The sequence below is a fragment of the Mustelus asterias genome, chromosome 25 (genome assembly GCF_964213995.1).
Source record: "Mustelus asterias chromosome 25, sMusAst1.hap1.1, whole genome shotgun sequence".
Classification (NCBI taxonomy): Eukaryota; Metazoa; Chordata; class Chondrichthyes; order Carcharhiniformes; family Triakidae; genus Mustelus; species Mustelus asterias.
This window is the reverse complement of record NC_135825.1, coordinates 36,833,058-36,905,146: the sequence shown is the minus strand read 5'-3', so window position 1 is coordinate 36,905,146 and position 72,089 is coordinate 36,833,058. Positions and strand designations below refer to the sequence as shown.

The window sequence follows — 72,089 nt, the reverse complement described above, 5'->3', positions numbered from 1 at the left end:
GGGGACATGCCCCTCCATCCAGTCTAATCTCCAACCGAAGAAAGATTCTAACAACAATGAACTGAAGCACTTAGACTCATATTCAAGCCCTGCAGCCAACAGTATACCACATCACCAGGGAAACCAAGGGCCCAATTTTACCATTGTGTTGCGCACATTTTTGGGTGCAAAAACTTGATAAAGTCGGACATGGGGTGAATAGCGCGATACGCGCCATTTTCCGCGCAGATTCCCACTTTACCAGGGCCAGCAAATCTTGCATGCATTTAAATTGACTTAATGAGCTGGATGCCTAATCTTACCGGCATTTCCCCCTTTACCATCGCGTTCGCCCGTCTCGATTCGGCGCAAAACAGACAAAGAACAAAGAACAGTACAGCACAGGAAACAGGCCCTTCGGCCCTCCAAGCCTGTGCCGCTCCTTGGTCCAACTAGACCAATCGTTTGTATCCCTCCATTCCCAGGCTGCTCATGTGACTATCCAGGTAAGTCTTAAACGATGTCAGCGTGCCTGCCTCCACCACCCTACTTGGCAGCGCATTCCAAGCCCCCACCACCCTCTGTGTAAAAAACGTCCCTCTGATATCTGAGTTATACTTCGCCCCTCTCAGCTTGAGCCCATGACCCCTCATGATCGTCACCTCCGACCTGGGAAAAAGCTTCCCACTGTTCACCCTATCTATACCCTTCATAATCTTGTACACCTCTATTAGATCTCCCCTCATTCTCCGTCTTTCCAAGGAGAACAACCCCAGTCTACCCAATCTCTCCTCATAGCTAAGACCCTCCATACCAGGCAACATCCTGGTAAACCTTCTCTGCACTCTCTCTAACGCCTCCACGTCCTTCTGGTAGTGCGGCGACCAGAACTGGACGCAGTACTCCAAATGTGGCCTAACCAGCGTTCTATACAGCTGCATCATCAGACTCCAGCTTTTATACTCTATACCCCGTCCTATAAAGGCAAGCATACCATATGCCTTCTTCACCACCTTCTCCACCTGTGTTGCCACCTTCAAGGATTTGTGGACTTGCACACCTAGGTCCCTCTGTGTTTCTATACTCCTGATGACTCTGCCATTTATTGTATAACTCCTCCCTACATTATTTCTTCCAAAATGCATCACTTCGCATTTATCCGGATTAAACTCCATCTGCCACCTCTCCGCCCAATTTTCCAGCCTATTTATATCCTGCTGTATTGTCCGACAATGCTCTTCGCTATCCGCAAGTCCAGCCATCTTCGTGTCATCCGCAAACTTGCTGATTACACCAGTTACACCTTCTTCCAAATCATTTATATATATCACAAATAGCAGAGGTCCCAGTACAGAGCCCTGCGGAACACCACTGGTCACAGACCTCCAGCCGGAAAAAGACCCTTCGACCACTACCCTCTGTCTCCTATGGCCAAGCCAGTTCTCCACCCATCTAGCCACTTCTCCTTGTATCCCATGAGCCTTAACCTTCTTAACCAACCTGCCATGTGGGACTTTGTCAAATGCCTTACTGAAATCCATATAGACGACATCCACGGCCCTTCCTTCATCAACCGTTTTTGTCACTTCCTCAAAAAACTCCACCAAATTTGTAAGGCACGACCTCCCTCTTACATGCTCGACAAGGGTCTGTTTCGGGCGCTCCAGCTTCTGAGGAGGTAGGTTCAGAGCTTCCAGCGGCTCTCTGACTCAGATTGGTGGTGGGGGGGAGAAGGGAGGCAGGCGAGATCGCTCTCTGGTGGGGGGGCGGGGGGGGGGACGCGGGGGTGGTGGAGAGGGAGGCCAGATGGATCTCTGGCGGGGGCTGGTGGGGGGGGGGGGGGGGAGAGAGGAGGGGGGCCCGATCATTCTCTGGTTGGGGGTGGGGGGGGAGGATGGAGGGCGAGAGGAGGGAGGCCAGATGGATCTCTGGTGGGGGGTGGGGGGAGGAGGGACAGATAGATCTCTGGTGGGGGGGGTGAAGGAGGGAGGCATGATCATTCTCTGGTGGGGGGGGAAGAGGGAGGGCCAGATAGATCTCTGGTGGGGGGGGGGCTGTGGAGGGAGGCCAGATGGATCTCTGGTGGTGGACGGGGGCAGGGGTGGGGGGAGGGTCCGCTGCCACTCTGCGGCGATCAGTGGGGGGGAAGGGGGGTGTCGGCTGCCACTCTGTGGGTGATTGGTGGGGGTAGGGGTTGCAATCGGTCTGGGTAGCAGGGGGGATGGTGGGTGGATAAGGGGGACAGTTATGTTGTGGGGTTGGGGCAATGTCTGTGGGGTCCAAAGCTCCCGGGCTGCTTTATCTGCTTTTTGTGGCCCGGGAGCGGTGTGACAGGAGGAGTATTTGAAAATGTTTTTTTACTGCCCACGTGTAGTTGAAGGCTCTGATCGGAGCAGCAGTGTTTCGGGTGTGATAAGCCCCACTCACAGCGCGATTCAGACTCGTGATTTTTTTTCAATCTGAGTGCATACGGGGGCGCCTGAGAACAGATTTCCAAGTTGGATCTGAATTGCGCCCAGATTCAGCACTTAGAATCAAAATGATAAAATCGCCCCCCAAGTCTCAAGAAGGAGAGTAGTCCAGAACATAGAACATAGAAAGCCACAGCACAAACAGGCCCTTCGGCCCACAAGTTGCGCCGATCACATCCCCACCTCTAGGCCTATCTATAGCCCTCAATCCCATTAAATCCCATGTACTCATCCAGAAGTCTCTTAAAAGACCCCAACGAGTTTGCCTCCACCACCACCGACGTCAGCCGATTCCACTCACCCACCACCCTCTGAGTGAAAAACTTACCCCTGACATCTCCTCTGTACCTACCCCCCAGCACCTTAAACCTGTGTCCTCTCGTAGCAACCATTTCAGCCCTTGGAAATAGCCTCTGAGAGTCTACCCTATCCAGACCTCTCAACATCTTGTAAACCTCTATCAGGTCACCTCTCATCCTTCGTCTCTCCAGGGAGAAGAGACCAAGCTCCCTCAACCTATCCTCATAAGGCATGCCCCCCAATCCAGGCAACATCCTTGTAAATCTCCTCTGCACCCTTTCAATGGCTTCAACATCTTTCCTGTAATGAGGTGACCAGAACTGCGCGCAGTACTCCAAGTGGGGTCTAAGCAGGGTCCTATAAAGCTGCAGCATTATCTCCCGACTCCTAAACTCAATCCCTCGATTAATGAAGGCTAGTATGCCGTACGCCTTCTTGACCGCATCCTCCACCTGCGAGGCCGATTTAAGAGTCCTATGGACCCGGACCCCAAGGTCCTTCTGATCCTCTACACTGCTAAGAATGGTACCCTTCATATTATACTGCTGCTTCATCCCATTGGATCTGCCAAAATGGATCACTACACACTTATCCGGGTTGAAGTCCATCTGCCACTTCTCCGCCCAGTCTTGCATTCTATCTATGTCTCGCTGCAACTTCTGACATCCCTCCAAACTATCCACAACACCACCTACCTTGGTGTCGTCAGCAAACTTACCAACCCATCCCTCCACTTCCTCATCCAGGTCATTTATGAAAATGACAAACAGCAAGGGTCCCAGAACAGATCCCTGGGGCACTCCACTGGTCACTGACCTCCATGCAGAGAAAGACCCCTCCACAGCCACTCTCTGCCTTCTGCAGGCAAGCCAGTTCTGGATCCACAAGGCAACAGCCCCTTGGATCCCATGCCCTCTCACTTTCTCAAGAAGTCTTGCATGGGGGACCTTATCGAACGCCTTGCTGAAGTCCATATAGACCACATCCACCGCTCTTCCTTCGTCAATGTGTTTGGTCACATTTTCAAAGAACTCAACCAGGCTCGTAAGGCACGACCTGACCTTGACAAAGCCATGCTGACTACTTTTGATCATACTAAACTTCTCTAGATGATCATAAATCCTGTCTCTCAGGATCCTCTCCATCAACTTACCAACCACTGAGGTTAGACTCACCGGTCGGTAATTTCCCGGGCTGTCCCTGTTCCCTTTCTTGAATATAGGGAACCACATCTGCAATCCTCCAATCCTCCGGAACCTCTCCCGTCTCCATCGACGATGCAAAGATCATCGCCAAAGGCTCCGCAATCTCCTCCCTCGCCTCCCACAGTAACCTGAGGTACATCCCATCCGGTCCCGGCGACTTACCAACCTTGATGCCATTCAATAGTTCCAACACATCCTCTTTCTTTATGTCCACATGCTCGATCCTTTCTGTCCACCGCAAACCAGCAGTACAACCACCCAAATCCCTTTCCACCGTGAATACCGAGATAAAGTATTCATTAAGCAGCTCCGCCATTTCTAACGGTTCCGCACAAACATTTCCCCCTTCACCTTTTAAGGGTCCTATGCCTTCACATCTCATCCTTTTACTCTTGACATATTTGTAGAAAGCCTTGGGATTCTCCTTAATCTTACCCGCCAAGGCCTTCTCATGACCCCTTCTCGCTCTCCTAATTTCCTTCTTAGGCTCCTTCCTACATCCCGTATACTCCTCTAAATCCTTAACACCTCCTAGCTCTCTGAACCTTCTGTACGCCTCTCTTTTCTTGTTCACCAGGTTCATCACAACCTTCGTGCACCACGGTTCCCGTACCCGACCAACACCCCCCTGTCTCATCGGAACGTTGTCATGCAGAGCTCCAGACAAACATTCCTTGAAAATCCTCTAAAAGGGGACACATTATGGGAAGGTGACTTTGTCTTGGGATTAAGTAATTCTTGCTTGTCTCCTATGAAGGTACAGACAAATCATGTATTCTGGAAACTCTAATAGCAGGATGATTTTCCCACTGTTCATTCCAGGAGTCAAATAATCAAGTATCCACTGTCACTAACCGCGCAGCCAAGTAAATATAGAGGACCAATCCAAGAAAGGCTAGATATCCAAGGATTATCCGACCATGCCCTGGAGTGCACCAGTACATAGTTCCTCCTACTCCAACAACACCAGAGGTGCCAATGACAAAAAAAACAAGAATCCAGTCTTTTCCAGGAGACATGATCTGTCAAGGATTATTTAATCCCTAAATAATAAAAATACAAAAAACAACTGACACCAATAGTTCTAACAATAGTTTCCTCACCCACAATGAGGACTTATAAAGTCATACTAACCACCCCTATACAAAACCACCTAGCTGCCACTCTGCTGTGGCACTTCTCATCTTATCTATAAATAACGTGAAGAGTACGAAAATATATATTAGCTCAGTGTAAATGCAAGAATTACAGCACACAAAAAAACAGGTAAATACTGCACAACCCTCACATCAGACAACCAAATCAGGATGCTCCCCAGTAGAAAGGAGATCTGGAAACACCTCTGTATTGCAAAAGCTGAAACCCAAGAATTAGAATTTGACAAAGAGTCAGAAGCAGGGTGGGCAGAACATTACCCACTCCACTCCCCCAATACCACACATCAAAACCAAGATTGAATACAAATTGTAATGCACATTGAACTAACGCCTCCCTCATTCCGCCATTGGATCACACCGGTGGACAATACCATCAAAGAGATAAAATGGACAATTCTGCTTGATTTTTGTAGCATAACATAATGTCAGGTGACAAACACCTCTATGCTCATATATCATGCAACCTTGTCAGTATAAAAGACAATATCACAAAATCCGGAGTATAATCACCAGGGAGCAAAGTTCAGGATTAACAATGAACTGCAGGATAATATAACAATCCACAGAGCTCGAAAAGGCCAAAGCCATGACATCGAGCAACAGTTGGGATCCATCCAGAGTTTCACCGAAGGATCTGCATCTCCATTATGTCTTCATCCTGAAACCCAAGTAAAGAGAAACCTCGGCTCCTGTGGGTGGTGAAGACCCGTCACATTCTGTCTCCTGCAACCCTTCCCAACAAACAACAAGGACAAGACATCGTAAAACCAGTGGTTGGAGTTTTTGACCAACTTGAGGCTTCAAAGACCAGATACGGTGTGTTCCATCGAATTCGAAACACCCAGCCTTCAAATCGGGGGCAGCATGATGGCACAGTGGTTAGCACTGCTGCCTCGCAGTGCCAGGGACCCAGGTTCGATTCCCGGCTTGGGTCACTGTCTGTGTGGAGTTTGCATATTCTCCCCATGTCTGCATGGGTTTCCTCCAGGTGCTCCAGTTCCTCCCACATGCCAAAGACATGCTGGTTAGGTGAATTGGCCATGCTAAGTTGTCCCTCAGTGTATCCGAACAGGCGCCGGATTGTGGCGACTAGGTGATTTTCACAGTAACTTCATTGCAGTGTGAATGTAAGCCTACTTGTGACGAATAAATAAACTTTAGAAAAAAGATTGTGAAAGCATGATAGCCAGGTCTCAAATTCGGCCAGGAATTCATCCCCAGCACTCCTCGGGATATAGGGCGCACGGATACTCCTTTTACAGATACTCCCATCTCCCCGTGTCAGCCGGGATGTTTGACATACCTTGCAGCAGGATTTCCAAGGACTTAAAAATGAATCCCCATCGAGGAAACTGCCCTCTCGACTGAGAGTATTCTCTTCTCCGCTTCATCCATTCTCTTTAAGATATCTTGCAGTTCATCAATGGGAGCACCAATAATCTGTGCCGGGGAGCTGAGATCGTCATCAACAACTTCACTCACAATGGCAGCCATCATCTCGATGCCTATGGCACCACCAAAGTGTATGTCCGCTCGCCAGTAAACCGCCACTGTGATCTGGGCCCATCCCATCTGTCTCTGACTACCTCAATCAAACAAGGATTTTCTTGACCTGACTCAACTCCCCATCACCAAATTTAACCAGGATCTTCCAGGAACATAGCACAGATTACACATGTCAGGATCAAATAATTATGCGTTGCGCACTAGGATAAAAAATAGGATTAAAAGCTGAGTAATGCCAGAGCTCGTGAAAACGTAGCCGCATCCACGCTTAAATCATGTGACAGCCCCCCTCCCCCCCTGCTCCCCCATAAGTAGTGTTTTTGATGAGCATTCATGACCGAGTAATGCATTCATATGGAATTCCTGACACGGATCAGTGGGAAACTCAACCCAACACCAGCCCGCCATGAAAGTGGTGAGGGGGAAATTCTGAACTGATTTCCTGTTGGCAGATATCCAATCTTTGGCCTCACTCCAAATTTTCCACTCTCATTTGCCACTAAGCCTGCTGCTGGCAGGACTGGAAAATTCTACCCACTGTTTCAGATTTGCATTGTTGGAATATTCATTGCTGAATGAGAACACAAAAGCATTGTTATTTATTTTTAAAATTTTATTATTGTCACAAAGAGTGCTGGTTAGGTGAATTGACCATGTTAAATCCCCCCTCAGTGTACCAGAACAGGTGCCAGAGTTTGGTGACTTGAAGATTTTCACAGTAACTTCATTGCAGTGTTAATATAAGCCTACTTGTTACTAATAAATAAACTTTACTTTACTCGTAGTCCGGGTAGTAACGTGGACACTATGGTGACGTGGATACATAAGAACATAAGAACGTAAGAAATAGGAGCAGGAGTAGGCCATCTAGCCCCTCGACCCTCCCCACCATTCAATAAGATCATGGCTGATCTGAAGTGAATCAGTTCCACTTTCCTGCCTGCTCCCCATAACCCTTAATTCCCCTATCGATCAGAAATCCATCTATCCGTGATTTAAACATATTCAACGAGGTAGCCTCCACCACTTCAGTGGGCAGAGAATTCCAGAGATTCACCACCCTCTGAGAGAAGAAGTTCCTCCTCAACTCTGTCCTAAACTGACCCCCTTTTATTTTGAGGCTGTGCCCTCTAGTTCTGGCTTCCTTTCTAAGTGGAAAGAATCTCTCCACTTCTACCCTATCCAGCCCCTTCATTATCTTATATGCCTCTATAAGATCACCCCTCAGCCTTCTAAACTCCAATGAATACAAAGCTAATCTGCTCAATCTCTCCTCATAATCTACACCTGTCATCTCCGGTGTCAACTTGGTGAACCTTCTCTGCACTCCTTCCATGGCCGATATATCCTTTCGCAAATAAGGGGACCAAAACTGCACACAGTATTCCAGCTGCGGCCTCACCAATGCCTTGTACAGATGCAACAGGACTTCTCTGCTTTTATATTCTATCCCCCTCGCGATAAATGCCAACATCCCATTTGCCTTCTTGATCACCTGTTGTACTTGCAGACTGAATTTTTGCGACCCATGCACAAGGACCCCCAGGTCCCTTTGCACAGTAGCATGTTGTAATTTTTTTCCATTTAAATAATAATCCAATTTGCTATTATTTCTTCCAAAGTGAATAACCTCGCATTTGCCAACGTTATACTCTATTTGCCAGATCCTCGCCCACTCACTCAGCCTATTCAAATCTCTCTGCAGACCTTCCGCTTCCTCCACACAATTCACTTTCCCACTTATCTTCATGTCGTCAGCAAACTTTGTTACCCTACACTCAGTCCCCTCCTCCAGATCATCTATGTAAATAGTAAACAGTTGAGGCCCCAGTACCGATCCCTGCGGCACGCCACTAGTCACCATCTGCCAACCAGAAAAGCACCCATTTATTCCAACTCTCTGCTTCCTGTTAGATAACCAATCCTCAATCCACGCTAACACTTTACCCCCAACTCCGTGTGCCCCAATCTTCTGCAGCAACCTTTTGTGAGGCACCTTATCGAATGCCTTTTGGAAATCCAAAAACACCACATCTACCGGTTCCCCTCCGTCAACCGCACTAGTCACATCTTCATAAAAATCCAGTAAGATTGTCAAACATGACTTTCCTCTCATGAATCCATGCTACATCTGCTTGATCGAACCATTCTTATCCAGATGGCCTGCAATTTCTTCTTTAATGATGGATTCCAGCATTTTCCCAACTACAGACGTTAAGCTAACCGGCCTGTAGTTACCTGCCTTTTATCTACTTCCTTTTTTAAACAGTGGCGTAACAGTAGCCATTTTCCAATCACCTGGCAGTACCCCAGAGTCCAGTGAATTTTGATAAATAACCACTAACGCATCCGCTATTACCTCTGACATTTCTTTCAGTACCCTGGGATGGATTCCATCCGGGCCCAGGGACTTGTCCACCTTCAGTCTTGTTAGTCTACCAAGCACTGCCTCTCTAGTAACAATAATTGTATTGAGTACCTCTCCTCCTACCAACACTCGATCGTTAACATTCGGTAAACTATTTGTGTCTTCCACCGTGAAGACCGACACAAAAAACCTATTTAAAGTCTCAGCCATTTCCTCATTTTCCACGATTAAATCCCCCCTCTCGTCCTCCAAGGGTCCAACATTCACTCTAGCCACTCTATTCCTTTTTATATATTTGTAAAAACTTTTACTATTATTTTTTATGTTTAGAGCTAGTTTAGTTTCATAATCTATCTTTCCTTTCTTTATCGCTTTCTTAGTCATTCTTTGTTGTTTTTTAAAGCTTTCCCAATCTTCTAAGTCTCCACTATTTTTGGCCACTCTGTACGCATCGGTTTTTAATTTAATACTCTCCTTTATTTCCTTCGTTATCCACGGCTGGCTATCCCTTTTCTTACAGTCCTTCTTTATCACCGGAATATATTTTTGCTGAGTACTGAAAAAGATCTCCTTAAAAATCCTCCACTGTTCCTCAGCTGTCCTACCTACCAGTCTGCTCTCCCAGTCCACCCTAGCCAATTCAGCCCTCATCCTATCGTACTCCCCTCTTTTCAAGCAGAGGACATTGGTTTGGGACCCTATTTTCTCCCCCTCCATCTGCACCAGAAATTCGACCATATTGTGATCACTCGACCCAAGAGGGTCCTTCACAAGAAGATCCTTAATTCTACCTGTCTCGTTACACATTACCAGAGAGTTGCATGTCAACAGCATGGGAGTTCTCCCCAGATGCGGGCAGGCACACAGCCTATAAGAACTGCTTAGAGTATTCAGCAAACTGTTAGTGTTCTAAATCCTTGGTTGCCAATCATTGGACCTTAAGATCATAAGACACAGAAGAAGTCCACCATTCAAAGAGATCATGACTGATCTGATATGATAATCCTCAACTCCACTTTTCCGCCTTATCCCCATAACGCTTGATTCCCTTACTAATTAAAAATCAATCTCAGCTTTGAACATATTTAATAGCCCAGCCAGTATAACCCTCTGTGGTAAAGAATTCCACAGATTTACTATCCTCTGAGAGAAGAATTTCTCCTCATCTCTGTCTGAAATGGGTGACTCCTTCCTCTGAGATTATGTCCTCTGATCCTAGAATTTCTCACAAGGGGAAACAACCTCTCAGCATCTACTCTGGCATCTGCCCAGAACCTCTGCAGTGAAGGATGGGTAGCTGGTCGGAAGTGGATTGGAAGTGCAATTTGACGGTTCCATTTGGATAAGGGTTTAGCAGCAGATCAGAATGGAGACATTTAATGAGATCATGACTGATGTTATGCAATGGAGGAAGGTTTCTTTGTGCAGTTGAGAAGTTCAATTCAGAATCAAACAGGACCCTAACTTTTCAAATAGTCTGGCTCATTCACAAAGAGTGGATAAATAAAATCAGAGTCAGAGTATCATAGAATCCCTATAGTGCAGAAGGAGGCCATTTGGCCCATTGAGCCTGCACCGACAACAATCTCACCCAGGCCCTATCCACGTAACCCCACGTATTTACCTTGCTAATCCCTCTGACACTAAGGGGCAATTTTAGTTAAAAACAAAATACTGCGGATGCTGGAATCTGAAACAAAAACAGAAAATGCTGGAAAATCTCATCAGGTCTGACAGCATCTGTGGGGAGAGAATAGAGCCAATGTTTCGAGTCTAGATGACCCTTCATCAGAGCTGGCCAGAGGAGCAATTTTGCATGACCAATCAACCTAATCTGCACATCTTTGGACTGTGGGATGTAACCGGAGCACCTGGAGGAAATACACATAGACAAGGGGAGAACGTGCAAACTCCACACAGATACTCACCCAAGGCCGGAATTGAACCCATATCCCTGGTGAGGCAGCAGTGCTAACCACTGTGCCACCATGCGCCCATGGGTACTGAGTTTGTACTGACAAATACATAGTTTAGACCTTCCAAATGTTGAAATTTGCAGCTCATCCACGACTAGATGTCATACAAGGAGTCTGACAATACAGACAGTGAAAAGGCCACCAAGTGAAGTAAAGCTGGGTTCCATCAACGTACACGTAGACACCAACCACATTTCCGCAGGTAATTTCAGCTACCCACAACATGTAGGTGAAAAGATTCTTTCCTCTTATTTTAAGGAATTGTTGAAATGGGCACAGGTTTGAAAGGTGACAACACATTCAATGATTTAGGGAGGAATGTTGGAGAATGTGTGTGATGGGATTGAAGGCAGATTTGTTTAAGATGGTGCGTGACAGTGCTGAGAGTTTTGAAAGGGAAAAGGCAGGGCAGTACATGAGGAAAGGGAACATTCAAAAAACATGGAGGCTAGAAAGAGAATTTGAATGACAGAAGTTCATTTGGCAAAAGGGGTGCAGGAATTGGATGAGGCAGTTGGATCGGGTGGCACAGTGGTCAGCACTGCTGCTTCACAGCACCAGGGACCCAGGTTCAAATCTAGCCTCGAGTCACTGACTGTGGTGTTTGCACATTCCCCCCGTGTCTGCGTGGGTTTCCTCCAGGTGCTCTGGTTTCCTCCCACACTCCAAAGATGTGTGGGTTAGGTTGATTGGCTATGCAAAATTGCCCCTTAGTATCAGGGGGATTAGCAGGGTAAATATGTGGGGTTACGGAAATAGGGCCTGGGTGGGATTGTTGTCGGTGCAGGCTCGATGGGCCAAGTGGCCTCCTTCTGCACTGTTGGGATTCTATGAGAACATTGTGAATGATGGCAGAGAAACTTAAGAGAGATGTGGGGTCAGAATGAGACCAGAGGGCGAGAGAGAGCTTGATGACAGAAATACCTATAGAAACATAGAAAACTACAGCACAAAACAGGCCCTTCGGCCCCACAAGTTGTGCCGAACATATCCCTACCTTTTAGGCCTACCTATAACCCTCCATCCTATTAAGTCCCATGTACTAATCCAGGAGTCTCATAAAAGACCCTATTGAGTTTGCCTCCACCACCACTGACGGCAGCCGATGCCACTCGCTCACCAACCTTTGTGCGAAAAACTTCCCCCTAACATTTCCCCTGTACCTAGCCCCCAGCACCTTAAATCTGTGTCCTCTCGTAGCAGCCATTTCCACCCTGGGAAAAAGCCTCTGAGAGTCCACCCGATCTATGCCTCTCAACATCTTATACACCTCTATTAGGTCTCCTCTCATCCTACGTCTCTCCAAGGAGAAAAGACCGAGCTCCCTCAGCCTATCCTCATAAGGCATGCCACTCAATCCAGGCAACATCCTTGTAAATTTTCTCTGCACCCTTTCAATCTTTTCCACATCCTTCCTGTAATGAGGCGACCAGAACTGAGCACAGTACTCCAAGTGGGGTCTGACGAGGGTCTTATATAGCTGCATCATTATCCCCGGACTCCTAAACTCAATCCCTCGATTGATAAAGGCCAGCACACCATACACCTTCTTAACCACCTCCTCCACCTGCGGGGCTGATTTTAGAGTCCTATGGACCCGGACCCCAAGGTCCTTCTGATCCTCTACCGTACTGAAAGTCTTTCCCTTTATATTGTACTCCTTCATCCCATTTGACCTGCCAAAATGGACCACTACGCATTTATCTGGGTTGAAGTCCATCTGCCACTTCTCTGCCCAGTCTTGCATCCTATCTATGTCCCTCTGTAACTTCTGACATCCCTCCAGACGATCCACAGCCCCACCAACCTTCGTGTCGTCGGCAAACTTACCAACCCATCCCTCCACTTCCTCATCCAGGTCATTTATGAAAATGACAAACAGCAAGGGTCCCAGAACAGATCCCTGGGGCACACCACTGGTGACCGACCTCCAATTAGAAAAAGACCCATCTATACACACTCTCTGCCTCCTTTGGGCAAGCCAGTTCTGGATCCACAGGGCAGCTGCCCCTTGGATCCCATGCCCTCTCACTTTTTCGAGAAGCCTTGCATGGGGGACCTTATCGAACGCCTTGCTAAAATCCATATAAACCACACCCACGCTTTCCCTTCGTCAATGTGTTTAGTCACATTTTCGAAGAACTCCACCAGGCTCGTAAGGCACGATCTGCCTGTGACAAAGCCATGCTGAGTATTCTTGAGCATACTAAACCTCTCTAAATGCTCATAAATCTTGTCCCTCAGGATCTTCTCCATCAGCTTACCAACCACTGAGGTTAGACTCACCGGTCGGTAATTACCTGGGCTATCCCTATTCCCCTTCTTGAAAATAGGAACCACATCCGCAATACTCCAATCCTCCGGCACCTCTCCCATCTCCATCGACGACGCAAAGATCACCGCCAGAGGCTCTGCAATCTCTTCCCTCACCTCCCACAGTAACCTGGGGTACATCCCATCTGGACCCGGCGACTTATCTATCTTGATGCCATTCAAAGATTCCAGCACAACCTCTTTGTTAAATTCCGCATACTCAATCTTTTCAGTCCACCGCAAGCCCACAGTACATCCACCCAGGTCCTTCTCCTCTGTGAAAACCGAGGCAAAATACTCATTAAGCACCTCTGCCATTTCTACTGGTTCCGTACTGATTTTCCCACCGTCATCTTTGATAGGCCCTATTCCTTCACGTCTCATCCTTTTACTCTTCACATATTTATAGAACGCCTTAGGGTTTTCCTTAATTCTACTTGCCAAGGCCTTCTCGTGACCCCTTCTGGCTCTCCTAATTTCCTTTATTTGGAGAGTAATGAATTGATAGGTGATAGTCAGCATGGTTTTGTGGCAGGTAGGTCGTGCCTTACTAACCTTATTGAGTTTTTTGAGAAAGTGACCAAGGAGGTGGATGGGGGCAAGGCAGTGGACGTGGTATATATGGATTTTAGTAAGGCGTTTGATAAGGTTCACCATGGTAGGCTTCTGCAGAAAATGCAGATGTATGGGATTGGGGGTGATCTAGGAAATTGGATCAGGAATTGGCTAGCGGATAGGAAACAGAGGGTGGTGGTTGATAGTAAATATTCATCATGGAGTGCGGTTACAAGTGGTGTACCTCAGGGATCTGTTTTGGGGCCACTGCTGTTTGTAATATTTATTAATGATCTGGATGAGGGTATAGTTGGGTGGATTAGCAAATTTGCTGATGACACCAAAGTCGGTGGTGTGGTAGACAGTGAGGAAGGGTGTCGTAGTTTGCAGGAAGACTTAGACAGGTTGCAAAGTTGGGCCGAGAGGTGGCGGATGGAGTTTAATGCGGAGAAGTGTGAGGTAATTCACTTTGGTAGGAATAACAGATGTGTTGAGTATAGGGCTAACGGGAGGACTTTGAATAGTGTGGAGGAGCAGAGGGATCTAGGTGTATGTGTGCATAGATCCCTGAAAGTTGGGAATCAAGTAGATAAGGTTGTTAAGAAGGCATATGGTGTCTTGGCGTTTATTGGTAGGGGGATTGAATTTAGGAGTCGTAGCGTTATGTTGCAACTGTACACAACTCTGGTGCGGCCGCACTTGGAGTACTGTGTGCAGTTCTGGTCCCCACATTACAGGAAGGATGTGGAGGCTTTGGAGAGGGTGCAGAGGAGGTTTACCAGGATGTTGCCTGGTATGGAGGGGAGATCCTATGAGGAGAGGCTGAGGGATTTGGGATTGTTTTCGCTGGAAAGGCGGCGGCTAAGAGGGGATCTTATTGAAACATATAAGATGATTAGAGGTTTAGATAGGGTGGATAGTGATAGCCTTTTTCCTCTGATGGAGAAATCCAGCACGAGGGGGCATGGCTTTAAATTGAGGGGGGGTAGTTATAGAACCGATGTCAGGGGTAGGTTCTTTACCCAGAGGGTGGTGAGGGATTGGAATGCCCTGCCAGCATCAGTTGTAAATGCGCCTAGTTTGGGGGCGTTTAAGAGATCCGTAGATAGGTTCATGGACGAAAAGAAATTGGTTTAGGTTGGAGGGTCACAGTTTTTTTTTAACTGGTCGGTGCAACATCGTGGGCCGAAGGGCCTGTTCTGCGCTGTAATGTTCTATGTTCTATGTTCTTTAGTCCCTTCCTACAAGCCTTATACTCATCTAGATCCCTATCTTCGCCAAGCTCTCTGGACCTTTTGTACGCTTTCCTTTTCTTCTCGACTAGGTCCCGCACGGCTTTCGTGCACCACGGTTCCTTTAACCTACCAACTCTTCCCTGTCTGCTCGGAACATTGTCCTGTAGAACTCTAGACAGACATTCCCTGAGAAACTGCCACCTCTCTTCAGTAGATTTCCCCGAGAATACCTCCTTCCAATTTACTCCTCTAATTTGCTGCCTTATGTCTTCATATTTCCCCTTACTCCATATAAACACTTTCCTAGCTTGCCTGATCCTCTCTTTTTCCAATGCAAGCATAAAGGAGATAGAGTTATGATCGCTATCCCCAAGATGCTCTCCCACTGAGAGATCTGACACCTGTCCAGGCTCATTGGTCAGTATCAGATCAAGTACAGCCTCTCCTCTTGTCGGCTTGTCCACATGCTGTATCAGGAAACCCTCCTGAACACACCTAATGAACTCCTCCCTATCCAATCCTCTTGCCCTAGGGATATTCCAATCTATGTTTGGGAAATTAAAGTCTCCCATCACAACAACTCTGCTATTATTGCAACTCTCCAGGATCTATGTGTCACAATTTCCTGAGACAGGAGAGAAGAGATAAAGTGGATGGTGAATTCCAAATAGGGGAAGTGAGAATTAAGTTTCAGAGTGTGACGAATTGTTCAGTGCAGTGGACAAAGGAAGAATAGTGGGAGAATATCTTGTTGTAATTTTGGATGTGACTTGTGGTGGTGCCCAGAAGGGAAAAAAAACAGTAAAACGGGGAAATAAGAATACTGGTCTTGTATACCTTAAAGTGAAACACCAGTAAACTGGGAAATAAGAATATTGGTCTTGTATACCTTAAAATGGAACATGAGTAAAATTAGGAAATAGGAATCCTGGTCTTGTATATCTTAAAATTGAACACCAATAAAACTAAAATATGAATACTGGTCTTGTATACCTTAAACTGGAACACAAGTAAAATGGGGAAATAAGAATACTGCCCTTGCATATCTTAAAATGGAACAGCATGAAAACTGTGAAATAAGAATCTAATCTGTATTTTCCTTCTGGGGAGGGAGTGGCTGGAAAGACGAAAGCTTCTCTCCAGAGTTTTCTATAACAATTTTCAGGGGCTGGAACAGGGTGAGGCAAAGGAGGAGAAAGTGCCGGAGTGCGGCATAAAATCCATCGGGTCTGTTCAACAAGTGCCAATAAATTGGAGCAAATTCTGAGCAGATAATACAAAAAAAACTTTTGTCTGGAAAATGTATCTCCCCCCCCGCCTTGATCACGCGAACCCTTGATCATGAGAAGCAAGGGGGGGGGAAAGACTGGGCAAGTGTTTTCTTGTTGAGACCTCACTCTGTTAATTTCCACGTATCAATAAACAGTCTTGAAAGTGTTTAAATGGAGGCTTTAAACAAAAACTAACAAAGAAAAAAGGTTTTTTTGGGCAATGAAAACTTCAGTGATAACGTCATCTTTAGTGCTGTGTGCAAAGGGACGAGGCGTTGTCTTTGGCCACAGTTCCGCCTTAAATTGAGAGCGGAGGTAGGTACGGCAGCGTCTAGTGCGGAGCGAGTGGGATCCAGGGTGCAGAGCGAGTTGCAGACATTCTGAGCAGGTAAATTCCAGCAGGCGGGAGCTAAGTGTGTTACTAATGTCCTGGCGCAGCTTTGCCTGCTCCAGGTACCAGGAGGCAGGTGCCTGGCTGGGAAAGAGTTTCTTTCTGAAGGCCACTGGCAAAAAAAAACTTTCCAATGACACTTTAGTTTTAACTCTCTCTCTCTGGGCGTTTTTCCGAACTGATTCTGGCTGTGCTAAACTCTCACACAGCTGTGTATGTATGCCGCTTATATTTGCAGGAGTTGTCAGTTTTTAGTCCATATAAAGTAAAACTCAAGGGAGGTCGCGATGCAAACCTGCCCCTCCTCTCCTGGGAGGGGGCAAACCTCACCATTGATAAGGTGCCAGGGCATGATCCGAATTGGTAGCCCCGAGCAATGTGGGTTTAGTAAAGGAACGGCTGTGTTAAAATCAAACCAGAATTGGTGTGGATTTGCTCCGGAGTTTGCAGGATTGCAGTTGGGGCAGCTCAAACTGATGGATGGAATCTCTTGGCTACATCTTAATGTTATTTACCCCCCCCCCCCCCCCTTTACAGGATTTAGCCCAGGTATTAATTAACTTTTGGAAAAAAAACAATTAACTTTTATGTGGATGCACATTTTAGTTCTTTGAAACTCTCTTTTTTCAACTGGAAAAATAGAAAGGGCATCCAAAAAAAATCACAGGATTACAAAATGGATAGTGATTTAAATTCAATCTGGAAATGGAAGGCTCATTAAAGATCTGGTTTGGAATACAGTGCAGGAACAGTGCACTGGGGATAGGAGGATTGTATGGGGAAAAGATGAGTTAGTAATCGAGAGTGAATGAGAAAATGTGTGAAAGTAGAATCTGAGGATGGACCAAAAGGAAACCTTGTGAAGACAGGGCCTTGGTGAGGTATTGAATTGGTTCTTCCATCTGGCTGCCTGAAGAATGGAATTGGAAATTTGGGCAGGGTAAGGAGGAGGTACTTCAGTCGCTGGTGTCGCTCAAAAGTTTAAACCTCACCCAGTCTAGATGGAATGCATCCCAAGTTGCTGAGGGAAATAAGGGGCTTTCAGTCCTCTTTGGCAGCATGCTGCATCTCCAGGACTGGGGGTTAAAAATGTTACAGCCTCCCCTCCCCAATAAAAAGATAAACTAATAACTACTGACCAGTCAGCTTTACTACAATAGATACAATTATCCAGGAGTAAATTCCTTGTCAGTTTGAAGAATAAGGGTGACTTCTGATTGTGGATTTGTTAAAGGAACAGTATAACAATCAAACAATAGAGGGTTGATGAAGGCAGGGGTGATCATAATTATAAAGGCTTTCAAGGAGGCATTTCATGTCAGCAATTTGGAAGCCCATGGGATTAATGTGTGGAAATTGGTGAAGGGACTGAAAGCAGAGAGTCATGGTAAATGGTTGCTGCACAGTGGTTAGCATTGCTGCTTCTCCGCTCCAGGGACCTGGGTTCGATTCTCAGCTTGGGTCACAGTCTGTGTGGAGTTTGCACATTCTCCTCTTGTCTACATGGGTTTCCTCTGGTTGCTCCAGTTTCCTCCCACAATCCAAAGATGTGTGGGTAAGATTGATTGGCTATGCTAAATTGCTTGTAGTGTCCTGGGATGCATAGGTTAGAGGGATTAGTGGGGCAAATATGTGTGGTTACGGGGTTAAGGCCTGGGTGGGATTGTTGTTGATGGGCCAAATGGCCACCTTCTGCACTACAGGGGTTCCATAAAATGTGCAGGCATATCCCCATGAGTGTATTTTTTAGATCACTGCTCATTTTGTTGCATATTAATGGCCTGGACTTGGGTTTAATTTCAAAGTTTGCAAATGAGACAAAGCCTGGAAACACATAGTGAGAATGATGGTAGCAGATTTCATGCTGGCATAGACAGACTGATGAAATGGGTAGAAGCTAATAAACTTTAGATGTGGCAGAGGAAAGAACAGATTTGAATTTTTTGAAGGTGACAGAACAAGTTGAGAATATTGAGAGAAAGTATGAGATCCTTACAATTAGAAGCACTATGTACTAAAGCAGGAACATTTTTGTGAAGCTTTATAAATGATTGGTAGGGCCACAGCTAGAACATTGTCTAGTTTTGGGAACTATGCTTTCTCAAGCATGTCAGGACCTAGGAATGGGTGCAGTGGTGATTTACCAAGGCAGCATGACCTCGGATATGTGGTGAGACTAGTGAAGCTTGGATTGCTCTCCCTTGGAGAGAAGGTTAAGTGGAGATTTACTGGAGGTGCTTAAAACTGAGACGTGTGGATAAGGAGTGCCCTTGCCTGATGGTGGCTTCAACATAGAATCAGCAACTTTCTAAGGGAGATGCAGCCTATTCCATTTTAAAAATGGGCCTGAGACAATGGACTACTTTGATTTTTAAACATGGAAACTAAGGTACTATGTCATAAATTTAGCTTCATTTACCATTTAAGGTAGGAACTGTGCACTGTACATTCTGATCAGTTCTGTGAGCAATTGAGAAAAAAGATGCCCTGTAAAGGCTACGCAGGATGGGGTTAGAGAGTGGGGGCTACAAAAATGATCTGACCAATGCTGCCCCAAGAAATACCATTCTCTATAAACACTTCCTCCCAGCTTGCCTTGCTATCAGTGGCTCAAACCTGACTTCCAAGATTCAATCTATCCCATGTCAAGTTGCCTTTTTGGTGTCTGCAGCTTGCCTGGTGATTGGGTGACCAACCAGTGCACCGTTGCCAGTTGTTGCATTTTGCCATTGATTTTAACTGGATTAAAATCTACTGAATAAATGTCTCTATTTGTGAAAATGACGTCCCAATATTGTTTTAAAAGCCTGGTCAGTCAGTTTTGCTTCAAATGTGTATGTGGGATTGTTTCCAATCTATCTCTGCAAACTCCACCAACTCTGACCAGTGCCCTCAATCAGACTCTGGCTAATACTGTGTCTGTCTGTTACACTGACTCAGAACAGCATCCAAACTGTAAATCTAATCCTATATTTTTATATTTCTGATGTCAATTAATGCGTTGTCTATTTTTTTTGTTATAGCAAGGGATTTCACCCCCCCCCCCCAATGTATTATGGCGTTCCAGATCTCTGCTAGATTATTAGAAGGAATGGGGAACAAGCGTATTCGTAAAGGAAATTGCAGGACAAGTTCCGATGGAATGAATATGCTCCCATTTTATTTTAGTTGTTGGATTAATAGCAGTAATCCTGACAGTTTTGAAATGGGTAATTTTCCTGCCTTTGTTGCAAAATATGAGGGAAGAAGGGCAGCATGGTGGAGCAGTGGTTAGCACTGCTGCTTCACAGCACCAGGGACCTGGGTTTAATTTTGGCCTGTCTGTGCAGACTTTGCACGTTCTCCCCATGTCCTCCAGGTGCTCTGGTTTCCTCCCACAGTCTGAAAGATGTGTTGGTTAGGTGCATTGGCCATTGTAAATTCTGAGTGTACCTGAAAAGGTGTCAGAATGTGGCGACTAGGGGATTTTTCACAGAAACCTCATTGCATTGTAAGCCTATTTGTGACACTAATAAGTAAAACCTTGACCAAAAAAAAGAAACAGTGGGATTTTCGGCTCCAACCTACTCTATTACATATTACTCTATTAAAATATTATTATATTTAGAGGATCAGAAGGACCTTGGTCCGGGTCCATAGGACTCTAAAATTGGCCCCGCAGGTGGAGGAGGTGGTTAAGAAGGCGTATGGTGTGCTGGCCTTTATCAATCGAGGGATTGAGTTTAGGAGTCCGGGGATAATGATGCAGCTATACAAGACCCTCGTCAGACCCCACTTGGAGTACTGTGCCCAGTTCTGGTCGCCTCATTACAGGAAGGATGTGGAAAAGATTGAAAGGGTGCAGAGGAGATTTACAAGGATGTTGCCTGGATTGAGCGGCATGCCTCATGAGGATAGGCTGAGGGAGCTCGGTCTTTTCTCCTTGGAGAGACGTAGGATGAGAGGAGACCTAATAGAGGTGTATAAGATGTTGAGAGGCATAGATCGGGTGGACTCTCAGAGGCTTTTTCCCAGGGTGGAAATGGCTGCTACGAGAGGACACAGGTTTAAGGTGCTGGGGGGTAGGTACAGGGGAAATGTTAGGGGGAAGTTTTTTCAGAGGGTGGTGGGCGAGTGGAATCGGCTGCCATCAGTGGTGGTGGAGGCAAACTCAATAGGGTCTTTTAAGAGACTCCTGGATGAGTACATGGGACTTAATAGGATGGAGGGTTATAGGTAGGCCTAAAAGGTAGGGATATGTTCGGCACAACTTGTGGGCCGAAGGGCCTGTTTTGTGCTGTAGTTTTTCTATGTTTCTATTACAACAGTCAGGGACAATATTTGGGTTGCTGAGCACAGAATTGGAGACTCCCAGTCAGCATGGTTAGAAAGTGACCTGGACAGTAAATAGAAGTATGTTCTATTACTTCCATCATTGCTTTCAATATGTGTTGTTGGTTAAGTCAATTACAGCAATCCTGCAAGTTCCACATTCTAAGTTTTAGGAGGATGGTTAACAGAATGCCTACAGTGGTTTAAGTTCATCGTTGTGTGTGTGTGTCATACAGCTTAAATGAAGATAAAATGCATTCATTTTAAGTGAAATGTGCACAGCGAGGTGATCAGTATGTGTCTGATACTGGGCAGGTCATATACATTGACTATCTTTTCTTTGCTTTACACTTTGTAAATTGCCGATGAGATAGTAACCTTATGGGTCCTGAATGGCCACTTTTTTTCAGGCTGACTTTCCTGATTTTTCATAATTACATTGATTAGGGCTGCAATTAATGTGTTTTTGTGGAATTGTTTTCTAACTAAATATATATATACTCCATGTAGGAATATTGATGTGCTGGATAAAGCAGTTGTTACTCTTCCTTCACACACACACAAACCTCCCAAACTGAATACATATTGAAGTATAATTATTGTTGTCCTCTGACAACTCGTGCAACTGGCCATTTTTATCCAGTGTCGTCAGGCTTTTCAACTATTACAGCTGAACTTAATCATGCCCTTACCTTGCATCCACACAAAATGGGGTCATTGGCTAGTGATCAAGGTTGGGAACTTGAGCATCATTATCTTTCTTTCCTGCCTCAATCTAATTTCCCTAATCTGGGGCAGAGCACTGTCCACTTTGTCCTGGCTACAATTGTTTAACCTATTTAATTGGCATAGAACAGTATTTAATCTTCCAGGCCTGTATGACTCATTAATACACCATATTAGGGAGTTAAAACAATGATGAGTGCAAAGATTTTAAAAAGTATGTTGATGGTTCAGCCCTCAAACTTGTGTTCTTGCCCAAAAAGCTAAATCATTATTTTGGGTTAGATTCCCAGTGGTGGTATGGATTATGAACCTCGTAACTTCAGCTTTGTGGTTTAGCATAGCTCAGTTGACTGGATGGCTGCTTCATGATGCAGAGTGACGTCAACAGTGTGGGTTCAATTCCTGCACCAGCTCAAGTTATTCATGAGGGCCCTGCCACCTTAACCTTGACTGAGGCATGGTGATCCTTGAGTTAAATCACCACCAGTCGGCTCTCCCCTTCAAAGGGGGAGAGCAGCCTATGGTCATCTGGCACTATGGCAACTTTACTTTCCGGCCACCACCTCCTTTAAGAGCCTTCTTGGATAGAATAAAGTAATTTTGGCTGGTGACTCTTCCCCCCCCCCCCCCCCCCCCCCCCCCCACTGTTGGAATTATGAGAGCAAGTCAATTGTCTACTTAATCAAGGATTGACATACAGAGAAAATGTAGTGACGAGGTATTGGGAAGGACTGGCGAAGGTACCACAGTATGAACTTGCCTTGCTGCAAAACTATACAAACACAAAGCAGTAATTTGCCTTTTAAGTGTTGGGTGGTGGGCGAGTGGAATCGGCTACCGTCAGTGGTGGTGGAGGCAAACTCAATAGGGTCTTTTAAGAGACTCCTGGATGAGTACATGGGACTTAATAGGATGGAGGGTTATAGGTAGGCCTAAAAGGTAGGGATATGTTCGGCACAACTTGTGGGGCCGAAGGGCCTGTTTTGTGCTGTAGTTTTTTTCTATGTTTCTATGTTCCAGTGGTACGTTTAAATGGTATTTCTGGCATTTTTTTGAAAATCATTCACTCAGCAGGATTCCTGGGGCTGTCCTAATTGCACAAGTCAATTATTGAAAGAGTGTTGTCATCTTAAAGGTTTTGCTTTGAATAGAGAGGATGACTGTTTTTGTTTTGCGAATCACATGTTCAAATGAAGGCTATTTTTCTTGAAAATGATGCCTCTAATATACATTCCAGTTCCTATTATCCTGGATTGAAGGAAGGTGGGGCTGCTGACAAATTCCGCAGTCTTTACTATTAATTGGTAACCTTTGCATCATTCCAATTGTCTCGCCTGATTGGCTCTGCAATGTGGTTAACTTGCTAAATCATAGCAGATTGTTATTTATTTATTCCCGTCATTGTGCAGTTTAAGATAAAAATGTCACCCTCTTGAACTAGCAGCTTGCTGCCACTATCTGATTTGTGCCTACCCTAGAAACCTGAAATTAACTTTTAAAATCATGCCAATAAAACATTTGTCCCAGTGTTGTCAATTTAAAAAGAGTAAAGCCACACAAGTTGTTTGAAACCTCCGGGTATTTTGTTTGGGATAAGAAATGTGCAAAGTATTTTTAAATGCCAGTAAGTGAAGCTGCTTGGTTTGGGTGCATAGATTTTTTTTTCTGAATTGGCATAACTTCAAACAACTTGTGTGGCTTTACTCTTTTTAAATTGACAACACTGGGACAAATGTTTTATTGGCATGGTTTTAAAAGTTAATTTCAGGTATGTTTTATTGTGGTTGTGGTTGTACTTGCACTGGTTTTGCAAAGATATCATTTGCAAAACCAGTTACATTTGTTGTCTCTAGACACTCCAATTAAGGAAAACAGAATCCTGTTGACACCAAGTTGGTGACATTGTTGGGTAAAGATTAACTGACCTATTGATTATTCGTTAGATGTTAAACTTCAAAGGTAAGGTTGCCATAGTCCCAGATTACCATCGGCTGCTCTCCCCCTCAAAGGCTGACTGATGGTGACTTTACCAAAAGATCACCGGACCTCCGGCATGGGGCAAGGTAGAGAAGGTGGGCCTTCATGAATAACCTCAGCCAGTGCAGGAATTGAACCCACGTTGTTGGCATTGCTGTGCATCACTAATCAGCTGTCTAACCAATTGAGTTAATCTAATCCCCTGTTGATCTAAAATGTATAAGTAACATTTGCGTTTGTTGGAGTTCAGATTTGGGGCTGCATTTTACTTGCCCTGCTGGTTGGAGGCACCTAAAATTCAGTAGTTGGCCATCCCACCACCTTCCTGCCCACCTGTGAAGCTCACACACCCTCCCTGTTTATGAGCTGTGGGTGTGTGTTAGGGGTCAATTGGGTTTATCAATCCAGTTGACCCTGATAATATGCTGCCCAGGCCAGAAAATGTTGGCGTGGCCAGTCAGTCAGGACAGGGTAGACTTTATTTTTAAGCATTCCAAGGGTGGATAGGATGATATGGGTTCTATTCTTGGGAGCTGCCCTTGGTGGACTGGATTACACCCCCCTCCTCCCATCTGGTTATTCACCACCTCCACACTTCCTAACCTGCCCAATACACCCCACTCGAGACCCTGAAACTGCCTGTCTCTGGGACTAGGATCCATGCGCCGTTTACTTTTTCCTCATTGCAGCACCCACTAATGTACTCCTGGTGCTGCCAGTACTGATGGAGCTGTTGACCAGTTGGATTGGCCAGCAGGTCCCAAGTACAGGGCTTCTTCCCCTAGCGAGGGGTGGCAGTTCCAAACTGGCCCTATTCAGCCCACCTATAGCTCCTTTTGGCCTCTGGCTGGACTGATTTGGAATGGGCTGACTTCACACGGACTTTGCTTTGCAACCAGCCCTCACCACCACATAGTATTCTGCCCTAGATTTTTGGTTAAAGAGACCAGCTGGAATTGCAATTTGGTTTCAGTGCTTTGGGTTATGGCAGTGTTTCAGCTTGGACACCCTGGCCAGATTTATGGCGATTGCCTCATACTAAAAACCTGGACGTGTCGGCATATTAGACAAAGGCATATTGAAATTCCATGGTCCAAGAGCTTACTGATGATATTCATGTACACAAAGGGTTGCTGGCAACCACAGAACATTGCAAGAAATCCACTGAGGAGGGAGCAGGGTAGAGAATGGGCCTCGCACATTAAAGGAGTCGGCGGATCTCTGGATGCTTTTATAAAATAATATTTTTACTCTTCTAAAATGACATTGCATTCTTTGTACTAGTGCCAAAGGTTTGGGAGACCTCCCCATTGACCCAGTTTTGTAGTCATACAACATGTTTTAACTCAAAAGGTATATTAAACAATTGGGTCAAAATGTGCCAGTAATGAGTAGAGACACATGAGGGATAGCTGTACAGATTATGCCAACAAATCAGCAATTGCTGCTTTTGAAAACACTCAGCAGTTACAGGTAATAAAGTGTATGCATGTATTTCAAATCCGTGTAAAACATCTCGAGATATTTTAGGGCAGAGAGCCTTAACTGACTACTTTGTTTATTCTACAGTAAGTGCTTTTCACCCAGACTAACGGTTAGTTAATCTCTTTCTGCAATCTTGTTTAACTTCAGATTGTTTTTGTATTAAAAATGTTTAATTCCAAAAGCCCAATTGGAATGTTGGCAGTAAATTATGGTAGACCTGCTAATATTGCTGTGCTTGGTGTTATTTGAAAATCGCCAGGGTGGATGGGACTTTCTTTTCCCCTGTGGTGTGTTTTGCAGCGGCGAAGGTGGCCCGCCATTGGCCAGCAGTGGATCTTTCGGCTTTGCTGCTGTCAATGTAGTTTCCTGTTCACATCCTCTGTTGTCAGGGAACCTGTGTTGAGGATCACCATTGGGCAGGACCGGAAGGTTTACCAGACTGATTTCCTGGGATGGTGGGACTGACATATGAGGAGAGTTTGAGGGTTGTATTCGCTCGAGTTCAGAAGAATGAGTGGGATCACATTAGAAACCTAAAATTCTAACAGGACTAGACAAGATGGAAGCAGGAAGGATGTTCCTGATGGTCGGGGTGTCTAGAACCAGGGCTCACCGTCTAAGGATACAGGGTAATCCACTTAGGACTGAGATGAGGAGACATTTCTTCACCCACACAGTGGTATTCTCTGCTACAGAAAGTGGTTGAGGCCAAAACATTGTATGTTTTCAAGGGGTTATATGTACCTCCTTGGGGCTAAAGAGATTAAAGAATTTTGGGGTTGGCGAGGGAGTGGAGCAAGAACAGGTTACTGAGTTGGATGATCAACCATGATCTGCATGACCGGCGGAGCAGGTTCGAAGGGCTACTTCTGCTCCTATTTTCTTTGTTAACCCTGCCAGTAGGAGCTACTAGAAAATTTCATCCATTGTAAAGTAATTCATTCCTTAGTTTTTGCAAACTAAGGGACAAAGGACTAATGATTGAGCAGAACAGAGATTGAGACCACATAATTCATGAAGTAATCTTTTAACAGCCTTTGTTAGAGAAGAAATGGGATTGGGGAAAGGTGTTGGTGGTCGATATGTTTGCCTTCTCTAATGCTGATATAGAATTAAGTCTGGTTCATCACTGGAGACTGTGGTCCACATGTTAATGGGGAGTTGGGAAAGATGCAAAGAAATTTGCTGGCAGATGAAGAGCCAGGTATGATCAACAGGCTCTCCACAACCCCTTAATCGCAGTGTCTCAGTTAAATAAGTAATTTGGGTGAGGACTCCCACCTGACAACCAGCCAGATTGACTGACTCTGCCTGATGCACAGAAGTGGAAATTTTGCAGTGCAGTAATCTGTCTGCCACAGAGTAACTTCATCCGTGTTTGGAGATTTGCTTGAATCCACTACCAGCTTGGGACCCAGGGAGGGGATGCAAGTTCATTCATTCCAGCTAGTTTATTCTCCACAGACCACCTAGAATCTTTGTCGTGGACTCCATATCTGCAAAGTAAACCCATCAAAACTGCACAACACCCTCTAATGTATGCCTGTAGGTGAGTGCATGTTCTGATGTACTTCTGCCCAACTAAGACTAGAAAGCCCCAAGTTTGGTCACTGTAGGGGTCCCAAAAGTAAAGATTTTTAAGATCATGGCAGGAACAGATTTAATTGACTAAAGAAAATCCATTCTCATTATTTTGAATAAATATGCCTTTAGGAGAGGTGATGTGTCCATTGAAAGTTGATCTGTTGTTGTTTGACTCAGATTTATTTAGTTGACCTAATGGGCCTCTGTCTAATTTTAAGCTTTTTGTTGCTGATATATTTTATGAATACAACAGTTAATTAATTATTAGCTGAAAGAACGACACCAAGATTTCACATTTTAAAACTTTTACTGTAACAAATGACTAAAACCACTATTGGCTAAACACTTATACTTTACATAATGACATTTCGCTTTTGTACTCGGTGGAATTACAGTCCTTAATGCTAATTGTGCACAATTGCCCCCAGCTTCTAATGGGTCACTATATTCCCATTCTACCAAGCAGTAATTTTGAATGACTAGTTCCAGATGCTTCACCAGGTTTGAGAGTTGCTTAAATTCACTACCAGCAGCAAAGCCTATCCCAATGATGCTGCTTCTCACTTGTGATGACAGAAAAAATCTGCCAGAATTGTTAGATGGCTGCAGGATGCATATTTTCGACTAGGAAACAAGTTCCCCTCACACCTGCCAGCCCATAGCACCTCTGCTGTCTGGCTGTAAAAAAGATAATTGATTTGTAAGGAAGCCTGTGACCTGATCTCAAAATGGCTTCCTCTGCTAAATTTCCCTGTGGCAATTTGAAGTAATTAACCTTGTATCCAGGTAGAAATGCTAATTATCTTTAATTCCACCTTCCTTTCATCTAGAAGCAAATGGACAGTTTACATCACAACTCTTTAAAACACTATCTATACCAGCTTTCCAGGACTTTGGGAGAATTAGGGTGGGATTTTCTGGTCCTGCCTGCTGTGAGGTTAGACATTCCCGCCCAAAGTCCATGGACCTTTGGCTGGTCTGTCAAATTTTCCATCCCACCCTGACAATTCCTGCCATGGATGAGACTGCAAAATTCCAGCCTCAAAGTCTACAACTTGTAATCGCCGAACTGATGCCATTGTCTCCAAAAATAAATACCTTGCACCTTCCTCTCAGTAAAACGATCAATCTACCCAGAGCTGCTGTCAGTCAGACAACTGAATGCAGAGCAGGTCACATGACCCACTTTTATGCTACAATTAAAACTAAATTCTTGGAATATAATATTTTAAACCTTAATTATAACCGTACACTTGCACTTAGGCAGCAAGGTGGCACAGTGGTTAGCACTTCTGCCTCACACAATTCCCAGCTTGGGTCACTGTCTGTGTGGAGTCTTCACGTTCTCCCCATGTCTATGTGGGTTTCCTCTGGGTGTTCCAGTTTCTTCCCACAGTACAAAGATGTGTAGCTTAGATGCCTTAGCCATGCTAAATTTTCCCTCCATATACCCGAACAGGCGCCAGAGTGTGGGGACTAATGGATTTTCACAGTAACTCCATTGCAGTATTAATGTAAGCCTACATAATAAAATAGAAACGTGTAAATAACTAATGTTAAAGTACTCCTCAGTATTTCCGACCAAATTATGATGGTTGATGGTGGGCCCAAGTATCGACAATGCTCCCTGTACTTAACCTCGTAAATTAATGGTCTTTGTCAGAGTTCTAGCGATTGGCCAAAACAAAGGGGTGAAGGGTGTTCCAAACCACTGTTGCTTGTGAAACATCAAAGCCCCGATTTTAATCTAACCTGCCTGCAGGAGCAAAATGTTATTACTACAAATACTTTGATCCAAGTTGTAAAAGGTGTTCGGGTCAGTCCTCCCCTTGCACTCAAACTGAATTTACCCTTCACTGAAATATGTGATGCAAAAATCAGGCAGGGTGCAAGACAGATATCTGATTAAATCTGCTGTTAAAATTGCAGCAAAACTAGAAGCATTTTCTTTACAAGGTGAAATTTGATCTCTGTTGCATTCCTTAATGCCATCAGTTTTAATTGACAAGCTCCAATTTTCATGATTTTGGACCCTGATTCTGAAAATACTGAATAACATGGTAGTGATGTTTTTGTGTCCTGTTGTTTGTTGTCTAATTGGAAAATTAGTTTTAATTGAAAATGGTGGATCCATTTTCTTTTTGATTCTGCTTATTCATTCGTATTCAAAGTTTTTTTTAAATATATGTATAGAGAAGATGAACCAATAATGTTCCTGAGGTGAAACATTCAGCTCACATTCTCAGTTTGAAGCTCTAATCAAGTAATTTGAAGTTTAAGTACTTTCAGAGTCACAAATTGCACAGACTGTCTCGCCTTTGCAAGTTGCATCAAAGGCATGTGAATCACGTACTTCTCATGAAGTTGAATTCTCTTTTACGACTTGGATCAAAGTATTTGTAGTAATAACATAAAAATGCTTGCCTGAAGCAAGTTCTATTCAAACTTGATTACAAGATGGGCATTGCATGTCAACTAGTCAAGATTGATCTGTTTTATGGAATCTTTCAACAATTATGGAGCAGAATAGATCATTTTTTTCCAGAGTCTGGAATTAATATCTGTACTTGATGGGCGTTGAGGTTTTTGCAGCACAATCAATTTTAAACCAATCCCATATTAATGCTATCGACCCCCCCCACCCCCAAATATGCTGACAGTGTTATTTCGCAAAAGTAAGATCATTAATGGCCATCATTAACACCATTTCCCCTCTTTTCCCCCCACCCCCATTCCAAAAAACTGAGTTGCTCATGGTTCTGCAAACATTGGATGAAATATGTTTGTACATCCTTATTTGGCAATAATAAAACCCCTAATAAAGTAAGAAAGCTATTTGATAAATGTAGAGCTCTGATGCTATGAAGTGAAACTGTTTACTTAAACTAGCAGCAGAACTCAAATTCTCTGTGGGTGACATAGTTCATTAACTTCTAAAGTTAATGCAGCGTGGTGGTTAGCATGGCTGCCTCACAGCACCAGTAACCCAAGTTCGATTCCGGCCTTGGGTGAATGTGCTTCTCCCAATGGCTGTGCAGGTTAGCTCTGGTTTCACCCCACAGTGCACATTAGGTGGATTGACCATGCTAAATTGCCCCTTTTGTCCAAGAATGTTTAGGTTAGGTAGGTGCATGACAAGTGAATGGACCTGGATGGCATGCTCTGAGGAGGGTCGGTATGAACTCTATGGTCCAACTGACCTCCTTCAGCACTGTAGGGATTCTATGGTAAAGTGGTCTTTATTTTAAACTTTAATTTCCCATCTACACTGGCAGCTGTGGTGGCACCCAGGGAACACTCAGCATCAGGGGGCTGCAGGGTAGGCTCAAGGGCCAGAGGTCGCACCAGCCAAGTAGGGGCCTGGCAGAAGACAGGACCTGTGTGTCCTTCATGGAGCTGTTGGGCAATATAGAATCATAGAAACTCTACAGTGCAGAAAGAGGCCATTTGGCCCTTCAAGTCTGTACTGACCACAATCCCACCCAGGCCCTATCCCCATATTCCTACATATTTACCTGCGCATCTCAGGACACTAAAGGGTAATTTTTTAGCACAGCCAATCAACTTAACCTGCACATCTTTGGACTGTGGGAGGAAACCGGAGCACCCGGAGGAAACCCACGCAGATACGGGGAGAATGTGCAAACTCCACACAATGACCCAAGCCGGGAATTGAACCCAGGTCCCTGGAGCTGTGAAGCAGCAGTGCTAACGACTGTGCTACCGTGCTGCCCAATATGTGCTGCAGGAGACTCCATCTCACCAGGACGATGGCCACGCCCTTGCCTACTTGGCGCCACATGGAGGCAGAGGACACCCGATTCCTGTGGCCATGAAGATCATGGCAGCCCTCAACTTGTATACAAAGGATTCATTCCAGGGCTGCACGGGTAACCTGTGTAACATTTTGCAGTCACCCACCCATAAACAACTGTGAGGGCATCAGATTACATTCATTTTGACCTGGACCAGGCCCAGCAGGAGAGGGCTGTGATATTCGATACCATAGTTGGTTTGACACCAGTGCAGGGGTGATTGACTACATGCCTCCGCTTCAGGGAGTCCTATTCATCAACAGGAATGGGTTCCGCTCGCTTACTATCCAGCTGGTGTATGAACACCAGATGAGGTTCATGCATGTTTTCCAGGGAGCATGCATCACAGCTACATCCTTGGATAATCCCTGGAATTTGAGGGTCACCCTAGACTGGGATGGCCTATTGGGGACAAAAGATATCTGCTGAGGTCATGGCTGATGCTGCCAGTGCAGAGGCCTGAGATCGAACCAAGGCTCTATCACAAGGCTCACGGTGTCACCCAGTCTGTGAGTGGTGCATTGGGCTGCTGAAGAGGTGCTTCCTCTGCCTCAATAGGTCTAGCGGGGCTCTACAGTACAGTCCCCAGAGGGTCTCCCACATTGTGGTAGTCTATGATGACCTACATAACCTGGCTCAGCAGCGGAGAGACCAGCTTAATGATGAAGACCTGGAGTGGCATATCTCCTCGGCGGAGGAGGAAGTCCGTGAGGAAATAGAAGATGCTGGAGGATGAAAGCCAGGTGGGGGTGAGGGTTTGCATGGTCAGGAGGACCAGGAATGCCTTTATTGCTTCTTGCTACATGCAATTGGACCAGTATGTTGTCCAATAGCTCAACAAGACCTCTCTTCCCCAAGTCCATTTTAATCCCTCCATGACTCTGGGAGGAGGATTACATGAACCCTTAGTCTTCAGGGTGCTGGGTCTGGGGAGTCCTTATGTCTGCTTATTAGAAACTGCAGGAGGGTGGCGACAACTCAGTGAGGAATGGGCTGCGATGCTTGTTGGCTATTGCTTGTGGCTGACGTCTGTCTGCCAGCATGCTAACTTCCCAACTTAGTGTGCAAGTGAGGTTCAGCCCTCTACCCTTAGCATTAGGCAGGGATTCGGGGCAAGAGTCGAGGGCTCACTGACTGATTCCTTTTAGGATTTAGGTTACTTCCACTTTGAGTGGGTCTAACCATTTGTCTGGCATTGAGGGCCTATGAGAAGAGCTGTGTCCAGATGGGGTGAAGCACTATCCCACTGGGAGGAAGATACATGAAAGTGAAGCCTCAAGGTTGTGAAGAGCAAGAGTTTTTAATATAGTCAAATGTGCATTTGTAGCATTTGATTAAAGACCCTCCACTATCTGTGCCCCTACAATTCTTTCACCTTGTGAACACTCCCACTATGTCTAGGTGTATTCCTGAGATGCACATCAGAAATGGAAACTGTCTGCTGTCTGAGATGCTATTGGCTGGTGTCCTCTGGAGGGCCAGAATCTGAAAGTCTCTGGCCTACTTTTGGGCGTTGCCACGTCAATCACCCTGTATAGCCTGCTGCCCCTTGCACCAATATCAGAAAGGGCGGGGATTCGGAAGGGCTGGTCAGTCCCAGGCTCTTCTGGGTGGAAGGTCCGGAATATTTTCCAGCAGTTCTTCCTCCCTTTGGGTGCTCCTGGGGCCCCTAGGTTACTCCATGGTATGGAGGGGCAGCTGGAGTGAGCTCGAGAAGCCTCGATGCCACCTAACACTGCCAGTCTTGGAGGCCCACAATTGTCTGCAATTTGGTGTTGAACCCCTCAGCCATGATCCTCAGGGACTGAGTCATGCTTCAGAATTCTCCCATTGTGGATCTGACTTCTTGCCCCTGGCTTTCCGCTGTGGACACCAATCTCTGCAGTGTTGGCCTAGATGCCACACAATGCCAGCGACATCTCCTGCAACAGAAGGCTTTGGGACTCTTCCATTTGGCCTTGCAGTTTCAGGAATATCACTGACATCCCCGCCTGGTATTCCCAACTCTGCCTTTGCATCTGGAGCAGGCATGGCACCTGGCTGGGGCACAGCTGTATTCTGGAATCCAGCAGAACTCCAACTGGCTCATTCTTGGGACATGCCTGCCTCCACTTGATGTGCATCAGGAGCAATGTGGTGATCAACAGATAGAGCCAGGAGCCTGCCTGCTAGGTTCGCACACTGACGTGTGTCTGTGATGGTGGATGGTGCATGTGAGATGTGACACTTCATCTATGTCGTCCTTGGAGATCTCGTCCAAGGTGAGTGGTGGGATACTGCTGGTAGATGGGCCAGGCTATTGGGTTGATTGCTCCTACAAGACAAGGGACATGGTTTTAGTACATGGCCCAGTCAATGGTTTGGACAATAAAGAATTCACTTGCGTTTGGTCATCCGGATGAAAGTGCGGTGGCTCCTCACTTTTCTCTCGCAGGCCTACCTCACTCTCAGTTCAGGTCTGCTCCTGCTCCTACCCTGCAAGATCCATGTCTCTCTCTTCTCGTACGGAATCAGGAGCTTCAGTTCTGGCATCCCATTGCTCCATCTTCTCTCGCTCACAACAGTTGTGGAGGATCTTCTCTTGCAGGGACGCAAAAGGTAATGTGAGCTGGATCCCTGGCTGGTCAGGGGTCAGTGACACCTGGCTTGTGTGGGCACTGTGCCTAGGCAGAGAGGGGGCCTAAAGAGTTGGGGCATGGATGGATTTGAGGGTGCGGGGGACTTGAGGTGGTAGCATGTGGATTTGTGGTGACTTTCCAGTTGGGGGTGATGGAATGGTAGAATGCCAGAGGAAACTGGGTACACTTCGCTGATTGTAGTAGGTCCTTCATTTTTTCTGCATGGTACACCTGTCCTCTTGGTCAAACTGCTGGCACTGACCTGTGCTGCTACCATCTCCCAGGTGGGATTGGTGACCTTGCTGAAGGGCCTCCTGTTGCCCAAGGGTATATTGTAGCCTGCCTCTCCTCCATGGCAAATGGCTGAGGGCCCCTCCATAAATCTAGGATCTGGTTTCCTTGCTGCCATCCTCCTGGCTTTAATGAGATTCAATGCGGTGGAGTTGTTTAAATGCAGCACCCTCTTCAGGGTTTTTCACATGGGGTAACCTTTTTTCAAAGTACCTTAAGATTGCAATCTGATTCGTGCCATCAGGGCTGACGGGAATCACACCAAATTTCTCACTGAAAATGATGGGGTTTTTAGAAAATTCCACCTTAAGTTTCTCTTGCTGTGCCATTTGAGGTTGGGTTTGCAGCTCAAGTTGAAAGGGAAAACTTAACTAATGGGGCATACCACAAGACTTTCTATATTAATGACTTTGATAGTTCAACTATCAATGTGTTCAGGTTCCCTGAAAGTACAAAGTAATAAAGAAATCATGAGGAAACCATAAGAGGTGGCAGAAGGATATCGGCAGATTGAGTGGATGGGCAATGTCTTAACAGATGGGATATAATGTGACAACTTGTGAAGCTCCCCACTTTGTTTAGAGAGGGAAAAAAAAACAGATTTTCTTTGAATGCTGAGATATTGGGACACAGGTCCAGGAATCACCAAAAAGTTTACATGCAGGTACATCAAGCAATTTGGAAGAAACATGGTATGTCTGCTTTTGTTACAAAGAGAATGGAATGCAAGAGTTAAACATAAGTTTTAATTGCAAATGCACAGAACACACCTGGAGTACTGTGTGCAGATTTGCTCTCTTTGCCTCACAGTATACTTGGTGATAGAAGGAGTGCAACAATGATTCACAGGAGCCAGTGCAGTGATAAGGTGATTGTACTTCTGAGAGTTTGAGTGGGCTAAGTCCATGTTACCCGTGTTTAGAAGAATGGGAGATGATCTAATTGAAACCTATAACTTTTTTAAGGGGTTTGACGGGGTAGATGCTGAGAATATGTTTTCCCCTAGAGCACAGGTCACTGATCCCCACAGAATAAGGGGTTGGCTATTTAGGACTTGTAAGAGGAGTAATTTCTTCACTTAAAGGGTTGTGCATCTCTGGAATTCTCTACTTCAGGGAGCTATGGGTGCTCAGTTATTGGGTGTATTTTAAGATGGATGAATTAAGTGGTATGGAGATGTGAGGGAAGGATGATTTTTCTGGGTGACAGAGCAGGCTTGAAAGGCCAAATACCTTACTCCAGCTCCTATTTCTTATGCAACTTTACATTCCATCAAATTCTGTGCTGATCTGTTGTCCAGCTGTTGTGACTATTGTATCCAAATTTGATCCCATTCAAACTCGAGGCCAACATATCAAGGAACGATGGGATTACTAAGCATTTCTTCTCTGCCACAACTGCTCTAGTTATCCCCACTGCGGATTTGGCTTAGATCAACTAACTCTATGACAACCGAGTTGTTTAGGACTTTCCTAACCTGTACAATGCAGCATACATTACGAAGTACATTTTACTCGAATTATTGAGTAAGTAATAAGTCAATCTTTTATTTTCTTGGAAATATGGGTGATTTTGTTGGGCTGCAAACATTTTTCATTTTTTTTAAAAAATGACGACCGTCTTATTAAGATAATTCCGGAAAGGATTGTGTTTTTTTTTGTAGAATGCCAAATTTTGGTGGTGGAAATAAATGTGGCGTCTGCCAGAAGACTGTGTACTTTGCTGAGGAGGTGCAGTGTGATGGAAAATTCTTTCACAAGTCCTGTTTCCGATGCAGTGAGTATATTATGGAATTTGAACTTTTTTTTTTCTATGTTGAGACCCAGTTTTGAAATGTTAGATTCTAGCAAGGTTGACTATTTTTGGATGTATTTCCATTCCTTTTTTGTTCCAGCATTAAAGTCTTGAGGAGCAATAATCATGCCCACAAATATCAGGTGCTGGAGTATGGCGACTAAGGGATTTTTACAGTAACTTCATTGCAGTGTTAATGTAAGCCACTTGTGACACTAATAAATAAACTTTAAATGCTTTGGTGCAGAAGGATCTGGGTGTCCACATGAATGAATTGCAGAACGTTAGTATGCAGATGCAGCGGGTAATAAAGAAGGCATATGGAATTTTGCCAGCCATTGCTAATGGAATGGAGTATGGGAGATGCTGATGCAACTGTTTAGAGTCAGAGGATTACAGCATGGAAACAGGCCCTTTGGCCCAACTTGTCCGTGCTGCCCTTAAGCTAGTGCCAATTGCCCATGTTTGGCCCACATCCCTCTATACCCATGTAACTGTCTAAACGCTTTTTAAAAGACAAAATTGTACCCGCCTCTACCAATACCTCTGGCAGCTTGTTCCAGACACTCACCACCCTCTGTGGGGGGAAAAAAAATCGCCCCTCTGGACCCATTTCTCTCTCTTTCCCCCCCCCCCCCCTCACCGTAACCCTCTGCCCTCTAGTTTTAGACTCCCCTACCTTTGGGAAAAGATGTTCACTATCTAGCTGATTTATAGACCCCTACGCTCCAGAGAAAAAAGTCCCAGTTTATCCAGCCGCTCCTTATAACTCAATCCATGAAGTCCTGGTAGCATCCTTGTAAATCTTTTCTGCACTCTTTCTAGTTTAATATTATCCTTTCTATAATAGGGTGACCAGAACTGTACACAGTATTCCAAGTGTGGCCTTACCAATGTCTTGTACAACTTCAACAAGATGTCCCAACAACTGTATTCAGTGTTCTGACCAATGAAACCAAGCATGCCGAATGTCTTCACCACTCTGTGTCCACCAGTGACTCCACTTTCAAGAAGCTATGAACCTGTATCCCTAGATCTTTGTTCTATAACTCTCCCCAACACCCTACCATTAACTGAGTAAGTCCTGCCTGGTTCGATCGACCAAAATTTATTTAAATTAAACTTCATCAGCCCACTGGCCCAATTGATTAAGATCCCGTTGCAATCCTAGGTAACTTTCTTCACTGTCACTATGCTAGCAATCTTGGTGTCATCTGCAAAATTACTAGCCATGCCTACTAAATTCTCATCCAAATCATTAATATATATTATAATATAATAGGAGATTGGTGAGACCACATCTGGAGAACTTGGAGTTTTGGTCCCCTTACTTGAGGAAGGGTGTAAATGCATTAGAGGTGGTTCAGAGAAGGTTCGCTAGATTCATGCAAGGATTTAAGAACTTATCTTGTGAAGAGAGATTGAGCAGTTTAGGTCTGTATTCATGGAAGTTTAAGAGAATGAGGGGAGACTTAATTGAGGTATATAAGATGCTAAAGGGGATTGACAGGGCAGATGTAGAGGGCATGTTTTCCCCTTGTTGGACATTCCAGAATGAGAGGCCATTGTTTTGGGCTAAAAGGTGACCGATTTAAAACAGAAATGAGAAGGAATTACTTCACTCACAGGGTCATATATCTGTGGAATTCTCTATCCCAGAGTGCAATGGATGCGAGAACACTAAACAGGTTTGAGGAGATAATTGGTCACAGGATGAAGGGTTGTGGTGAGCAGGCATGCAAGAGGTAAGGCCAAGATGAGATCTACCATGATATTGAATGGCGGAACAGGCTTGAGGGACTGAATTGCCTACTCCTGTTCCCAGTTATGTCCCTTCCCAAAAGTAATTTTATACTCCGACCATTACTTTTGGTTCTCTGACTCCTTTCGCTATTTCTAGACTTGCTGGCCAATTGTGAGTTGCTGACATTGAAGCATTATTTAATTGCAATTGGCCTCCAGATGATCTTTCTCCAGGTGTTTGGCTCCTGCCTTGTATAGGTACCCTGGATCTTGGAGAAGTGCAGATATGATGGTGACTTTTAAGAGGCGTCTTGACAAATACATGAATGGAGGAGTATGGTCCCCGGAAGAGTAGCGGATTTTAGTTCAGTGGGGCAAAATGCAGGCTTGGAGGACAGAAGGGCCTGTTCCTGTGCTGTAATTTTATTGTTCTTTGAGTAATTTATACTCCTCCTGTTTTGACATTCCCTCGTGGGTAGGGGTTTGGGGGGTAAGAAAGGAAATAGCTATAGTTGTTGACTGATATTATTCAAGTCCGTGGCATCTTTTGGCTGGATGAGCTCAAAACTCCCCACCAATTCCTTTTGTCTTTCTTGAGGAGCTATCTACTGACATCCCTCCCATGTCTACCCCAACTATTGGACAGCATTCTATGTGCATAATAGCAAATGTGTAAACTGAAATGTTGCCGACCAAAGTGTCCTGGTTACTGATGTTATGAAGCGCTGATATTTACATTACTGCATAACAGCTAACCAGCTGAACAGTGTTTATTTCCTGTGCTAAGTGCGTGGAAGGATCTGGTTCTGGGTATTCCTACTGTGTTCATCAGAGCTTTGCATTTTGTAGTACAATGTTCATCCCATTAGCAGCTGGGGAATTGTCAACCTCTGCCCACTTGTGGTATGATACCACAGATCCCAAAATACTGCTTCCATATGTCAGAATCTCTCGGCTAATGCTTGTTCTGGGAATGTGAAATTGTGGCCAGGATTTAATGTGAGACATTTCAAAAAACAACTGGAAATGTTCACCATATCTAGGCAAAGAATAGCAAAATTGAATTATCTTCATTTGAATGCACTCTGGTAATCTGCAGCATTTCTAGTGACTGCTCTTGGCTGGTGTTACAGCTCACATCAGCTAAATGGCCAGTATAGGAGGATTAGAGGAAGGAGAAACAATGAACAGGAGATCTGATGTAGTGAATTTTTAAAAGTTTCCATCCTTGGTGACAGTGGCCAACAGACAACCACATAAATGTGGTGACTAACTGACAGGTTATGGAATGGCTTCAGAATCACAAGAACCGTGTGGGGAAGCTGTTTAAAGTTGAACATGTTGCTTTATCATACCCAGTAAAAATTGCCAATGCCATTTCAATATGGCCAAAACCCTGGAAACATCCTGGAAATTCACTCTGATGGCATTCTTTCTAATGTTCTAGTAATGTAACTGAAAGCTGCACTTTCCCAGTCATTTCAAGTGGGATTCTCATCTTGTCTGTGACGGGACCAGTTGTGAGCGAGAATGGAAAATTTGGCGTTCCAGTCAAAACTCCATTCACTTTCGGTGACAAACAAGGACAGAAAAATTTGGCCTCTGTTTGTAGATATTGAATGATTTTCATGACCATCCAGGTCCATAGAACCATAGAACATTACAGCACAGAAACAGGCCTTTTGGCCCTTCTTGCCTATGCCGAACCATTTTTGTGCCTAGTCCCACTGACCTGCACCTGGACCATATCCCTCCACACCCCTCATCTATGTACCTGTCCAAGTTTTTCTTAAATGTTAAAAAGTGAGCCCGCATTCACCACCTCATCTGGCAGCTCATTCCAAACTCCCACCACTCTCTGAAGAAGCCCCCCACCCCTAATATTCCCTTTAAACTTTTCCCCCCTCACCCTTAACCCATGTCCTCTAGTTATTTTCTCCCTCTCTTTCTTTTTCCCCAAAGCCAAATGCATAATGATGCATTGAGCTACTGAGCTACGTTTGCCACATTTTGTCCAATCCCCTAACTTGTATAAATTGAACAGCAAGGGTAGGGTTGTAAGGATGAGGAGCCAATCAGATTGGATGACGGTTCTCCAACCTAGTCTGAAGTGGTACAGCAGTGCTCCTGGGAGCAGGAGGGTAGGGGTATTGGGAGAAGGGCGACCACAGTATCAGGAAGAAGACCTGGAGCTGCAAGATCCTGGAGGGGAGGGTGTCCCAATTCGGAGGGAACCTTCAGATTGTGGGTGCACCCATCCCCTCACCCGAACTGGACATTCTTTTTCTGTTATGTTGCCCATCCAACCCATACCTGCTCCTGTAAGCCGAAGAACTGAGACTGGGTGGGAAAAGGCCCTTATGTGGCCTTTAAGTAGCCACTTAAGAGCCTTATTTGGTGAATGGTGTGATTCCTACCTGAGACCCACCCAAGTGTGAAATTGTATCTGGGTTTGGGAAGGCGGGTTCCTGGGGGGGGGCAATCCTATCCATTCAATTTTGCGCTTCCTACCCATCCTCTGTCTAAGAACCTGCCCTGGGGGAAAGTGTAAATGCTGCCTCAAGAAATTGATTTTGGTCCAGATTTGCAATCAATTTGCACAATTTTATGTTCTCTACAAACTTGGGTGGCACGATAACAGTGGTTAGCACTGCTGCTTCACAGTTCCAGGGACCTGGGTTTGATTCCTGGCTTGGGTCACTGTCTGTGTGGAGTTTGCACATTCTCCTCGTGTCTGCGTGGGTTTCCTCTGGGTGCTCCAGTTTCTTCCCACAGTCCAAAAATGTGCGGATTAGGTTGATTGGCCATGCTGAATTGTCCCTTAGTGTCCCAGGATGCGTAGGTTAGAGGGATTAGCGGGTAAATATATGGGGATAGGGTCTGGGCGGGATTGTGGTTGGTGCAGACTCGATGGGCCGAATGGCCTCTTTCTGCACTGTAGGGTTTCTATGATTCTATGATTATGGATTCTGTTAATGTCCTCCACTAAATCAAAATTTAAAGATGGTGATGACCACAACCAATTTAACACAATGTACAGGGCCCCACTGGGATAGAGGTTCCATACAGATTATTTCCCATTGACAATGGCCCTCATTACATGATTGCAGCCAGTTCCCCATCCACCATCATAGTTGACTATAAATATAATTTGGTCTGAAACTTTATCAAGATTCATTTCCAGAATACCTTTGATGTCCAGCAACTTGATGATTTCCTCAACTGTATATTCCTACCAACAAAATTTAAAATCTCTAAGGTTTTAATCATAGAATCCCTACAGTGCAGAAGGAGGCCATTCAGCCCATCGAATCTGCACCAACTGAGCATCTTATTCAGGCCCTTTACCTCACCCTATCCCTGTGACCCCACACATTTACCAAGGCTAATCCACCTGACCTACCCCAGGACATTTACCATGGTTGATCCACCTAACCTACACCTTGGGACACTAAGGGGCAATTGAGCATGGATAATCTACCTAACCTGCATATCTTTGGAGTGTAGGGGAAACCCACGACACAATGGGAAAATGTGCAAACTCGGGGGCAGCACGGTGGCACAGTGGTTAGCACTGCTGCCTCACAGCGCTAGGGACCTGGGTTTGATTCCTGGCTTGGGTTTGTACATTTGCCCCATGTCTGTCTGGGTTTCCTCCCACAGTCCAAAGATATGCAGGTTAGGTGGATTGGCCATGCTAAATTGCCCCTTAGCATCAGGGGCTCTAGCTAGGGTAAATGCATGGAGTTCTGGGGATAGGGCTTGGGTGGAATTGTGGGTGGTGCAGACTAGATGGGCCGAATGGCCTCCTTCTAGACTGTAGGATTCTATGATTCCACACAAACAGTCACCTAAGGCTGGAATTCAACCTGAGTTTCTGGCACTGGGGCAGCAGTGTGCCACATTTTAATGCAATGGGTGCAATTTCTGTTCATTTTATAGCACTTTAATTACATGACACTAGTTTGAGAGCAACTAACTCCTACAGTTGAATCAGATTAACAAACTCCATTTCAGCATATTTACTGGATTAAAAGAACTACAATTGCCAGCTGTTGCAGATTGGTTCATGTGCCAAGTATGGTTAACTTTATTGAGCCAAAGTACTCCATTTTTATTTGGATGTAATGGTAGGTGCTGTTGAGAAGTAAAGACTTTGGCAACTTTTCTCTGCAGTTATTAAACATTACTCGTGACCTGAAATTATTTGGATTGGCCAGATGGAGACTCCTGTCCATAAACCAGTTCTCATCCAGCAGAACATTTGTCTGCCCTGGTTTACACACCTCTGCAGTCCATTACCTGTAGCAGTTTTTGCAGAGTGGAATGTGCCGTACATGAAGTTTGAAACCCAAATGAAAACCATGCCCTGGATTTGTAAAGTCAAATATTATTGAACAAACCTAATGTTGACTAAATATTGAGACAAGAGCGTGACATTTTCTACTATAAATGCAGAGCATTTTCTTCCTTGGATATCCATCTGTTGGGAACCTTTCCAACTGGTGTTTTCAGTTTTGAAACATTTATGTAGAATTTTTCAATTTAATGTCCTATATTAACCATAATTGGTTTGAAAAAAATAAATTTGTTTGACTGCCATGTATGGGTTGAAAAGTAAGCCAAGATATTGGAATGCTTTAACGAGCAAAGGTTGTCCGAGTTGAATGTTTTAGATGCTTTACATAAGCGGCTTATTAAAAAGGATGAGTCTTGGAAGGCATGCTAGCTAAACTAATCTAGCTACAAATTAGTTCATGCTATCCTTCAGAAATATTTCCCTTGTTTTAGGAATGTTAGGAAGATCGTGGTAATCACAGCCAAATTTAATTTAACATGAAGGATCAGAACATTCCAGTTGATGCTGTCAAACTCCATTATCTCCATTGAAGCTACCCTTTCTGGGAGGAAAAAGAAAACTAATTGAACAGAACTCCAGAAATCTGGAATTTTGTGTTCGTGCTTATCTTTTGTGACACAACTTTGGCATTTAAAGAATGCACAAAGAAAATGGGACCAGACTCCTTGCGGTCCTTGATTTTAATGAGTTTTGGATAGAAAAGTTTTTTAAACAAACTTGTTTAAAAGCACAGATCTTCAAACACGAAACCAATAGAGAGTTTGCATATAAATGTACTAATGCTTTTTTTTTTTAAAAGCTCACTTGTTTATCATTTCCTCTAAATGTATATTAGCTTTTATCATAGCTGTATGATGGGAAAGATCTTTTGCAAAGGCATTGTCTCAAATAAATTAACTACACTGCAGGCAACTCAAACCTTGGGACAAGCTTAATACTTTTGTTCAAGCACTAGAATGTCTTGCGTGTGAAGTATAGGAAGAAAAGTTTCAGTCTGAAAATAAAGGTGCAGCTGGTATCAGTCATGTAAATAATGTTTCTTTTTAACCTATAAAACATGAAGCTTTTCAAACTTTTACTGCACAGGCGGAGATGTGTAGTTTATAGCCAAAACAAATTTGCCCTGCAATTTCTGAACCAGAGATTCTTCCAAAAAATGTAACCTTAATTATGAAGGTTTATTGGAGTTTGAAGTAAGCCTGGGAAATAATTTCTACCTCTTGGGTTTTTCATGCGAGTGCTTCTTTAAGTTAATGGCCCCTGTAGAGGAGTGGACGGGGGACAGAATATGAAAAACAATTTGGTTGTGTTGATTGGATAAATCCTAATCTATTACCAGGGTAACAGCATTTATGCTTGCCAGCTAAGAGGTATCAATTTTGAGCCCATGATGGACTTTAACATTCACTTTTCTACAGTCTGTAATATATTTTTGCTTTTGTTTAACAAAATAGACTTGACATGGCTGCAGACATTTGTATCTGTATTTGGGTGGGGGAAGGGAATGGTTGAATCCAAAATCTAAATTGGTTAACTGATAATTTGGGCAGATCTGACTTGGAGTGGCAAGAGGAAGGAATTTTAAGTAGCAGAAATAAGGACAAATTTGGGTTTGCGTTAAAATTTAAAGTTGATTTTATTATTGTCACAAATAGGCTTACATTAACACTGCAATGAAGTTACTGTGAAAATCCCCTAGTCGTCACACTCCAGTGCCTGATTGGGTACACTGGGGGAGAATTTAGCACAGCCAATGCACCTAACCAGCACATCTTTGTGGGAGGAAACCGGAGGAAACTCACGCAGACACGGAGAGAATGTGCAGACTCTGCACAGTAACCCAAGCCAGGAATCGAACTCCGGTCCCTGATGCTGTAAGGCAGCGGTGCTAAGCACTGTGCCACCATGCTGCCCCAACATGGGGTGGAGGAAAGGGACGGCTGAATCCAAGAACTAAATTGGTAAAATGATATGGCAGCTTTGGCTTGGTGGAGTGGGGGAGGAGTTTTGACCGACCCCAAAAAAGGTCAAATTTGGGTTCATGTTAAAGTAATTTTTCTGATGAGCCTGAAAGAAAGACGTTAGGAATGTCCTTTTGGCGCAATTTTAAAAAGTGAAAGGAATGAAGTACTTTTTTCAAGGTAGAGTATTCTAGTGCATGGTCGTCATTTCTCTGATACTGTAATCCTGCTTTGGAGTTAATTTTAAATGATTCGATAGTGGAGCTCTGCCATTCAGAAATGTGCGATGGCATACCATAAACTGGTGCTATGTGTACAGACTTGTTTTTGGATATGTCAGTGGCTAGGTATTTCACCTTGCTCAGTTCTGTGCTATATTCCATTCACCAGGTGCTGAAAGACTCCCATCTGTTAACAATCCTGTTTTTTGTTTTGTTCAGTGGCCTGTAAGAAGAACCTTGACAGCACTACATTAACTGTGCATGGAGACGAAATCTACTGCAAATCATGCTATGGAAGAAAGTATGGACCCAGAGGCTACGGTTATGGCCAAGGTGCAGGTACCCTGAACACGGACACTGGAGCAAATCAGGGAATAAAACCTGCGCAGTAAGTGAAGTTCAACCTACTGCCTTTATTGCAATATTACAGTAAGATGAGCAAGATGTGGTCAAGCCTAAGCATGAATTCTTCCGGCAACACCATCGCTTTAGTCAAATGATCCCCTTTTTCTCTTGCTTACTTTTTTAAAACTCGTTTGTGTGTCACTCTCTCATCCCTGTTTGTGCTACCCTCAGCAGACTAGTCTGTTCCCAAATTCTGCCCATGGTAAATGAGTTTTCAGGCTGCTAATTTACGCAATCAATTGCTGAGGTGATCATGGTCTTAGTCTCTGGTAACTCAATCACTTATCCATTATAGTTGCACAGTGGTTAGCACTGCTGCCTCAAAGCCAGGGACCCAGGTTCAATTCCCGACTTGGGTCACTGTCTGTGAGGAGTCTACACGTTCTCCCCATGTCAGCCTGGGTTTCCTCTGGGTGCTCCATTTTCCCCTCGCAGTCCAAAGATGTGCAGGTTAGAAGGATTGGCCATGCTAAATTCTCCCTCTGTGTACGCGAACAGCTGCCAGAGTGCAGTAACGATGAGATTTTCGCAGTAACTTCATTGCAGTGTTAATGTAAGCCTACTTGTGACACTAATAAATTTTTTAAAAAAGCTTTTGTGTCACAACTGTCCTTTCTGCTCTTTTTCAATTTAACTTTTTCTTTGTCTCCACAGAGACTTTCAATCAAATCTCTGAAGCTGTCTCAATTACTGAATAATTTTATTTAACGTTGCCTCTACAATGCTTTAATCAATAGCATGGTCATTTTTTTTTTAAAACCAAAAGGTTGGAATTTAAGAACTTAATACCTGATTGCAAAAGATGTTCCTGATCTTTTTAAAAAGAGTTGGGTGATAGAATTCACCAGAATTGAATGGATAAAGGACTAGAATGAAAGTAAAGCTTCCAAGCAAAATATGTTTAAATCAGCAATACAGAAATTTATGGCATGTGTTGAGTTTTATTTCGATTCCTTTCAAGGAGTGAATGGGAAACAAATGAATCCATCCAGCTTATTCAAAGAAACAAGTCTCAATCTATTTTACCGTGCAGAGCATCTGCTCATTGTAGATGGAATGGCTGTGCTGTTTGCTTGAAGCCTGAGTGTAGGCCTCATTTGAATGTCAGAGGTGCTGAATGGCTATTCTGCTGTATCTCTCTGGGAGGATTCAGTTCCTATGTTGTGCAGGTTGGCAGATTAAGCTGGGTTGTAGATCCCACAGGGAGCATGGGCTGGCAATGGACCATGGTGTCTTTTTTTTTGTAGATGCTTCCTGTCCCCATGAACTCATCCGAAAATAACACTCCATGCCTTTAAATCTTAAATTGGAATGTAGGATTGTACAAATGTGAGATGGCATAGTGGTTAGCACTGCTGCCTCACAGCGCCAGGAACCCGGGTTCAATTCTGGCTTTGGGCCACTGTGTGGAATTTGCATGTTCTTTCCATGTCTGCATGGGTTTCCTCCCCCACACTCAAGATGTGTGGGTTAGGTTGATTGGCCATGCTAAGTTGCCACTTCGTGTCGGGGACTAGCAGGGTAAATATGTGGGGTTACGGGGATAGGGCCTAGTTGGGATTGTTGTTGGTGCTGGCTCAATGGGCCAAATGGCCTCCTCCTGCACTCTGGATTCTATAAATAGGTTTCTGATTTGCATATTGAGCAGTGTTGCGCCTGAGGAGTTACTAAGCTGCTGCTCCATTTAGAAACCAGCTGAAAATGGCCTTGAATATCAACTGAATGACTGCGCCTTTTACTTTCCCACACCCCCCACACATGCTAATCCTTTAACTGCTATTTGTCTATTTTTTTAAAGTGGTAAATGAATGGTTGGCAGATGAACGTTTTCCCCCATTGAGTCCACAACCATGACATAGTAGCAGTCTGATTTTCAGTAACTGCTGGAGTGACACTGTTGGCCTCTTTCCTAACCTTGTTTCTAGGGAAGAATTTATCAGCATTCAAATGTTTCCCAGTTTTTGGCCATGGCAATCACCTTGAGTGTCATAACTTATGGAAGAATGGTACATGAAATGTTCACTAACAGTCCAGGATTTGTAGAGTTTTTTTTTTAATGGAGCTCTATTTAAATATTGTCCTCCACACTAAATGGGACTTATGGTTTAAAAACAGAATGGTAAAATGAAGAACAGTTCATTCTGGGGCAGCACAACTTAACTAAGTCCATATTGTCTACATTGTGTTTAGTATGTTGTTCTTGGAAGTCTAAGATTTACATATTGAGTTCATTAGAAGCTTGGCATGCTGTGAGTAATGATACAGGACCATTATGTTGTGTGTTTTTTGTAAATCAGGATAATCTTTTGTTTGGTTGTGTCCTTTAACATTAAGAAAATGACCGATCAACTTTACCAGGGATTGGGGGGAGTTATAGGCTTTAGTGTTGAAACCTGCTATGGAAATATGCAGTACGAATGTCCCAATGGGGAAGTGGAAGGAAGTTTTCTGTGTCTCCATTTGGGATTCAAGGTGTTTAATTACGTTATAGCACTTTCCTTCATTGTACTGAGAAGACACTTCAGTTTCTTTCTGGCTTAAACAGGCTGGACAATTGCTAGAATCTTGAAACTAATGAAAATGTTCTTTCTTTCTCTCCCTTCCATATCCATAGCCAAAATCCCCATTCAGCATTTGTGATCTGCATCAATATGGTCCATATATGCATATCCAATATAAAGTTGTCTGGAGAAGATGGGTCCAACAACTTGGTCTGGCCACTTGCATATCTATCTTGGAGATACATGCCTCGGTTCATAAATGTTCACTCTGCTTTTAACTGAAGATATGATTGACTCCAATATCCTAATTTCTGCTTAAAATTTTGCATTTACAGAACTTCACCTCACTGCCCCACCACCAATGTCAATGAATCCAAGTTTGCTCAGAAGTTTGGCAGTTCTGAGAAGTGTCCTAGATGTGGACAGTCAGTCTATGCTGCTGAGAAGATTATTGGAGCTGGCAAGGTAATAAAATTCTAAGTAACAGAAATTGATTATTCTCTTTTCTGTGCAGATTTTTTTGAATGGTTCTACAAGTTTGAGGGTAGAAGACCAAGATGACTGTTTAAAAATAGTTATCCATCCCTTTCTTCAGAAGATTCAAATTATCCAACAATTCAAAATGAAGTTTAAACAGGAAGGCTTTTTGCACAAATTAAATTTGAAATAACTAACTTCAAATTGAGATTGAAGCATGACGAAATCTTGCTGTCTTCTATTGCTTTTTTTGGTCTACATGGCATAGACTCTTTCTTTCCATCAGCCGTATAAGGGGTAGAATTATGAGGAAGGTGCACGATTAGGCTCCCCATCAAGAGTCAATGTCTCACACGCAGCCGCCAACTCTTGAACTTCCACTGAAATGTAATGCTCACTTGAGCATTGATTGACAATGGGCAGGACTTCTGGCCACTCTTGGGGGAAGTGGTGGGGAGGGGGAAGAGAGCTGTCGGCCAATCCAACTGTTCTTCAACTCAGCCAGGCGCAGCGCTGCAGTGGCCAGAAGCAGTACTGCAGCCCTCTGCCTGGGACTCAGTCACCAAGACCTTCAATAAGTTGTCCTAAGGGAAGAGTGGGTAGGGGGTGCCCAGGGATGGTTGAATGGGGGGGGGGGGCGGGGGGGGGGAAATCGGGGAGACTATCATGGTATTAGGAGGTCATGGAGCTCCAGCGCCCTGGGGAGAGGGCACCCCACCTCCTGAGAGGGCTTCCAGAGTGAGGCCCTTTCCACCCTGCCTGCACCTACACCAGCCAGCCTAAAAGCTGAGGCTGGGAGGGCCTTAATAGGTGAAATGGGTGGGTTTCACATCTGAGGCCCTGCCAGCTAAAGATGAAATTGTCTGGGTCTGTGCAGGTGGGTTCCTGGGAGGAGTCCCGTCTATTCAATTTTACACTCCACTGCCCCAAACTCCAAACCTGCCTTGGGAGAGCATAATTCTGCCCATATTTATGCATGGATAGCACCTCTGGTGCTAATGAAACTTAGTTAATAAAGGCTGGGATTTTCTGGTTCTGTCTATGGCAGGAATCACTGTGGGCCTAATTTGACAGAGTTGCAGTGCTGGAAACTCCTGGCCAAAGTTTTTATAGTCCTAATTGATAAATTGTTCTGTCTTATTTCTTTGCCTATTTTAGTCCTGGCACAAGTTGTGCTTCCGCTGCGCCAAATGTGCTAAAGGCCTGGAGTCCACAACATTGGCTGACAAGGATGGCGAGATTTATTGCAAAGGTTTGATTCTGTTTCTAATTGTTAGCCAGAACACACAAGTTGCTGTCTTTGGATAAATCTCAAATAAGTAAAATAATTAAGATTTCCTAACATCAGTCCATTGCAGAGATGTTTCATTTTAAAACAAGGTGTAATTTCTACAATCTTGAGTTGGCAACACTTTCAGCTGCCAAATAGCTGCCTGTGCAGTAAAAATGTAGCTTTCCAATGTTCCTCCCCACCCAACTTTGACATCTATCTTGTGTTAATGAGCGGTAACAACTTCAAGATGGAGTTAATAGTTTTTAAAATTCATTTAAGATATGGGCGTCACTGACTAGACTAGCATTTTATTGCCCATCCTTAGTTGCCCTTGAGATGGTGGTGGTGGTGAGCTGCCTTCTTGAACTGCTATTGTCCTTTTAAGGTATAGGCACACCCACAATGCTGTTAGAAAGGGAGTTTCAGGATGTTGACCCAGTGACAGTGAAGAAACAGCGATACATTTCCAAGTCTGGATGGTGAATTACTTTGAGGGGAATCTCCAGGTGGTGGTGTTCCCAGGTATCTGTTGCACTTGTCCTTCTAGATGGTAACAGTCATGGGTTTGGAAGGTGCTGCCTAAGAAACCTTGGTGAGTTCCTGCAGTGCATGTTGTAGGCGGCACATATGGCAGCCACTGTTTGTTGGTGGTGAAGGGATTGAATGTTTTTAGAAGAGGTAGCAATCGAGGGCTGTTTTGTCCTGGGTGTTGTCAAGCTTCTTGAGTGTTATTGGAGCTGCACTCATTCAGGCAAGTGGGGAGCATTCCATCACAATTTGTGAATTGTGCCTTGGAGATGGTGGACAGGCTTTGAGGAGTCAAGAGATGTTACTCACTGCAGGATTCCTAGCCTTTGATCTGCTCTGGTAGCCACAGTATTTATAGAAAATCATAGAAACCCTACAGTGCAGAAGGAGGCCATTCGGCCCATCGAGTCTGCACCGACCGCAATCCCACCCAGGCCCTACCCCCACATATTTTACCCGCTAATCCCTCAAACCTACACATCCCAGGACTCTAAGGGGCAATTTTTTAACCTGGCCAATCAACCTAACCCACACATCTTTGGACTGTGGGAGGAAACCAGAGCACCCGGAGGAAACCCACGCAGACACGAGGAGAATGTGCAAACTCCACACAGACAGTGATCCGAGCCGGGAATCGAACCCGGGACCCTGGAGCTGTGAAGCAGCAGTGCTAACCACTGTGCTACCGTGCCGCCCATACGGCTAGTCAGGTTCAATCTCTGGTCAATGGTAACCCCCAGGATGTTGATAGTTGGGGATTCGGCTATGGTAATGCCATTGAATGTCAAGATCCTCTCTTGTTGGAGATGGTCATTACCTGGCACTTGTGTGGGGTGAATGTTATTTGTACTTGTCAGTCCAAGCCTGGATATTGTCCAGGTCTTGCTACACTTGGACGTGGACTGCTTCAGTATCTGAGGAGTTAAAAATGATACTGAACGTTGTGCAGTCACCAGTGAACATCCCCACTTCTGACCTTGTGATGGAAGGAAGGTCATTGAAGCAGCTGAAGATGATCTTGCCCAGTTAAGACTGCAGCAAAGACATTTCAAATTAAGCTTCTGCTGCATTCATGAGTACACATCTCTTACAGTGGCAGGACCCTTTTTTAATATGCAATTCACGATCCCAGGGTGTTCTGAAAAATTCTTGCAATGTGTGAATTTTACAGCAAATCAACAGACCTGAAGATATGATGGGCCTTAATGCCCAGGCTCCCCAGCGTTGTTTTTAGGGGGTACCCTAAAGATGCACTGGAGAATCCCCCTCAGAATTTCCCAAGTAAGCACTTATTTGACAATTGTCCAGAATCGCCAACTTCTACTGGGCCATTGCGCTATGAACCATCTATAAAAGTGATTTAAATTGCTAATTTTGGATGGTTTTGCCAGGGTTACTCTAAATTGCTTAAAATGTTATAATATTTTAAAGACCCAAACTGATTCCTGCATGGACCCCTCCCCACCCACGCCAGGGGCCCAATTGGACTTGACTAGAGCCTGTGCCCACACTGCCAACCCAACTCAGTGGATCCCTGCCCGACCTGACACTCTTTTCCTCACTCCCATCCTTGTATCCTATTTCACTGATGTGGAGATGCTGGTGTTGGACTGGGGTAAACACAGTAAGAAGTCTCTCGACACCAGGTTAAAGTCCAACAGGTTTATTTGGTAGCAAAAGCCACTAGCTTTCGGAGCGCTTGCTGCTCCTTCGTCAGGTGAGTGGGAGTTCTGTTCACAAACAGGGTATATAAAGACACAAACTCATTTAACACATGATTGCTATTTTCACAAATCATGATATCTCCTTGTGTGCAAAGAACCTGTCATTTCCATCTTAGTAAGAAGTCTCACAACACCAGGTTAAAGTCCAACAGGTTTATTTGGTAGCAAACGCCACTAGCTTTCGGAGCGCTGCTCCTTCGTCAGGTGAGTGGGTTCTCCCACTCACCTGATGAAGGAGCAGCGCTCCGAAAGCTAGTGGCGTTTGCTACCAAATAAACCTGTTGACCTGGTGTTGTGAGACTTCTTGCTGTCCTATCTCACTGACCATAGGCACTTATCCTTTCCCTCGTCTGTCACTTTCAATTGGACCTTCAAACCAAACTGATTTATGATAGCTGGTGCAGCAGGAAGGGGTGTGTCCTTCACTCCAACTCTGTTCAACTTCAATGCTGGGCCTCTGAAAACTCTGCTGCCTGAATCTCATCCGGCCTGACTCGAAGTGGATACAGAGCAGCACTCTGAAGCTGATCACTGTTCCAAAAAAATTAAGGCCTGATGTGTTGCACGATTCAAGTTTGGTCATTTCCTTTTCTAAATGTGACCTTTAACCTAAGTTGCACAATTTATATAGTATATTGGCACGCTGTTAATTTGGATGGACAGAACGACTATTCTGAGCTAGAGTATGGGAAATATGCCCCTCTTTGTTGCAATATTGAATCTTTTAATGGAATACATTCTAAAAGTTTGTGTGCACATTTTGTGTCCTTGTCTAATACCTGGAATAGTTACAGTAATAATCCAATAATCCACATCTTTTTAGTATTTTGCATTAGTTTAAATTTCTTTTGTCTATCCAATGAGTATTTCTTGAAGTTCTTTAAGCAATGAAAGATCTTTTGTACCTGGTCGTTCTTCATATTCAAGCTGTTCATAGAATCCCTACAGTGCAGAAGGAGGCCATTCAGCCCATCAAATCTTACCCAGGCCCACCCCCCTGCCGTACCCCTGTAATCCCCCAAATTTACAATGGTTAATCCATCTAACCTGCACATCTTTGGACCATGGGAGGAAACTGGAGCACCCAGAGGAAACCTATGCTGGGATAACACGCAGACCCAAGACGGGCAGGAACTGAACTCAGATTCCTGGCGTTGAGGCAGCAGTGCTAACCACTGTGCCACCCCACAGCAGGACTGCAGCCTGGTTGGCAGGGCTTGGGGGGACACAAATTAATTGAACATCCTACTGCCTCCTGAGTCTATTTATCTGATTTTCTTCAACAATTATTTCACAATCTAGTAGTCTTAGTTAAGTGGAATATTTTTACCTTTCCTCTTGTGCCTGCCCTAACTTGAACTTTTGGAATTAGTCACGCTATTGGTGTAGATGTTGTTTTCATATTGTTATCGATCTTAATGAGTATTAAATAATTGCACAGTTCAATTTTCTTTTCTCCCATAGCTTGTTACAGCAAAAGCTTTGGACCTAAAGGATTTGGCTTTGGTCAAGGAGCTGGAGCACTGGCCAACACCCAGTAAAGCATTGTCTGAATCTGAAACAAGCCACACTTCAATCCTGTGTAAACCTCGGCTACAATGTATTTGCTAAATTCCAATGTTCTGTTAGTAGTAGTAATTTGGGTTACAACCCAATATGTGTGTTATAAACTATTGTTTTCTAAAACTTCTGTATTGCTTGGCACAAGTTACTTGGTATATCATATTTTTTTAATGGCACAATGGCTAGCCAAATCCAATGACTAGTATTTTAAGATTAATCTGGCAAAATGGAAATGGATGAAGACAGATGACCTAACATGGTCCAAAAATTTAATTTTGTGTATTGAATTTGCTAGTGGTGATTGGTTACGTAGTCATTTGGATTTGCAAGGTCTTGACTGTTACTATTTTTGCCACTTGTACTTAATTTTTGCTCTGCACAATTCCACTAAATCAAAACATAGTTTGTAATGTATTTGTCTATATTATGCATGTTGTTGTAGAACTATGATATAGCTAATGCTATAGTAGAATGGGCAATTTTTGAAAAAATGATGTGAGGCTTGTTCACTTGCACAAAGCAGTCAAGTTTCAATCTCATCTTTATGTAATGGGGGAAGAGGAGGAGGTCAGACGGGGCAAGTTTTCATGCATATGGGAAGTTCAATTGAAATTGGTGTTGAGCCCCAATCCAGGTTTGTGAGGTGGAATTGAAGGCAAGTGGGCAACCCTTTGGATTTGTCACTTGAGTTAATGTTACAAAAAGATTAAAAAGAACTATATAACCATTTCTGGAATTTTTCAGCCAGTAGACCTCTTTCCAATCTGTCACCAATTTACCAATGTCACCCTCACCTTGTTGTCCCCTCTCACCCATGCCAGAGTTACCATCAACTGAGCAGTGACAAGAGCATTTTTGGTGAAATTGAGCAGCTGTCAAGGGTTTCAGTAGTTAACCTGATTATGTCTTGGTCACAGAGACTGCTGGTCAAAGCACTTCTCTCATGAATACACTTACTGCTTGACAGGTGATTGCCAACTTGTTGGAAGGCACTTCACACACACCTTCACCTGTACCTCTCTGCTGCCAGCCTTTTCCACTGCATGAGAACAGCTCATGTGGACACACCTTGCACCTCGAGGGGCAAGAGCAAAGGCCATGCCACCACCACCAGCAGCATCAATTGCCGCCTTCTCAGCCACATGCCCCTCCAGAGGATAAGGCTGCTGGATGGAGCTGAGACCCCCAACTCAGTGTCTACAGGGTGAGGATCTATTCTGTTTTCCACCACTGCGTCTGGAGGCTCAGATGCTCACAACAGGTCTCTGTTGACATCTACAACCTTGTGGAACAAGACTGCCTTGCAAGTCAAGCAGGTGAGCCTGTATTGCTAGTGGCTGACGAGATGCCTGTCACCATTGGGATAGTGCCCTACCCCTTACCACCAAACCACAACCCCCCCCCCCCAACCACAACCTTTGCCTCGTGGAAAGTTGTGTGCTTGCCACCTGTCAGGAGAGAAATCCGGTGTGTGCTTGTTTATAATGAGTTGTGTGGAGAGAAGGAAAAGGCAATATTCATGGATAGTGACTGTGAGGCATGGGTGTGAGACGGCAATAGGATGAGGATAAATGTTGGCTACTCCACAGTGGCATTGCTGCCTCACAGTGCCAGGGACCCAGATTCGATTCCTGGCTTTGGTCACTGTCTGTGTCGAGTTTGCACGTTCTTTCTGTGTCTGTGGGTTTTCTCCAGGTGCTCCAGTTTCCCCTCAGTCCAAAGATGTGCTAATTAGGTGCATTGGCTATGCTAAATTCCTCCTCTGCATACCGGAACAGGTGCCGGAATGTGGTGACTAGGGGATTTTCAGTACTTCATTACAGTGTTTAATGTAAGCCTACTTGTGACTAATAAATAAACTTTACTTAGATGGGGCTGAGGTTCCTGGAGGGAAGAATGAGTTGTGCTGCAAGGTGTATTGTCCTGAAGTGCTGCATTAGGAAAACACTGACAAAGTCAGAATGTAGGAGTTTGGCACCTGTAAGCTGCACACCTTTCCAAACATCCAGTCATTTTACTTAATGTTAGTCTCCTCTACAAATCATATACAGCGAGACAATGGATAAAATAAACAACTGAGTTTACTTCAATTTAGTTACACAATATTGAACAAATAGATTGTGGAACGGGAAATTCTAATGACTGAAGTAAATTTTGCCCACTTTTTAGGTGGTAATTTAGTGGTCAAAGCTCATGCTAATGCACATTATACTTAAACTCCCAATTGAGTCAATAAGCTCACTGTTACCAGTATTTTGCTTTCAGGAGATTATCAAATGGAATTCCTGGAAGATGTATTTGTTTAAATTCCTGTCTGTCTTTAGGGAGTTGAGTGTAAATCAAGTTCCAAATAAAAAGGGCCATGGATTTATTATTTACAGGCTATATCATACAAACCTTTGCCAATAAAAATAAAGTTGTAACTTTTTTTAAGCTATGGATTTTGCTCAACGCACTTTTTTCATGTGCATGAAAGCAATGGCTTCTAAAACTCCCAAGTTTTGTTGAAAGCCTTCTGGGCCCCTTCCACAGCAGTGTTTATTTTCTGTTTTTGTGCTTCTTGGTATTTTTGGTGACTACTTTTTTAAAAGCCAATTTGCATAACCCAAAAAGAACCAACGTTTCAAAGTTTGAAATTATTGAGCTAGATACGCATTAGCATAAGAAGGAAGGACCTTCCTTGTTTCAATAAAATATCCTGCCTGCAGGAAGGAGTTGACTAAAACTTGGCAAACTAGGGAGAGTATAAGTTCACAGTATTAGTTCACCAATGTATCTTATCCCTTGGGGGAGGAGAATTAAGAATTTTTGGGTGATTTGTCTGTTGCTCTTTGTACCATGGTGATATTTTTAATGTCGATAAATAAACTCTTGGACTCACTGACTCCGATCGAGAGTTGAAGAAGCTCCGCAATTGAATACAGCTTTGTGTGTTAGATGTCCAAGGTTCTAGTCTCTTTTTCCCCACCTCTTCCCCAACACCGTCACACTTTTCACAAAGGGAGACATTTGACTGCTGTTCAACCATGTGGGATAGTGCCTTACTCATCACTCTAGGCCCCTGTCTGTGTCAACTTGTAAGAATTCACATTTCTGTGAAGCAAGTATTACCTGCTCATTATCCTTAAACCCCCCCCCCCCAAGCAAAGATACATATGGAACCCATTGGGGAATAAATTCATCATGGGTGGTATCATACCTGGCACCTGTTATAGTTTGCCTAATATTGACTTAAATGGAATTGGATAACAAATGGGGCACATAATGGGTAGGTGCCATACTGCCAATTTTCTGTTGTGGCCCAAGATGAGTCTCCGCTCCATTGTATTTTTTTGTTTGATGCATTTTAACATCCTTGGCACTAATGAAAACATTGATTTGCAATGCTTAACCATTTAAAAATGTTACTCTTGGGTAGAAATATTGCCCTCCTGTTATGTACCACATATATATGCCTATGTAACAAATTAAAATAGACTTGCAGCCTGTGACAACTAATCATGTACAGTACTTTTACTCTCTCACTGTTTGCAGCAGATTTTAAGGAATAAAGAAATCAAATGGTATTTTTGTTCCTGTATTACTAAAAGCAAATGGTCCTTCTCATTATATTACTTTCATGATATCTACAAAATTATGGACAACTAGTCCAAGCTTCACAAATGAACTTATAATTTTGTGTGGGATCAAGAAGCCCATTTTGTACATTTCTCTATCCCCACCCACAAAATTGCCTTAAGCTGGGTTGAGGCAAATTTAATGCAGATAGAAAACCAAAGACCAATAATAGCCAGAGTCTTGGGATTAGGAATACATTTAACATGGTGGAACAATGGGGATTGGCCACAGATTACAAAGAATGTCGGATCTCTAATTCTATTGACTCCAGTTGCTCTGAACCGGCAGCTGATCTGAAACTGCTCGTTTTCTGTCACCATTTGAGATGAATTTCCACCCTTTTAATTATTTTCAATATACTTGCTACACTCACTTTACCCCATTGTTAATGACAATACAGCTTGGCAAATCCAGAACTGCTGTCCATAATACATCAACAGTCTTCACTATGTTAAGTGAAGAAAATACAGTGAAACTGAATATGTGCAAAGTTACATCCATGTTCTTTGTATTATTGCAGAAGTCCCTTTATAGTTTAATTGTATGGTGCTGCACAAGAGGAAACTCCAAGCTGTTATCTCTCAAATGATCACAGATGAATGACTTGAGTCTCCCTTTTCCTCTGTTTCCTCCCTCCTAGTCTCATTCCTGATTGTGCAGCCTACTTGACTCTTGTTACATTAGTATAAACATAACCGTGCATTATTGGAATACCTAATGCAGCAGTATAGTTCAACATTTCACCCTTTCGGTTTGGTATTTACAGCACAAAAATGAGGAAACTTCCAAGCCTATCAAATCTAATTTGTAATGTTAGAAATGGCTCAAATTTACACTATACGGGAAGACTTAATTGAAGTAACATTTCAGAGTATTATGTACCCAAAAGCACATGCTGAATTTTCCAAATCTGACTTCCTGTGCAGCTTGTTATGCTTCAGAGCAGGAAATCAGTAACCAATAGGCTTCTGTTAAGATCATTATCATCCGGAATTCCTGTTATTAAATAGAAACCAAATGCAGTGGCTTTGAAAGTGACTGTGACCATGACATATGCAACATCAATGTTACAAGGTGAATCATGTTTTAAAAATTCTGTTTGTATATGTTGAAAGATTCTTTTAAAATGTTAGGGGGGGGAAAAAAAGGAACCAGTTATATTTTATATACTTATTCGGTTACAAACATAAATGCAATGATAATGCACAATGGAATTTGGAAATTATTTATATTCCAAGAACTCCTTGTGTTCAATATGCATCTGGGAGAATTTCTTGAGTTGTAATGCTTGTCGGGTTTACTACTTGCCAATAAGAGAGATGCGCCTGCAGGGGAATAGAAGAATTTCCCAGTTTTACAATATGGTATTAAACATTTCCACACAAGCTACAGCCATGGATTGAAAGCAATGGAAACCTTCCTGGATGTTTTCCCCAACCATATAGTTGCTGCAATATACCTTTAAGCCTTAAAGGTGTATGACCACAAGGCAAAAATAAACAGGTCAGCATGCCCTGTATGTGCACTTGACCAAGCATCCTATAAGTAAGTGCACTCGGTGCCAATTCACTTGGCACCAATTTTCTTTCCCTCCATAGTAAGCCGATTGTAGACATGGATCGTTTTGTTATGTGAAAGAGCAGGTCAGAAGCAAGTAGTAGTAAGTGAACAGGGCGGGGTCACGAGAGAATGGCCATCAGGTCACAGAAAAAAAAGTTTGAAAAACACTGCCTTTTAAGGGAAGTGTGGCATGTAATCCAGCCTTAGTTTCACTTTGGCCTGAAGCAGAAAGTAGACGGCTCTGATTTCTGTCCATATTATCTGTTCACTAGTACCTAGGACTAATAAAGTAACCCACAACATATTCATACAATCCCTCAAGTGATTGGTGCCTTTGCATCATCATAGCACATATGATGTGGTATGCAGCAGTGGTTCTATATAAATGACATTGTGTTCAGCCTGACAGCAAAATTAAGTAAAGGTACAACATGGTGAACAGTTTTAGATAATGTGAAGTTTCTGATCAGAAGGCAACAAAACTGCAGCATCCAAGGGTGTTGACACCACAGTCTGGTGAATGCAGAGAAAAGCTTTGAAGACAATGCTGAGATACTGCTCAAAGTAAAGAGCTAGTAAGAAGATGGATCCCTCATGGTAAGTAGGCTAGCACATTGAGAGGACTTGCATCAAATTAAGTTCAGTCGCAAAAGGCGAGTGACCAGGGTGTGGACTGGATCGATAGCAAGCAAGGCAGACTCCAACAAAACCAAAAAACACAACCATCCTAAATATCAGGTCATAGAAGGTTAAAATTATAATGGGCGCAATTTGGAAAAGTTTATGAAATTGGCTACAGCAACACTCATCCCAGGTACTATAGGAGAAAGAAGGTCAAAGAGATTTGTCAAAATGTTCACAAAGTTCCCCTGTTTAAATTGGAGAGCAACTGTCCTACTACCCAAACTCAAAACCTTTAAACAGTGCCTAGAGCTGTGGTTTCCTGATTTAGGTGTATCTGAACCAGAAGAGCAAACCATAAAAATTCACCTAGCAATTGGGAACAAAGGCCTTCACAGGCTGAACATGTCAGGATTAAACAGCAGAAGAGTTAAAGGATCCCCAAAAGAGATGGACTAGATTGGAAGTTCAGTGTCAGGCTAAATTTCTATACAGTAACAGTTTTAACAACACCAGGTTAAAGTCCAACAGGTTTATTTGGTAGCAAATACCAGTAGCTTTCGGAGCGCTGCTCCTTCGTCAGATGGAGTGGAAATGACATTTCCACTCCATCTGACGAAGGAGCAGCGCTCCGAAAGCTACTGGTATTTGCTACCAAATAAACCTGTTGGACTTTAACCTGCTGTTGTTAAAACTGTTACTGTGTTCACCCCAGTCCAACGCCGGCATCTCCACATCATAAATTTCTATACACATCGACTAGAGTGCATGTCATTTTGACAAAATCTATAGAGCATTTCATCAGCAGATGCAGAGAAAAGGGCACGCACTGTGATTTTTCAAACACAGAATGAGCAGACAGAATTGTTGCTAATCACATCCACTTCTAAGGAAGAATTCCAGAAAGCTCTGCTAGACAAGCCCAAAACAAGAAGAACTGCTCAAGGTTGGACAAAGTACAAAGATATTCACAGAGCTTACAACTTCTAAGTACCGCCTCAATTGTTGACACATTTACTGGAACACCCAAGCCATATGGAAAGTGTGGCCTTCTGTATGCACCAAGAAAATGTCTGGCTTTCCAATGATTCTATAAGGCATATGGCGAAAAGTGTTACAGGCAATACACTAGAACAAAGGGGTGATGGAGCTACAAAGCATATGCACTGATCCAAACAGACCATACAAATTGCATACCTTCAAGCAACAAGAATGACAATCCTCTCAGAAACGTACACATGAAGTGATTGACAAACCAAAACATGACAATGATGTGCATGATGAGAGTGAAGAACACATGATTTACATCATCAATCTCATGGAATGTTTGGGTGCTGTCATTCACTGACACATGGGCATAGATTGGATGAAAAGATTCTCAAGAGAAACAGCCTTCTAGGCAGGTATGAACAATGATATTGAAGTTGTCATCAAGAAGTGTGAGGCATGCCAATGGTATGTGCCAAGTCAGCACAAAGATTTATTGGTTCTGTATAATATTCCTACCCTTGATCCAAAATTGCCTCTTTCATGTCCATGGCATTGGCTTCATCATCACTGTTGACTACTTTACCAAGTATCCCATTATTCAACAATTACACAATACATCAAGCACAGACATACACAAAAAATAAACACTACTTTCAGTTTACTTGGTGTGTCTAGAGGGATCATTATAGATTGCAATCCACAATTTATTTGTAAGATATTTCAGGATATGTGCGAAAAATGGAAAATCAAACACATTATTTCTTCTCCTCATTATCTTCAACCTACTGGCCTATCTGAATGAATGATTTGCATGGCTAATTCTCAAATGTTGACAGACCAAGCAAGGTCTACAAATTGCAATGCTACATCTGAGAGTGACACCTTTAAGTGCAATTATTCCATCACTAGCAGACCAGACCAGTGCGGCCCAATTTACTTACTCTTATCCATTGTAATCTCTCAGAAAGTAGAGAGTAACTTTTAAAACTGCAAGAGAAAGTAACCAACATGCAGGATAACAATATAGCTACAGAATTGCCCAGTTTACAGTGGGACAAGAAGTTTGCATCGAAGATCTCACAGAATGTACATGGCAACCAGCCAAAGGTTCCATGAACTCATTACCCAAAAGGCGCAACAGTGAAGCATAACAGAGAACAAATCAGACCCACTCCAGATCCTCAACCTCCGTGCAGTCCGAGTGCAATTAGGACAACATCCAAATGCATCTAGTAACAACATCCAGGAATGACAATCCCATAGATTATTATGAGCAATTAAGACATTTCCAGACAAGGTTACCATTACAAGATCTGGGTGTACCTCTACACTTTACCAGTCCTATACACTATGTAAAAGGTAACTAAATATAAACATATACTGTAAATAGTTACACTTTGTTGGGGGGGATGGAGGTTATCTTTAAAAAGAAAGGGGGATATTGTAAAATATCTTTAGGGGATATCAGTATGCCACCACTTTTAGGGAATAGTGTCATATAATCTAGCCTGCGATTCACTTTGGCCTGGAGCAGAACACAGGCGCACAGCTCTGCAGCTTTATCCTTATACATCTGTTCACTTTTGCGCTTAGAATTACTAAACCACATGCACAATCCCTGAATGGGCAATTGGTGTCTTTATATCATAATGCATGAAAATTAAGTTCCCAGATTTAGAATAACTACTGTACTGCAATGTTTTAATTGCTGAGAAAAGTCTTTCTTTGTGATTGAGTTGGACTGCTAATTTAGTATTTTCTTTCTGGTGAAAATTCAAAAATAAAATGTTTGATAATGGGACCTTTTAGAAATGGGTTTAGATGCAGAAGAGCTGCTGAACATAACTTTATTTACATCTTTCTCAGTGCTTTTGAGATACTTGCCATGTCTTAAATCTCCAAGTACACCCCACTCCAAATGTACCTGCACACTGATTCAACTATCCCTCTGGTGGCCTACATTTGTTATACATAGCTATAGATATACTTCAAAAATATTTATATAATTGTACTCCAAATTCTGTCCGTATGTTGCGCTATTATCTGTTTGGCACAGAATCACTTGGAGGCCTTTCAGGAGCATTGGTGTATGCACATGCAAACATTGTGAAGCTGAAGATTCTATTAAACAAGAAGGTTGTAAACACCCAAGCAATTTGTCAGAATCCTGAACTACTATCCATTTTTGAAATGATTTCTGCTTTCCTTCGCTGGGCTAGGATTTACTCAATGGGAGTATGATATGCTTTTCCTATAACTGCTCGGTAGTCAATAAGTTACCAGGCAAAAGGTGAATACACAAGGTAAGAGGTCACAGAGTTGGGTGTGATATATTTGCATGGATAGAGAATTGGTTAGTAGACAGGAATCAGAGACTGAGGGTAACTGGGGCTTTTTCAAGTTGGCAGGCTGTGCGTAGTAGAGTGCCACAAGATCTTTGCAGAGATGGGGCCTCAGCTATTTACAATCTATATTAATGACTTAGCCAAAGAGAGAGAGTAATATATCTAAGTTTGCTAATAATACAAAGCTAGCTGCGAATGCGAGCTGTGAGGAGGACACAGAGGCTGAAAGAAATATAGATAGGTTAAGTTAGCAGTCAAATGGAGTATAATGTTGGAAAGTGTGATTCATTTTGGTTGTAAGAATTAGAAAGGCTTTAAACTTTTAAATGCTGATGTTCAGAGAGTCAGAGAGACTTGGATGTACTCCAAAAGAAACACAAAAGGTTTGCAGTCAGGTTCAGAGAGCAATTAGGAAAGCAAATTGTATATTCGCTTTGATTGCAAGTGGATTGGAGGACAAGAATAAAGAAGTTTTGCTACAGTTTTATGTGGGGAAATCAGCTAGTGAACCCTCCATCTCCCTCATCCCTCCCCCTCCCTTTTTCCACTTTCTTCAGTGAACACTATGGCCCCATGGGGGCAGTTACCTCTCCAACATTGCAGGTAGCAATGGCCACCCCTGTGACAGTACATTCTTTAAAAATTCATTCATGGGACATGGGCGTCACTGGCTGGTCAGCATTTATTGCTCATCTCTAGTTGTCTTTGAGAAGATGGTGATGAGCTGCCTCCTTGAAACAGTGCAGTCCATAAGAACATAAGAACATAAGAAATAGGAGCAGGAGTAGGCCATCTAGCCCCTCGAGCCTGCCCCGCCATTCAATAAGATCATGGCTGATCTGACGTGGATCAGTACCACTTACCCGCCTGATCCCCATAACCCTTAATTCCCTTACCGCTCAGGAATCCATCCATCCGCGCTTTAAACATATTCAGCGAGGTAGCCTCCACCACCTCAGTGGGCAGAGAATTCCAGAGATTCACCACCCTCTGGGAGAAGAAGTTCCTCCTCAACTCTGTCTTAAACCGACCCCCCTTTATTTTGAGGCTGTGTCCTCTAGTTTTAACTTCCTTACTAAGTGGAAAGAATCTCTCCGCCTCCACCCTATCCAGCCCCCGCATTATCTTATAAGTCTCCATAAGATCCCCCCTCATCCTTCTAAACTCCAACGAGTACAAACCCAATCTCCTCAGCCTCTCCTCATAATCCAAACCCCTCATCTCCGGTATCAACCTGGTGAACCTTCTCTGCACTCCCTCCAATGCCAATATATCCTTCCTCATATAAGGGGACCAATACTGCACACAGTATTCCAGCTGCGGCCTCACCAATGCCCTGTACAGGTGCATCAAGACATCCCTGCTTTTATATTCTATCCCCCTCGCAATATAGGCCAACATCCCATTTGCCTTCTTGATCACCTGTTGTACCTGCAGACTGGGCTTTTGCGTCTCATGCACAAGGACCCCCAGGTCCCTTTGCACGGTAGCATGTTTTAATTTGTTTCCATTGAGATAGTAATCCCATTTGTTATTATTTCCTCCAAAGTGTATAACCTCGCATTTCTCAACGTTATACTCCATTTGCCATATCCTCGCCCACTCACTCAGCCTGTCCAAATCTCTCTGCAGATCTTCTCCGTCCTCCACACGATTCACTTTTCCACTTATCTTTGTGTCGTCTGCAAACTTCGTTACCCTACACTCCGTCCCCTCCTCCAGATCATCTATATAAATGGTAAACAGTTGCGGCCCGAGTACCGATCCCTGCGGCACGCCACTAGTTACCTTCCTCCAACCAGAAAAACACCCATTTATTCCGACTCTTTGCTTCCTGTCGGATAGCCAGTCCCCAATCCACTTTAACACACTACCCCCAACTCCGTGTGCCCTAATCTTCTTCAGCAGCCTTTTATGGGGCACCTTATCAAACGCCTTTTGGAAATCCAAAAACACCGCATCCACCGGTTCTCCTCCATCAACCCGCCCTAGTCACATCTTCATAAAAATCCAACATGTTCGTCAAGCACGACTTTCCCCTCATGAATCCATGCTGCGTCTGATTGATCGAACCATTTCTATCCAGATGCCCTGCTATCTCCTCTTTAATAATGGATTCCAGCATTTTCCCTACTACAGACGTTAAGCTGACCGGCCTATAGTTACCCGCCTTTTGTCTCCTTCCTTTTTTAAACAGCGGCGTAACATTAGCCGTTTTCCAATCAACCGGCACTACCCCAGAATGCAACGAGTTTTGATAAATAATCACTAACGCATCCACTATTACCTCTGACATTTCTTTCAATACCCTGGGATGCATTCCATCCGGACCCGGGGACTTGTCCACCTTCAGTCCCATTAGTCTACCCAGCACTGCCTCTCTGGTAACATTAATTGTATTAAGTATTTCTCCTGCTGCCAACCCTCTATCGTTAATATTTGGCAAACTATTTGTGTCCTCCACCGTGAAGACCGACATTGTGGGTCAACGCATGCTGTGCGTTGACCCACAATACATCTTGCCTTATCTTCACCAGCCAACCCCCCCACCACTGGCTCCAGTAATCCCAGACCCCATTCATCTGGTTCTGATGGTGACATCCATTACCATGTCCTCTTGGCTGAGTGCAGTCCCAGCAGTGGTCATCAGTACTGGCAGTGCTGTTGAGACTGAAATGCTGCTGACCCTCCAACTGGCTGGCAGATCTAACAGTTCAAAGGAGCAGAAGTCCTGACAACAACTAATTAGTTGATGAATGAGCCTAAAATGCAACCGGGATTCTTCAAAAGACTGAGGTGGGATTGCCCCCAATTTTCCAGTCTGTTGTCTGGGTCCTCTGCTACCCTATATTTAGCCCAACATGGATTTTGACTGAAACGGCACTAAAATTGATGTGTGCAGATGTTGATCTTGGCAATGTCCGGAAAGTGGGGTTGTTAAGTGACATGCATTTATTGATATACATATCAATGATGGAATATATGTAGTGGGAAGAGAGAAGGTACACCGAGAACTATTCATATGGTAGCCAGATGTGACAGTGAGAAAAACATCTCCTGTATCAGATTATCACAAATGACTTGACCTCCAAATATTCTTCACGCTGCTATTACTGCTCCTGAGGTGCAATCCAAAATGAGAGGGGATCTGATATATAAAATTTTAAAAGGGATCGATAAAGTAAATGCAGACTAGATGTTTCCTCTTATTGGGCAATCTCGAACAAGAGGTCACATGTATAGGCTGAGAGGCGGTAGATTTAAAACTGCGATGAGGAGAAAATATTTCTTGCAGAGGGTGGTGAATTTGTGGAACCCACAGCCCCATAGCATGGTGGAGTTTGAATCGTTGAATGGTTTCAAGAAGGAGATTGATATATTTCTAATTAGAAAAGGGGTAAGAGGAGATGGGGAACAGGTGGGAAGATGGATTTGAGACCAGGGAGAGATCAGCCATGACCTGATTGAATGGCGAAGCAGGCTTGAAGGACTGAATCTGCTCCTAATTCCTATGTTCCTTTGTTCCTAAACTCCCATGCAATGGCTCACTATTGTGCAACTAGATATAATGACATATGTTTCTGAACCAAATTCTCACTCCCTACCATTCAGCCAGTCTTGTGCAAGAATCCTGCCACAAATACCCACCTAGCTCTACTTCTGTTGCGACAAATGCAAGATCCAATTTGGATTATACAGCACAGAAACAGACCATGTGGCTTATTGGGTCACCATCAATGCTTCACACACACACCTCTGTGAATCCTTCATCACCTACCTCTTTCAGTCTAATCCTCTCCTCCTCTCTTTCACATGCTTAGCCTTCTTGCCCTTAACTGAATCCGTACTACTCTCTTCAACCACTCACTGTGAGTTCCACATTCTAACCGCTGTCTGTGGGGGGCGGGGGGGTAGTTGTTCTCTGAATTTCCTAATTAATATCTTGGCGATTATCTTATATTGGCTTTGAATTTTGTTCTTCTACACAAATGGAGACACAGGGCAAGATGTTACTGACCCCTGGATGGTTGGTATAATTGCAGTTCTCAACCATCCTTCTAAATCCTTTCCCACCCTTTCCAGAAGCTAGTAGTATTCCAAGTATAATTTAACCAATCTGAGCATAACTCAATGGAGCATAAATTCTCTGGTTTTCGGTTCTACTCCTACAAACTTGCTTTTGTTACAACTATTATGCCCTGTCACAAATTTTAATGATTAGTGTGCTTGTACTCCAAGCTTGTACTCCTCTACCGTATTTAAATCCTGACATTCCAAAACAATGTGTGACCTCCTTAATTTGCTTACCAAACTGTAATGCTTTACAATCTATGCTGAAACTCATTTCCCAATACAATGCCCATTCTTCAATTTTAGTCACATCTGCTTGTGAGTTATCACAATCAATATAATGTTAATAAGTCTATTTTAGTCACATCTGCTTGAGAGTTATCACAATCAATATAATGTTAATAAGTCTATTTTCTGCAAAATTGAACTTTTATCTGCGCTCTCAATATACAACAATAATTGTAGTTAGTTTCTTTCTGATACAAGACTGGATTTCAGATGTTCTCACATCCCTTAACCTGATGGTTAACTAGGAACTAGTTACTGATGGCCGATTGCTGATGGTGGATGGTTGACTGACTGTGTGCTAAACTCAGCTGTTGGTGTTGGATAGGTGCCTTTTCATGGGTAGCTATTGATGGTCAGGTTCTGGGGACAAAACTCAGGTGGTGGTTGGATGAAGGCTGGTTGGGTTCCAGTCGACTGAGGGAAGTTAATTGCAATTTCATGGTTCTTATGATGAAGAATAATGTTGCCTGGGTTTATGCAATTGGCTAAAATTCATCTCATGGGATCCAGGGTGAGGTATCTAAATGGATACAAAATTGACTTCTTGACAGAAGCCAGAGGGTGGTTGTAGAGGTTTGTTTTTCAAACTGGAGGCCTGTGATCAGCGGTGTGCCTCAGGGATCAGTGCTGGGTCCACTGTTATTTGTCATTTATATTAATGATTTGGATGAGAATATAGGAGGCATGGTTAGTAAGCTTGCAGATGACACTAAGATTGGTGGCATAGTGTACAGTGAAGAAAGTTATCTCCAATTGCAACAGGATCTTGATCAATTGGGCCAGTGGGCTGACGAATGGCAGATGGAGTTTAGTTTAGATAAATGCGAGATGATGCATTTTGGTAGATTGAACCAGGGCAGGACTTACTCAGTTAATGGTAGGGCGTTGCGGAGAGTTACAGAACTAAGAGATCTATGGGTATATGTTCATAGCTCCTTGAAAGTGGAGTCACAGGTGGACAGAGTGGTGAAGAAGGCATTCGGCATGCTTGGTTTCATCGGTCAGAACATTGAATATAGGAGTTGGAATGTCTTGTTGAAGTTGTACAAGACATTGATAAGGCCACACTTGGAATACTGTGTGCAATTCTGGTCACCCTATTATAGAAAGGATATTATTAAACTAGAAAGAGTGCAGAAAAGATATACTAGAATGCTACCGGGACTTGATGGATTGAGTTATAAGGAGAGGCTGGATAGACTGGGACTTTTTTCTCTGGAGCGTAGGGGGCTGCCGGGTGATCTTATAGAGGTCTATAAAATAATGAGGGGCATAGATCAGCTAGATAGTCAATATCTTTTCCCAAAGGTAGGGGAGTCTAAAATTAGAGGGCATAGGTTTTAAGGTGAGAGGGGAGAGATAGAAAAGTGTCCAGGGGGGCAATTTTTTCACACAGAGGGTGGTGAATGTCTGGAACAAGGTAATAGTAGAGGCAGGTACAATTTTGTCTTTTAAAAAGCATTTAGATAGTTACATGGGTATGATGGGTATAGAGGGATATGGGCCAAATGCGGGCAATTGGGATTAGTTTATGGGTTTTTTAAAAAAAAGGGCAGCATGGACAAGTTGGGCCAAAGGGCCTGTTTCCATGCTGTAAACTTCTATGACTCTATGCCTTTGTTTAATTGAGCTAATTCTATTATGTGTTGGATTAGTGAGGGTTGTTAGGGGGATTAGCAGAGTAAATATGTGGGGTTACGGAGATAGAGCCTGGTTAAAATGTTCTGTCAGAGAGGGTCGTTGCAGACTCGATGTACATTCTGCACTGTAGGAATGCTATGGTTATAATGAATAACAGTGACTTTATCTCACCAAACTGGCATGTTGTTTACTGCTGGCTGACACTTGGTAGTTTGCTGTCAATAGCAAACGTGTAGCTTCTGGCCAGTGAATTTATGGGTTGGCCAGCTTTCTCGATCTGTGTAACTTAGGTAGTGGACTGAGTTAACAAGGGAACATGCTTCGTTCATAACTGAAGCAGACTGGGTGGAAAATGTCTTTTGGAAGTGCTGAAGCAATTCCCTGCTCTCTCCGACCACATCCGGAATTTTCCACTGCAAGCGATAGGGATTTACAACATATCCACCCATACATGGGCAAGCAAGTTGCAATACTACGCAAATAACAGAAATATTTTCTACAATCCATGCCATTGCAACGCTGGCTGCCAGGGGTGCTGATTTGTCCCTGAGTGCCAGTTGTTGCTAGGGTGGTGGAGCAAGGCAAAGATATTTACATTTTAAGAGCCTGTACAATCCATCGCGAAGTAAACTAATTGACTGTGCTACAGTTTTTGTTTTTACGTGAAAAATATTAGATGTTCCCAGTCCTGAAGCTGCCTACACTGGGGCAGGAAAGGGAATTTTATTACAGTCATTTACTGTCAGGCCCCAGGCAGGATTCTAAGGCCAAAAGCCACCTAAAAAGTAGAAAGCCCTCTGACACTGGAATATTAACTGGAATCATAGGTGTGTACCATTGGAAAAGGCAGAATACTCATATATGACCAAGATGTGCCAGATCCGTTCGTAAGGAACTTAAATGGAAAATGTCAGTATTTATTATGGGTCATGTTTTGCCATCAGCACTGAGGGACTGACCCCAATGAAAGCTACTCACAAAAGTTCAGCAAGCTCTACAAATTCAATTTCCATTTAGTTTCAATCAGGTGCAACCTATAGGAGACCTGTGGCATCCAGAGAAAGCATACTGAGCAACCAATCAGATTGAAGGATTCTCACAGGTTGCGAATCAGGAAATGAAAAGCATTAATTATGATTCACTTTTTCATTGTTTTGCAAAAAGTGACATAAAGATTGTGACACGCACTTGGGTTTAAGGTAGAAACTGATGTTTCCTAAACAAAATGTATCATAAAAATAACTTAATTATTTTAACCATCATAATGGGACTTTCCACCCCCATTTTCAGCAGTCAGTGGAGGGGCAAGAGAATTGAGTGGGAGTCCCTAAATGGCATTTAAGCTGGTGGGTTTTCCCACACTTCCACCCTCCCCACCAGTGAAATAACTGGATTCTCACCCTGCAATGACAGGAACTCCATTTTAATATATTTAAATATGATTAGTGGGTCTCCCCGCTGTAACATCCCCCCCTCACACTGAAATGTCCCCTCTCTGATGGCATGATGTCACGTCAGACTGGTTTTGAAAAACAGGGAATGGATGGATAGAGCACGTCAGGATCACAGGTAAGTACAGTATAGCTGATGGACTACACACCGCTTTACCCACAGAGCTGACACTTTGAGAAAGAAAATCAGAAATTTTTTAAAAAATGTAATCAGATCAGCACTCAGGTTTATAGAACATATCCACGTATTTGAACCCTTCAACTGCTGGTGTCATTCTAGTAAACCTTTTTTTTATTCATTCGTGGGACATGGGCAGTGCTGGCTGGCCAGCATTAATTACCCATCCCTTAGAGGACTGTGGCTCTGGAGTCACATGTACTGTGCTTACCCCAGTCCAACGCCGGCATCTCCACATCGTCACATGTAGGCCAGACCAGGTAAGGATGGCAGATTTCCGCCCTAAGGCCATTAGTGAACCATCTGGGTTGATGGACAATTGATAATGGTTTCATGGTCATCAGTTAATTCCAGAAAGTTTTTATTGAATTCAAATTCCATCATCTGTGATGGGATTCAAATCCTGGTCCCCAGAACATTAGCTGGGTTTCTAGATTAATAGTCTAGCAATAATACTAGGCCATTGGCTCCCCAACCTGCATTGTATGCATTATATTCTTCCTGGTGGGAGGTGTCAAAAGTCCGAATGTAATGCTTCAGATGGAGCCTGATTAAGATAATGTACAATTACCTTGCTCTTGACATTCGAGGCATCTTGAAATGAAGGTTAACATTCCATTAGTCTATATGCTTAACATTATTACCTGCCCTCTAGCTTTCAATGGCTTTGTTTACTTTGATATCCCAAATCCCTTATGTCCCTCAAAGTTATCATAGAATCCCTACAATGCAGAAGGAGGCCATTTGGCCCATCAAGCCTGCGCCAACAACAATCGCACCTGGGCTCTATCCCCGCAATCCCACGTATTTATCCTGCCAATCTCCCTGACACTAAGGGGAAATTTAGCATGGCCAATCAACCTAACCTGCACATCATTGGACTGTGGGAGGAAACCGGAACACCCGGAGGAAACCCAAGCGGTCATGGGGAGAACATGCAAACTCCATACAGACAGTTACCCAAGGCCAGAATTGAACCCGGGTCCCTGGCGCTGGGAGGCAGCAGTGTTAACCACTGTGCCACCGTGCCACCAAAGTTCCTGGTTTCTTGCCATTACCAACATTTTACCATTTTCATTCTTAAGTCCAACAGGCAAGTAAAATGAGCACCACGCACTGGGATTCCACCAAGCTTTCCAGCACCACTGAATGTGCATATTAAGCAGCTACAATATGCCTCATGCATTAGTGTTAACCGTTATTTAGGACGAGAGAGATGGCACACTTTAATGTGGCTCATTCACACCAGAACCCATCATGCAATGAGGATATAAATGGGTAATATGCGTTTGAAGCAACATTATTCACTGAAAGGTCAAGATGAAATAAAAATGCTGGTAAATTGAATCTTGTAAATAAATGTTTTCCCAGATGAGTTTGCAACAGATGAAAATCATTCACAGCAAATAAAGGAACATGATTAATATCATGAAATGAGTGGACAAGTCTCACTGAAGATTAGTGCCACTTTAAAAAAACATGAGGACAGTGCAGAAGGAGGCCATTCGGCCCATCAAACCTGCACCAACAACAATCGCACCCAGGCTCTATCCCCATTACTTCGCCTATTTACCCTGCAAATCCACCTGACACTAAGGGGCAATTTAGCATGACCAATCAACCTAGCCTGCACATTTTTGGAGCGTGGGAGGAAACAGGAACACCCACGCAGGCATAGGGAGAACATGCAAACTCCACACAGACAGTTACCTGAGGCTGCTACCTGGTGCTGTGAGGCAGCAGTGCTAGCCACTGTGCCACCATTAATACAAATCAAGGTTTGATTCAAACTCTCTCGATTTCCACAGAACTTAGAAACAACCGATAGTAATATTTCCTGCAGTCCTGTTGACTTATGCTGGCAAAATTAAATCTGCTTGAAGTCATCTCTTAAAAGATGTGGATATCCAGATGGTACAAACAGAGTTTCCTGCAGGTACTTATGACCAGTTCAGTAATTATAATTAAACTCTGGCATCGGAAAATGTTCTGCTCTGTAACTAAATGCTTATCTTGCTTGTAACTGCGAGATATTTTGCTGAACCAAAGGTCAAATCCAGTAGTTATGGCAATGTAATATAATTAACAATTATGCCTCACTGACTGTTAAGGCTGGCTAAAGGCTGCATTTGTTAAGAACAGCTAGAAATGTCCCTTGATGAAGGAATCAAAGTACAATTTATTTTTGTAAAGATTTTAGACAGACTGACAATTCAATTTAAAAATTGGGAGCCAGTGAGTTAGTTTCCTTCACACTTTTCTTCACGGCCTATTGACTGCTAAGCAGGAATTCATAGTACCTCTTCAGTGCAGAAGGATGCCATTCAGCCCATTGAGTCTGCACCGACCACAATCCCACAAGTCCTATTCCTGTAACCCCACATATTTACCCTGCTAATCTCCCTGACACGTGGGTCAATTTAGCATGGCTAATCCACCTAACCCACACATCTTTGGAGTGTGGGAGGAAACTGGAGCACCAGGAGGAATCCCATGCAGACAGGGGGAGAATGTGCAAACTCCACACAGTCACCCGAGGCCGGAATTGAGCCCAAGTCCCTGGCACTGTGAGGCAGCAGCGCTAACCACTATGCCACCGTGCCGCCCCATGCGGAATTAAATTATCAATGTTACTACTCTGTCACTAGCAGCAAAACTAAGAACTTTATTTAGCTCTAATTAAATAGACAAATGAGTATAAACTAGGTCCATTTCATAGGCTTACCAAGGTGCTAAAAGCAACGAATTAACATCTTGTATTCTCATGATTTGACGAAATGTATCCGTTCACAGATTCCTGGTCCAGATTTTATGGGCCTGCTGTTGATTTAACATTTTGTTGGTGGTGGGCCCAGGTTGCGCAATTGGCTCCTGACCTCATGGGTGGAATTCTTCCATCTGGGACTAAGTCGCATGGTGGGGAGTATTTCCAGCTGCAGAGGCTGAAGGGGAGCTACACCATATTTTCCAGCCCCAACGTAATTAATTGTGTATCCAGGGGTTTTGCGTTATCTCCCACGGTGGGGCTTGGAAATAATATCAAATCTAAACTCACAAGGCATTCACTTATGTCACCCTGACACCTGCTCCCAAATGGGGACTGAACTGACAAGGGCCCTTTCAGACAGAATCAGATAGATGGGCCCACAGGAGGAGCAACATGAGAACAACATTAGGCCCCTCGAGGCCGCTCGCCCATGCAGACTGATGAGCGATGTTCATGTTCCTTCCCCTGATTGTCA

General features: G+C 43.8%; 1 protein-coding gene across 2 annotated transcripts; it reads left to right on the top strand.

The window, feature by feature from the left end:
- Positions 1-16,574: 16,574 nt before the first annotated feature.
- Positions 16,575-55,650, top strand: LOC144511896 (cysteine and glycine-rich protein 1-like). Of its 2 annotated transcripts, XM_078242329.1 has the most exons (7): positions 16,688-16,724; positions 23,618-23,723; positions 35,198-35,310; positions 43,833-44,001; positions 46,855-46,984; positions 48,155-48,248; positions 51,986-55,650. In XM_078242329.1, the coding sequence occupies exons 3-7, from the start codon at positions 35,199-35,201 to the stop codon at positions 52,060-52,062; spliced, it is 582 nt and encodes a 193-aa protein (XP_078098455.1). In that variant the 5' UTR covers positions 16,688-16,724; positions 23,618-23,723; position 35,198; the 3' UTR covers positions 52,063-55,650. The 2 variants fall into 2 exon arrangements, with proteins under 2 accessions (XP_078098454.1, XP_078098455.1); XM_078242328.1 differs by lacking the exon at positions 23,618-23,723 and having other exon boundaries at positions 16,575-16,724.
- The last annotated feature ends 16,439 nt before the right edge of the window (positions 55,651-72,089 follow it).

Coding starts and splice junctions, on each gene's coding strand:
- LOC144511896 (XM_078242328.1), top strand. CDS start 35,199: ATGCCAAATTTTGGTGGTGGAAATAAATGTGGCGTCTGCCAGAAGACT. Junction 44,002..46,854: donor CAGGGAATAAAACCTGCGCA/GTAAGTGAAGTT, acceptor TTGCATTTACAG/AACTTCACCTCACTGCCCCA. Junction 48,249..51,985: donor TGGCGAGATTTATTGCAAAG/GTTTGATTCTGT, acceptor TTTCTCCCATAG/CTTGTTACAGCAAAAGCTTT.